This window comes from Triticum urartu, chromosome 3, assembly GCF_003073215.2.
Source record: "Triticum urartu cultivar G1812 chromosome 3, Tu2.1, whole genome shotgun sequence".
Taxonomy (NCBI): domain Eukaryota; kingdom Viridiplantae; phylum Streptophyta; class Magnoliopsida; order Poales; family Poaceae; genus Triticum; species Triticum urartu.
Window position 1 is genome coordinate 117122858 of NC_053024.1, and position 72089 is coordinate 117194946.

A 72089-nucleotide genomic window follows, 5' to 3' on the forward strand; every position below is an offset into this window, starting at 1 on the left:
TTGATGTCTCCCTCTGTGATGGAGGAGACCATCCACCTGCCTCCCGCTCCGGACATGATTGGAGAAGGTCGAGGTGGGAAGTGCGGACTTGGGCGCTAGAGCTCGAGTGTGCAAAAACGGATGGGTAAGGGAGGAAGAAGGCGTGGATAGAAAGGTGAATCCTTATCCCTTTATATGGGCAGACGAAACTAAGCGTCCCCACTTCCCTGGTAAAACTCGCTTACCCCCCAAGCGCCGCAATTGATGGCGCGGTTGGGTTACCCACGCCTGTATTGATGAGAATCCCGTAATAAGGGGACACGATATCTGCTTTGACAAGACGTGTCGAAAAACTGCCTCGCGTTATGTGCGGGGCTGTTAAAAGAAACGGTTTGAATAATCACCGGGCCGTGACGTAACGTCATGCTGCCAAAACAAGCCAGCAAATTAGATCTGCGAAAATATTATTCTCTCTACGGTGGAATGTGGAACTTATTTTGCAGGGTCAGAAACTATCCTCGTATTCAAATTCTTCTGTGATGTATTCGGAGAAGGAACCCGCCTTGCAATGTCGAAGACAATACTGCGCGCCAGACTCATCGTCATTGAAGCCTGGTTCAGGGGCTACTGAGGGAGTCCTGGATTAGGGGGTCTCCATTGGCCGGACTATCTCCATTGGCCGGACTGTTAGACTATGAAGATATAAGATTGAAGACTTCGTCCCGTGTCCGGATGGGACTCTACTTGGCGTGGAAGGCAAGCTAGGCAATACGGATATGGATATCTCCTCCTTTGTAACCGACCTTGTGTAACCCTAACCCTCTCCGGTGTCTATATAAACCGGAGGGTTTTAGTCCGTAGGACACAACAACTACAACATACAATCATACCATAGGCTAGCTTCTAGGGTTTAGCCTCTCTGATCTCGTGGTAGATCTACTCTTGTACTACCCATATCATTAATATTAATCAAGCAGGACGTAGGGCCCGAACCTTCGCTAGTTGACTATTGTTCTCACAAGTTGTTTGCTCACAAAATCCCAATGCATAAGAAGTGGGTTAGGCTTAAATGTGATAGTCATATTCTTCATGATGCTCTCTTTATGTTTCAATTCTTATCTTTTATGTGAGCATCATTGAAATCATCATGCCTAGCTAGGGGCGTTAAACGATAGCGCTTGTTGGGAGGCAACCCAATTTTATTTTTGTTCCTTGCTTTTTGCTCCTATTTAGTAATAAACAATTCATCTAGACTCTGTTTAGATGTGGTTTTATGCTTTTAATTAGTGTTTGTGCCAAGTAGAACCTTTGGGAAGACTTTGGGAAAGTCTTGTTGATCATGCTGTAAAAAACAGAAACTTTAGCGCTCACGAGAATTGCTACCATTTTTATTTGGAGAGTGATATTTAGTTAATTCTTTTTGAAGATGATTAATATATAAATTACTCAGGTCCAGCAATTTATTTTAGAATTTTATGATTTCCATAAGTATACGTTTGATCCAGATTACTACAGACTGTTCTGTTTTTGACAGATTCTGTTTTTCATGTGTTGTTTACTTATTTTGATGAATCTATGGCTAGTAAAATAGTTTATAAACCATAGATAAGTTGGAATACAATAGGTTTAACACCAATATAAATAAATAATGAGTTCATTACAGTACCTTGAAGTGGTGATTTGCTTTCTTATACTAACGGAGCTTACGAGTTTTCTGTTAAGTTTTGTGTTGTGAAGTTTTCAAGTTTTGGGTAAGGATTCGATGGACTATGGAATAAGGAGTGGCAAGAGTCTAAGCTTGGGGATGCCCGGTTGGCATCCCGCATTTCTTCTTCAACAAACTATCGGTTAGTATCGGTTGATCCTAAGTTTTTGCTTCTTCACATGATGTTTGCTATTCTTGAATGTCATTTTATTTTGCTTTGCTTGCTGTTTGAATAGAATACAAGATCTGAAATTATTAAATGTTAGAGAGTCTTCACATAGTTGCATAATTATTCGACTACTCATTGATCTTCACTTATATCTTTCGGGGTAGTTTGTTGTTTGCTCTAGTGCTTCACTTATATCTTTTAGAGCATGGTGGTAGTTTTATTTTGAAGAAATAGATGAACTCTCATGCTTCACTTAGATTATTTTGAGAGTCTTAAATAGCATGGTAATTTGCTTAAAATCCTAGTATGCTAGGTATACAAGAAGAATAATAAAATTTTCTTATGAGTATGTTGAATACTAAGAGAAGTTTGATACTTGATGATTGTTTTGAGATATGAGGATGGTAATATTAGAGTCATGCTAGTTGAGTAGTTGTGAATTTGAGAAATACTTGTGTTGAGTTTGTGATTCCCGTAGCATGCATGTATGGTGAACCGTTATGTGATGAAGTCAGAGCATGATTTATTTATTGATTGTCTTCCTTATGAGTGGCGGTCGGGGACGAGCGATGGTCTTTTCCTACCAATCTATCCCCCTAGGAGCATGCGCGTAATACTTTGCTTTGATAACTTCTAGATTTTTGCAATAAGTATATGAGTTCTTTATGACTAATGTTGAGTCCATGGATTATATGCACTCTCACCCTTCCACCTTTGCTAGCCTCTCTAGTACCGCACAACTTTCGTCGGTACCATAAACCCACCATATACCTTCCTCAAAACAGCCACCATACCTACCTATTATGGCATTTCCATAGCCATTCCGAGATATATTGCCATGCAACTTTCCACCGTCCATTTATTATGACACGCTTCATCATTGTCATATTGCTTTGCATGATCATGTAGTTGACATTGTATTTGTGGCAAAGCCACCGTTCATAATTCTTTCATACATGTCACTCATGCATCATTGCACATCCCGGTACACCGTCGGAGGCATTCATATAGAGTCATACTTTGTTCTAGTATCGAGTTGTAATCATTGAGTTGTAAATAAATAGAAGTGTGATGATCATCATTCAATAGAGCATTGTCCCAAAAGAAGGGAAAGGCCAAATAAGAAAAGGGGAAGGCCAAATAAAAAAAGAAAGGCCAAAAAAAGAGAAAGGCCAAATAAAAAAAGGGACAATGCTACTATCCTTTTTCCACACTTGTGCTTCAAAGTAGCACCATGATCTTCATAGTAGAGAGTCTCTCATGTTGTCACTTTCATATACTAGTGGGAATCTTTCATTATAGAACTTGGCTTGTATATTCCAATGATGGGCTTCCTCAAAATGCCCTAGGTCTTCGTGAGCAAGCGAGTTGGATGCACACCCACTAGTTTCTTTTGTTGAGCTTTCATATACTTATAGCTCTAGTGCATCCGTTGCATGGCAATCCCTACTCACTCACATTGATATCTATTGATGGGCATCTCCATAGCCCGTTGATACGCCTAGTCGATGTGAGACTATCTTCTCCCTTTTTGTCTTCTCCACAACCACCATTCTATTCCACCTATAGTGCTATATCCATGGCTCACGCTCATGTATTGCGTGAAGATTGAAAAAGTTTGAGAACATCAAAAGTATGAAACAATTGCTTGGCTTGTCATCGGAGTTGTGCATGATTTAAATATTTTGTGTGGTGAAGATGGAGCATAGCCAGACTATATGATTTTGTAGGGATAGCTTTCTTTAGCCATGTTATTTTGAGAAGACATAATTGCTTAGTTGGTATGCTTGAAGTATTATTATTTTTATGTCAATATGAACTTTTGTCTTGAATCTTTCGGATCTGAATATTCATACCACAGTTAAGAAGAATTACATTGAAATTATGCCAACTAGCATTCCATATCAAAAAATTATCTTTTTATCATTTACCTACTCGAGGACGAGCAGGAATTAAGCTTGGGGATGCTTGATACGTCTCCAACGTATCCATAATTTTTGATTGCTCCATGCTATATTATCTATTGTTTTGGGCAATATTGGGCTTTATTTTCCACTTTTATATTATTTTTGGGACTAACGTATTAACCGGAGGCCCAGCCCAAATTTGTTGTTTTATGCCTATTTCAGTGTTTCGAAGAAAAGGAATATCAAACGGAGTCGAAACGGAACAAAATCAACTGGAGAAGTTATTTTTGGAACGAAAGCCACCGGATAGACTTGGACTCCACGTCAGGAGATACGGGAAGTGCTCACGAGGGTGGGGGCGCCTCCCCCCTTAGGGCGCGCCCCCTGCCTCGTGGGGCCCCCGTAGCTCCTCCGACATACCCCCTGCACCCATATATACCTACGTATCGTAAAACTTCCAGAACGGAGAATAGATCGGGAGTTCCGCTGCCAGAAGCCTCTGTAGCCACCAAAAACCAATCTAGACCCTTTCCGGCACCCTGCCGGAGGGGGCAATCCTTCTTCGGTGGCCATCTTCATCATCCCGGTGCTCTCCATGACGAGGAGGGAGTAGTTCTCCCTCGGGGCTGAGGGTATGTACCAGTAGCTATGTGTTTGATCTCTCTCTCGCGCGCGCGTTCTTGATTTGGCACGATCTTGATGTATCGCGAGCTTTGCTATTATAGTTGGATCTTATGTTTTTCCTCCCCCTCTTCTCTCTTGTAATGAATTGAGTTTCCCCCTTGAAGTAATCTTATTGGATTGAGTCTTTAAAGACTTGAGAACACTTGATGTATGTCTTGCCATGCGTATCTGTGGTGACAATGGGATACCACGTGATTCACTTGATGTATGTTTTGGTGATCAACTTGTGGGTTCCGCCCATGAACCTATGCATAGGGGTTGGCACACGTTTTCGTCGTGATTCTCCGATAGAAACTTTGGGGCACTCTTTGAGGTCCTTTGTGTTGGTTGAATAGATGAATCTGAGATTGTGTGATGCATATCATATAATCATACCCACGGATACTTGAAGTGACATTGGAGTATCTAGGTGACATTAGGGTTTTGATTGATTTGTATCTTAAGGTGTTATTCTAGTATGAACTCTAGGGTTGTTCGTGACACTTATAGGAATAGCCCAACGGATTGATTGGAAAGAATAACTTTGAGGTGGTTTCGTACCCTACCATAATCTCTTCGTTCGTTCTCCGCTATTAGTGACTTTGGAGTGACTCTTTGTTTCATGTTGAGGGATAGTTATGTGATCCAATTATGTTAGTATTGTTGAGGGAACTTACACTAGTGAAAGTATGAACCCTAGGCCTTATTTCCTAGCATTGCAATACCGTTTACGCTCACTTTTACCATTAGTTACCTTGTTGTTTTTATATTTTCAGATTACAAATACCTTTATCTACTATCCATATACCACCTGTATCACCATCTCTTCGCCGAACTAGTGCACCTATACAATTTACCATTGTATTGGGTGTGTTGGGGACACAAGAGACTCTTTGTTATTTGGTTGCAGGGTTGCTTGAGAGAGACCATCTTCATCCTACGCCTCCTACGTATTGATAAACCTTAGGTCATCCACTTGAGGGAAATTTTCTACTGTCCTACAAACCTCTGCACTTAGAGGCCCAACAATGTCTACAAGAAGAAGGTTGTGTAGTAGACATCACTCACCACTTGGTAGGATTTTTTTAAGCTTAGGCGAGTACTGGACTGCAGCTAAGCCCCCGAGTGGGAAGGTTGCTCACCACTCGGTAGGATTTTACAAACTTAGGCGAGTACAGGACTGCAGCTAAGCCCCGAGTGAGAGGGTTGCTCACCACTTGGTTGGATTTTATAAACTTAGGCGAGTATTGGACTGCAGCTAAGCCCCCGAGTGGGAGGGTTGCTCACCAGTCGGTAGGATTTTACAAACTTAGGCGAGTACTGGACTGCAGCTAAGCCCCCGAGTGAGAGGGTTGCTCACCGCTTGGTAGGATTTTATAAACCTAGGCGAGTACTGGACTGCAGCTAAGCCCCCGAGTGGGAAGGTTGCTCACCACTCGGTAGGATTTTACAAACTTAGGCGAGTACTGGACTGCAGCTAAGCCCCCGAGTGGGAGGGTTGCTCACCACTCGGTAGGATTTTACAAACTTAGGCGAGTACTAAACTGCAGCTAAGCCCCCGAGTGGGAGGGTTGCTCACCACTCGGTAGGATTTTACAAACTTAGGCGAGTACTGGACTCAGCTAAGCCCCCGAGTGGGAGGGTTGCTCACCACTCGGTAGGATTTTACAAACTTAGGCGAGTACTGGACTGCAGCTAAGCCTCCGAGTGGGAGGGTTGCTCACCACTCGGTAGGATTTTACAAACTTAGGCGAGTACTGGACTGCAGCTAAGCCCCCGAGTGGGAGGGTTGCTCACCACTCGGTAGGATTTTACAAACTTAGGCGAGTACTGAACTGCAGCTAAGCCCCCGAGTGGGAGGGTTGCTCACCACTCGGTAGGATTTTACAAACTTAGGCGAGTACTGGACTACAACTAAGCCTCTGAGTGGGAGGGTTGCTCACCACTTGGTAGGATTTTTTAAACTTAGGTGAGTACTGGACTGCAGCTAAGCCCCCGAGTGGGAGGGTTGCTCACCACTCGGCAGGATTTTACAAACTTAGGCGAGTACAGGACTGCAGCTAAGCCCCCGAGTGAGAGGGTTGCTCACCGCTTGGTAGGATTTTATAAACCTAGGCGAGTACTGGACTGCAGCTAAGCCCCCGATTGGGAGGGTTGCTCACCACTCGGTAGGATTTTACAAACTTAGGCGAGTACTAGACTGCAGCTAAGCCCCCGAGTGGGAGGGTTGCTCACCACTTGGTAGGATTTTACAAACTTAGGCGAGTACTAGACTGCAGCTAAGCCCCCGAGTGGGAGGGTTGCTCACCACTCGGTAGGATTTTACAAACTTAGGCGAGTACTGGACTGCAGCTAAGCCCCCGAGTGAGAGGGTTGCTCACCACTCGGTAGGATTTTTTAAACTTAGGCGAAACGGATTCGCAACTAAGCCCTCGAGTGAGAGGCTTGCTCACCACTCGGTAGGATTTTCTTTTGAACTTAGGCGAAACGGATTCGCAGCTAAGTCACCCACTGGGGGATTTCAGACGCAAATAAAAGCAACAACAATCATTCAAGAGGACTGTAAAGCTCTTGTCTTTGATAAACAAATTACAAAGGTATTTCTTATTACATTTTATTCGAACGAGTACTTAAGTATAAAAAGGGCGGAGCAGCTCCGCATTCCAAGCCCGTGGCTCGTCCTTCTTATGCTCGACATCGTAAAGGTGGTATGCTCCATTGTGGAGCACTCTGGTGACAATGAAGGGACCTTCCCAAGACGGGGCGAGCTTGTGTGGTTTCTGCTGATCCACTCGAAGAACCAAGTCACCCTCTTGAAAGGCTCTACCCTTCATGTGTCTAGCGTGGAATCGACGCAAGTCTTATTGATAAATGGTCGACCAGATCAAGGCCATCTCTCTTTCCTCCTCTAGGAGGTCGACTGCGTCTTGCCGAGCTTGTTCTGCTTCATCTTCAGAGAAGAGCTCAACTCGTGGTGCATTATGAAGCAAGTCACTCGGTAGAACAGCTTCAGCCCCATAGACCAAGAAAAATGGAGTTCGGCCAGTCGACCGATTGGGAGTTGTCCTCAACCCCCAAAGAACTGATGGAAGTTCATCAACCCAGGCGCCCGCTGTGTGCTTGAGATCTCGCATCAGTCGGGGTTTCAGTCCTTTGAGAATCAGGCCATTTTCTCTTTCTGCTTGCCCATTCAACTGGGGATGGGCAACTGAAGCATAGTCGACTCGTGTGCCTTGTGAGGCGCAGAAGGTTCTGAACTCATCAGAATCGAAGTTCGATCCGTTGTTAGTGATGATGTTGTGCGGGACCCCATATCTGAATATCAACTCTCTGATGAAGCTGACAGCAGTACTAGCTTCAAGATTCTTAATAGGCTTGGCTTCGATCCATTTGGTAAACTTGTCGACTGCTACAAGCACATGAGTGAAGCCACTCCTACCAGTCCTCAGTGGACCAACCATGTCCAATCCCCAAACAGCAAAGGGCCAGACGAGTGGAATGGTCTTCAGGGCTGATGCAGGTTTGTGCGACATATTGGAGTAGAACTGGCAGCCTTCACATATGTCGACTATATCTTTCGCCATTTCATTTGCTCGTGGCCAGTAAAATCCAGCTCGGTATGCTTTAGCCACAATGGTCCGAGAGGACGCATGGTGACCACAGGTCCCCGAATGGATGTCGTGGAGGATCACTCGGCCTTCTTCTGGTGTTATGCATTTCTGGCTGACCCCGGTTGCACTTTCTCTGAAAAGTTGTCCTCTTATTACAGTAAAGGCCTTGGATCGACGGATGATCTGTCGAGCCTCTTCTTCATCCTCTGGGAGCTCTTTCCTAAGGATATATGCAATGTATGGCACCGTCCAGTTAGGAGTGATGACTAACACCTCCATGATCAAGTCGACCACGGCTGGGACCTCGACTTCAGTCGGATCTGTGGCACTCTTAGGCTGCAGGGGCTCTTCAGCGAAGGGATCTTCTTGAACTGAAGGTGCATGAATATGCTCCAGGAACACATTACTGGGAATAGCTTCTCTCTTGGAGCCTATCTTTGCTAAATCATCTGCTGCTTGATTTTTCAGTCGGGGTATATGATGGAGCTCTAACCCCTCAAACTTCTTTTCAAACTTCCTCACCGCGTTGCAGTAACCAGTCATGGCTGGGCTTGTGACGTCCCACTCCTTCATCACTTGATTAACTACCAAATCCGAGTCGCCATAGACCATGAGGCGACGGACGCCGAGTGAGATGGCCATACGCAACCCATACAAGAGTGCTTCATATTCTGCTTTGTTATTGGAGGAATCAAAGTGAATCTGGAGGACATATCGGAGCTTGTCTCCTCGGGGGGATACCAGTACCACCCCAGCACCGGAACCATTCAGCATCTTGGAACCATCAAAGAACCTGGTCCAGTGCTTCGAGTGAACTTGAATCGGCAGTTGTTGTTCAATCCATTCGGTGAGGAAATCCGCTATTGCTTGGGACTTGATAGCTTTCTTTGCCTCAAACTTGATATCTAAGGGAAGGAGTTCAATCGCCCACTTTGCCACTCGACCAGTTGCATCTCTGTTGTTCAGAATCTCTGATAATGGAGCGTCGCTGACGACTGTAATGGAGTGATCAGAGAAGTAATGTGCAACCTTCTTTGTGGTCATATAAATCCCATAAACAAGCTTCTGATAATGTGGATATCTTTGCTTTGATGGAGTCAAAACTTCAGAGACATAGTATACTGGGCGCTGAACTTTGTAAGCTTTTTCTTCTTCTTCCCGTTCGACTGTAAGTACTGTACTGACGACTTGTCCAGTGGCTGCAATGTAAAGCAGTAAAGGCTCTTTGCTGATTGGAGCAGCAAGCACCGGTTGGGTGGAAAGCGGGGCTTTGAGCTTTGCAAATGCTGCATCAGCTCTCGAGTCCACTCGAACTTATCAGACTTCTTCATCAGTTGGTAAAGAGGCAGTGCCTTTTCACCAAGGCGAGAAATGAATCGACTTAGGGCAGCCAAACAACCAGTAAGCTTCTGGACATCATGCACACGCACAGGGCGTTTCATCCGGAGTATGTCACCCACTTTCTCTGGGTTAGCGTCGATCCCTCGTTCGGAAACGAGAAAACCGAGTAATTTTCCACCTGGAACTCCAAACATGCACTTTGATGGATTGAGCTTGATATCATACCTTCTGAGGTTGGCAAAGGTTTCAGCAAGGTCAGCCAGTAGGTCGGAACCTTTTCGTGACTTGACCACAATGTCATCCATGTATGCTTCCACATTCCGACTGATCTGAGTGAGCAAGCACTTCTGAATCATCCGCATGAATGTAGCTCCAGCGTTCTTCAAACCGAATGGCATAGTGACATAACAGAAGCACCCAAATGGGGTGATGAAAGTTGTTTTTATCTCATCGAGTCCATACAGACGGATATGATGATACCCGGAATAAGCGTCCAAAAAGGACAAACGCTCACACCCTGTAGTCGAGTCGACTATTTGGTCGATGCGAGGGAGAGGAAAGTGATCTTTCGGGCAGGCCCGATTGATATGTTTGAAGTCGATGCACATGCGAAGTGAGTCGTCCTTCTTTGGGACCATGACAACATTAGCTAACCACTCGGAGTGGTAAATCTCTCGGATAAACTCAGCTGCCAGAAGCTGAGCCACTTCTTCACCGATTTGCTTCCTCTTCTGTACAGCGGACCGTCGAAGATGTTCTTTGACTGGTTTCACCTTTGGGTCGACTCGCAAACGATGCTCAGCCAGTCCCTGGGAACACCTGCCATGTCAGAAGGTTTCCATGCAAAGATGTCCCATTTCTCACGGAGGAACTGGATGAGCGCTTCTTCCTATTTGGAGTCGAGTGTTGTTGAAATGTGAGTCGGAGCAGCATTGGGGTCCGTTGGATGATTATGAATCGGCTTCGTTTCACCAGACGACTGGAATGTTGAATCTGTGGCAGGCTTCTTAGCTCGTAACAAATCACTCAGATCTGCATTTTTTTTATACTCCTGCAACTCCACTTCTGCCATCTGTGCATCGGCGATCTTTGAGCCCTTCTGAAAGCACTATTCTGCCTTCTTTCGACTGCCAGTGATAGTTATCACCCCTTTAGGACTAGGCATCTTCAATTTGAGGTACACGCAACATGGTCGAGCCATAAAACGTGCATAAGCTGGCCTTCCTAGGATAGCATGATAAGCACTCTGGAAATCCACAACTTCAAATGTCAACTTTTCTTTGCGGTAATTCTTGGAATCACCGAAAACTACATCAAGGGCGATCTGACCGAGTGACGCAGCCTTCTTGCCAGGAATAACTCCATGGAAACTCATATTACTTTCGCTGAGTCTGGACATCGGAATGCCCATTCCTTTCAACGTCTCTGCATATAGTATATTTAGACCACTGCCACCATCCATCAAAACCTTAGTCAATCGAGTGCCTTCGACTACTAGGTCAACCACCAGCGCTTGCCTCCCAGGGGTGGCTATGTGCGTTGGGTGATCGGACTGGTCGAATGTAATGGCAGTCTGAGACCACTTCAAATAACTAGGTGTCACCGGAGCGACCATGTTCACTTCTCTGTTGATGACTTTCAGTCGACTCTTACTCTCAACATCAGCGAAAATCATCAGAGTGGAATTGACGTGGGGGTAACCATCATCGTCCTCCTCCTCACCCTCAACTTTGTCCGCTTCCTTCTCCTTTTCCTTGGGTTGTTTCTCTCGGAATTGCTGGATTAGGAGTCGACACTGTCGAGTGGTATGCTTCGGGTAAATGAAATTACCCTCTTCATCTTTTTTGGTGTGAAAGTGGCACGGTAAATCTAGCACATCATTTCCATCTTGATCTTTTACTTTCTTTGGGTTCCACGACCCTTTGGGTTTCCCTTTGAACTTTCCTTGAGTCACGGCTAAGGCTTCACCAGGAGCGGCTGGCTCGGCCTTGCACTTCTGCTTCCGACTGGAGTTCCCTCCTCCGGTTTCGTGGGCGACTGTTTTGTGCTTGCCACTCCGGAGTCGGTCTTCTGAGGTGTGAGATGGCTTCGGATCCTATTTATAAGGAAAGGGGCGATAGGCAGGCGCGAAAGACGAGGAGGCCAAAATGATGATTATCCAGCTAATTGGACGCCTTGATTTTTGGAAGGCATTTAAGATAAAGATCCGTTAAGGTGATGTCGTGGCGGGTTTCCAAAATTCCTGGAGATGACGTCATGGCGGGTTACAAGGCTTTCACAGCAGTGGTAGATGGATTTTTTCTAAGTGTTGAAGATTGACATGAACAAAGTTCAAATCAACTTGGGGCCTAATGTTGGGGATATGACTACCAGATATAACCCGCCCAGGAGGGGCCGGGTCAACCACAATGGCGGTTTACCTAAATGAAGCCCAAGAGTATACAAGATGATGGTCCACAATTAGGCCTATACTAGGCCCAAGCCCAAAGGCGGCTTAAGGCCTGTAAGTATAAATCGCCATTTATGAATAGACTTGTAATGTAAGGCATGTAAGATACGTCACCGAGCCGGACACATTGTATGAGCCGGCCGGGACTCTATAGGCCGCAGGGCGTCAACCCGTGTATATAAGGGGATGACCCGACGGTGGCTTATGGCAAGAAACAACAGATCGAGAGCCAGGTTAAGCATATTCGCTCCTTAGTCATCGAAACATAGTAATATCACCTCAATTGGACTAGGCCTTTACCTTCACCGCAAGGGGCCGAACCAGTATAAACTGCTCATGTCGTTTTTCCCGTTTAACCCCTTTAAGCTTCCTACTTGTGATGGCTCCATGATTAAGTCCTTTCACTAGGACATCTACTGTGACAATTCCACGACAGGAAGGCTATATTCGAACATCGGAAAGGTTCCGAGTGATTCAGGTATTTTTCGGAGTACCGGAGAGTTACGGGAATTCGTATTGGGCCTTAATGGGCCATAAGGGAACGGAGAGAAAGGCCTCAAGGGTGGCCGCACCCCTTCCCCATGGACTAGTCCGAATTGGACTAGGAAATGGGGCGCCCCCTTCCTTCCTTCTCCTTCTCCCTTCCCTTTTTCCTATTCCATGTGGGAGGTGGAATCCTACTAGGACTAGGGAGTCCTAGTAGGACTCCACACTTTGGGCGCGCCCTATGAGGGCCGGCCTCCTCCTCCCTCCATCCTTTATATACGTGGTCAAGGGGCACCCCATAGACACACAAGTTGGTCATTGATCTCTTAGCCGTGTGCGGTGCCCCCCTCCACCATAATCCACCTCGGTCATATCGTCATATAGTGCTTAGGCGAAGCCCTGCGCCGGTAGCTTCATCATCACTGTCATCACGCCGTCATGCCGACGAAGCTCTCCCTCGACACTCTGCTGGATCGTGAGTTCGTGGGACGTCACCGAGCCGAACGTGTGCAGATCGCGGAGGCGTCGTACCTTCGGTGCTAGGATCGGTCGACCGTGAAGACATATGACTACATCAACCGTGTTGTCATAACGCTTCTGCTTACGGTCTACGAGGGTACATAGACAGCACTCTCCCCTCTCGTTGCTATGCATCACCATGATCTTGCGTGTGTGTAGGAATTTTTTTGAAATTACTACGTTCCCCAACACCTACGAACTATGAGGAAGCGATGATGAGCCAAGATTCCGCAAAATGGGTTGAGGCCATGAAATCTGAGATGGGATCCATGTATGAGAACAAAGTGTGGACTTTGGTTGACTTGCCCAATGATCAGCAAGCCATTGAGAATAAATGGATCTTCAAGAGGAATATAGACGCTGATAGTAGTATTACTATATACAAAGCTCGAATTGTCGCAAAAGATTTTTGACAAGTTCAAGATGTTGACTACAATGAGATTTTCTCACTTGTAGCGATGCTTAAGTCTGTCTGAATCATGTTAGCAATTGCCACATTTTATGAAATCTGGCAAATGGATGTCAAAACTGCATTCCTTAATGGATTTCTTAAAGAAGAGTTGTATATGATGCAACAAGAAGGTTTTATCAATCCTAAAGGTGCTAACAAAGTGTGCAAGCTCCAGCGATCCATCTATGGACTGGTGCAAGCATCTCGGAGTTGGAATATATGCTTCGATAAAGTGATCAAAGCATATGGTTTTATACAGACTTGCGGTGAAGCCTGTATTTACAAGAAAGTGAGTGGGAGCACTACAGCCTTTCTGATAAGTATATATGAATGACATATTGTTTATCGGAAATTATGTAGAATTTTCTGGAAAGCATAAAGGAGTGTTTGAAAGGAGTTTTTTCAAAGAAAGACCTCGGTGAAGCTACTTACTAATTGAGCATCAAGATCTATAGAGATAGATCAAGACGCTTGATATATTTTTCAATGAGTACATACCTTGACAAGATTCTGAAGTAGTTCAAAATGGAACAATCAAAGAAGGAGTTCTTGCCTGTGTTGCAAGGTGTGAAGTTGAGTAAAGACTCAAAACCCGACCACGGCAGAAAATAGAAAGATAATGAAAAGTCATTCCCTATGCCTCAGCCATAGGTTCTATAAAGTATGCTATGCTGTGTACCTCACCAAGAGTTTGACAAGAGGGTACAATAGTGATCCAGGAGTGGATCACTTGACAACAGTCAAAATTATCCTTAGAGGACTAAGGAAATATTTCTCGGTAAAGGAGGTGATAAAAGAGTTCGTCGTAAAGAGTTACGTCGATGCAAGCTTTTTACACCGATCTAGATGACTCTAAGTCTTGATCTAGATACATATTGAAAGTGGGAGCAATTAGCTAGAGTAGCTCCGTGCAGAGCATTGTAGACATAGAAATTTGCAAAATACATATGGATCTGAATGTTGCAAGACCCGTAGACTAAACTTCTCTCACAAGCAAAACATGATCACTCTTTGTGTGTTAATCACATAGCGATGTGAACTAGATTATTGACTCTAGTAAACCCTTTGGGTATTAGTCACATGAAGATGTGAACTAATCACATAAAGATGTGAACTATTGGTGTGAAATCACATGACGATGTGAACTAGATTATTGACTCTAGTGCAAGTGGGAGACTGAAGGAAATATGCCCTAGAGGCAATAATAAAGTTGTTATTTATATTTCCTTATATCATGATAAATGTTTATTATTCATGCTAGAATTGTATTAACCAGAAACTTAGTACATGTGTGAATACATGGACAAACAGAGTGTCCCTAGTATGCCTCTACTTGACTAGCTCGTTAATCAAAGATGGTTAAGCTTCCTAGCCATGGACATGTGTTGTCATTTGATGAACGGGATCACATCATTAGAGAATGATGTGATGGACTAGACCCATTCGTTAGCTTAACACTATGATCGTTTAGTTTATTGCTATTGCTTTCTTCATGACTTATACATGTTCCTATGACTATGAGATTATGCAACTCCCGAATACCGGAGGAACACTTAGTGTGCTATCAAACGTCACAACGTAACTGAGTGATTATAAAGATGCTCTACAGGTGTCTCCGATGGTGTTTGTTGAGTTGGCATAGATCGAGATTAGGATTTATCACTCCGATTGTCGAAGAGGTATCTCTGGGCCCTCTCGGTAATGCACATCACTATAAGCCTTGAAAGCAATGTGACTAATGAGTTAGTTGCGGGATGATTCATTATAGAACGAGTAAAGAGACTTGCCGGTGATGAGATTGAACTAGGTGTGATGATACCGACGATCGAATCTCGGGCAAGTAACATATCGATGACAAAGGGAACAACGTGTGTTGTTATGTGGTTTGACCGATAAAGATCTTCGTAGAATATGTAGGAGCCAATATGAGCAACTAGGTTCTGCTATTGGTTATTGACCGGAGATGTGTCTCGGTCATGTCTACATAGTTCTCGAACCCGTAGGGTCCGCATGCTTAACGATCGGTGACGATCGGTATTATGAGTTTATGTGTTTTGATGTACCGAAGGTAGTTCGGAGTCCCGGATATGATCACGGACATGACGAGGAGTCTCGAAATGGTTGATACATAAAGATCGATATATTGGAAGGCTATGTTTGGACATCGGAATGGTTCTGGATGAGTTCAGGCATTTACCGGAGTACCGGGGGGTTACGAGAACCCCCCGGGGAGTGTATGGGCCTTAATGGGCCTTAGTTGGAGAGAGGAGGAGGCGGCCAAGGTGGGGGCGCCCCCCCCAATCCCAATCCGAATTGGGGTGGGGGCCGGCCCCCTTTCCTTCTCCCTCTCTCCCCCTTCCTTCTCTCCTACTCCAACAAGGGAAAGGGGGAATCATACTCCCACCGGGAGTAGGACTCCCCCTTGAGGCGTGCCATAGAGGGCCGACCCTCCCCCTCCTCCACTCCTTTATATACGAGGGAGGGGGCACCCCATAGACACACAAGTTGATTGTTTAGCCGTGTGCGGTGCCCCCCTCCACAGAATTCCACCTCGGTCATATCGTTGTAGTGCTTAGGCGAAGCCCTGCGTCGGTAACTTCATCATCACCGTCATCACGCCGTCGTGCTGATGAAACTCTCCCTCGACCTCAGCTAGATCTAGAGTTCGTGGGACGTCACCGAGATGAACGTGTGCAGATCGCGGAGGTGTCGTACCTTCGGTGCTAGGATCGGTCGGATCATGAAGACGTACGACTACATCAGCCGTGTTGTCATAACGCTTCCGCTTACGGTCTACGAGGGTACGTAGACAACTCTATCCCCTCTCGTTGCTATGCATCACCTAGATGGATCTTGCGTGTTCGTAGGAATTTTTTTGAAATTACTGCGTTCCCCAACACTGTTGCGGCTGGATACCTCGGCGTGGGGCTAGATGCATTAGTCCGACTAGTGTCAGCCTAGTTCTGACAACTTTCACACCTACTTGTGAAGCTTGGCCATCTCTGATTTGTCTTCCGGTGTGTACCTTGGGCTCCAAGAATAGCATTTGGTCGGCGGAACCAGGGTGAACGTTGGGACAATACCGGCCCAAGGTGGATCGCTTGACTACATGTTTGAGATGTAAAACCACCATTCCTACAATTTTTTTTGTTTTGTCTCTGTAAATTTCCCTTCCAGGTACGGAATCCAGACTACTTCAGATGGCATCTACTCCACACTCGCATGTTTCATTCACATTAGTTTGAACTTTAGTTTGGACTTATTTTCTCCAAAGGCCAAAATGGAAAATTAGCTCATATTGGTTTCGTTTCTCCACACTCCATGGTTAAGAAACACTTACAAAGAGTGATGAAATGAGCGATGTGCGAGATGGAGTAGGGGTAAGATGTTGCAACTAGAGGCCATAAAAATGGAGGAGGCCACGAAAAAAAGGATGGGTTGGATAACTCAATCTGCAAGGTGAAAGGGGATGAAGCCAACCCATTCATATTGCTCGGGCTTAGGTGTGGTTTATACGGCGAGGTTGTCGTCTAGTAGCTCAACCATCGACGAGCGTGGAATCACAATACCCAACTATGGCAGATTGCTCGTATTGACCAGGTGCTGCAACGCAGGCTCAGAAGCAATGGAAGTCATCCACTTGCCCTTGGTCGGCGATGGAGTCTTCAGTTTGCCACCCATTGTGCTCTTCCATGCGGCGGTGCCTTGACACTCTTCGTCGAAGAGGGCTAAGCTTCTTTAGGAGCCATGGAGGTTGAGGTGCGCGCGGAAGATCTATGGAGCATGCGGTGGAGTAATAGTAGAGCATCATCAATGGAAAGCGAGGGGGCGACAGGAAGGAGATAGATACATGATAAGGAATGGGAGAAAGTGTCGTTCCCCTTGGCATCTCTTCCTTTTATATTCTAGACAAGAGATGGGATGACATCACCGATTCTATGCCACGCGGCAAGAAATCTCTTCGGTTTCCCACTAACATCGTTAAAGCCACACGAGAATTGAGGGACGATGTTAAGATATGCAAGTATCGAGGAGCACGGCTGCCTAGCTTGATTATATGTGGCATTAGTGGGGCCTCAACCCACCAACGCACATCACTTTGACCAGCGGTCAGCAGGTCCATGTGGTCCGGCTTGACCAGCCAGAGAAACATCTTGTCTGGTCCGGTGGGGCTAAGCCTGGATCATTAAAATTCACAAGTGCTACGTGGGAACATCGGCCCATGGGTGCCTCACCTTGTGACAGTCAACTCAAGTGGGCCGGCGCGAGGACCCCTAGGGCAGTTTCCGCCCTCGGCCATCATGTCAGCCCATGGGCTCTATAGAAGACAACTTCTGGAAGTCTTGCCATTCAAGACAAGGAAGTCGGATCCGCAGAGAACTCCCCTCACTGATGTAGCCGACTAGGACCATGTAATCCTAGCGGTCTGGTATCTTATATAAGTCAGGGCCAAGCTAGTCGACAGACAGATAACTATTAATTGAGATCAATCTCTCGATTGTACATTGTACTTTGTGCACCCCATTGCAATACAACAAGAGCAGTAGTAGGCTATTACGTCCATCGTGAAGTCCTGAACCTGGGTAAATCTGGTCTCATGTTTCCCCTCCGATCTATCGAGGGATCTGCCAAATTCTACTCCGACATGCAGCACGTCGGCCACATACGACGCCGCATAGTCGATGGAGCTTGGACGTCAGGGCAGAGGCCACGGGTGCCCCTAGGTAGTGGTTGTGCCATTGAGTTGCTTTGGCGGTGGCGGCTACCACGGATGGCCGTGTGTGGCGATGGGCATTCGACGTCCGTATGTGGTAGTGGTGACTGGGGGTTGGTCGGCAGTGGCTCGGTGAAGCGATAGCGACGACGGCGATGGCTACCATGGATGGCCGTGTGTGGTGATGGGCATCCGAAGTCCGGATATGGTTGTGGCTGAAGGAAAATGCCCTAGAGGCAATAATAAAGTTGTTATTTTATATTTCCTTATTCATGATAAATGTTTATTATTCATGCTAGAACTGTATTAACCGGAAACTTGATACAGGTGTGGATACATAGACAAAACACCGTGTCCCTAGTAAGGCTCTACTAGACTAGCTCGTTAAACAAAGATGGTTAAGTTTCCTAACCATAGGCATGTGTTGCCATTTGATGAACAGGATCACATCATTAGGAAAATAATGTGATGGACAAGACCCATCCGTTAGCTTAGCATATTGATCGTTCAGTTTTATTGCTATTACTTTCTTCATGTCAAATACATATTCCTTCGACTATGAGATTATGCAACTCCCGGATACCGGAGGAATACCTTGTGTGCTATCAAACGTCACAACGTAACTGGTTGATTATAAAGATGCTCTACAGGTATCTCTGAAGGTGTTTGTTGGGTTGTCATAGATCGAGATTAGGATTTATCACTCTCAGTGTCGGAGAGGTATCTCTGGGCCCTCTCGGTAATGTACATCATAAGAAGCCTTGCAAGTAAAGTAACTAATGAGTTAGTTACAGGATGGTGTATTACGAAACGAGTAAAGAGACTTGCTGGTAATGAGATTGAACTAGGTCTGTGGATACCGACGATTGAATCTCGGGCAAGTAACATACCGATGGACAAAGGGAATAACGTATGTTGTCATAACGGTTCGACCGATAAAGATCTTCGTAGAATATGTAGGAGCCAATATGAGCATCCAAATTTCGCTATTGGTTATTAACCGGAGAGGTGTCTCGGTCATGTCTACATAGTTCTTGAACCCATAGGGTCCGCACGCTTAACATTCGATGACGATTTAGTATTATATGAGTTATGTGATTTGGTGACCGAATGTTGTTCGGAGTCCCGGATGAGATCACGGACATGACGAGGAGTATCTAAATGGTTGAGAGGTAAAGATTGATATATAGTACGATGGTATTCAGACACGGAAATGTTCCGGAGGGTATCAGGTACTTATCGGGTCACCGGAAGGTGTTTCGGGTACCCCCGGCAAACCTATGGGCCATATGAGCCTTGTGAAGGAACATACCAGCCCACAAGGGGCTGTTACGCCCTATAAGGCTATAGGAGGAGGAGAAGGAAAGGGGGGAAGGGCAAGAAAAGTGTGGATTAGGATTCCCACTTCCTTCCCTTACCCCCCCCCCTCTTTCCTTCCCCTTCATGCATACATGGAAAGGGGGTCGCAGGGCAAGGCAAGGCCCCTAGGGGGCGGCAGCCAACCCTAGGGCGCCCCTGGCTACCTCCCCTCCCCTCCCACCTATATATATATATGTGGGGAGGGGCGCCTCACAAGCACACAACATCAATTGTTAGCTGTGTGCGGCGCCCCCTTCCACGGTTTACACCCTCGGTCATATTCTCGTGGTGCTTAGGCGAAGCCCTGCGCGGATCACTTCACCATCACCGTCACCACGCCATCGTGTTGACGAAACTCATCTACTTCCTCGACACCTTGCTGGATCAAGAAGGCAAGGGATGTCATCGCGCTAAACGTGTGCAGAACTTGGAGGTGCCGTACGTTCGGTGCTTGATCGGTCGGATCTAGAAGAAGTTCGACTACATCAACCGCGTTGTCAAACGGTTCCGCTTCCGTTCTATGAGGGCACGTGGACACACTCTCCCTCTCTCGTTCCTATGCATCTCCTAGATAGATCTTGCACGAGCATAGGAAAATTTTGAAATTGCATGCTAAGTTTCCCAACAGTGGCGGCTCGGGGCTGGTCAGCATGGCATCGGTGAAGCGATAACGACGGCGACAACGTGTATAGTGCATCGAGAGGTTCGGGGTGGTACGGCTACGACCTATGGCGGCCACGAAATTGTCGACTTGTCTCGGTGTCGGTTTTCATCGCACGTGCATGGTAGATGGAACCCGATGATGTTTGGCTCTCTGTATTGTTCTGTTCTCGTACGCATAAATTTGACCGCGTGATGATATCAAGGCCAAGGATGTGCATAGGAGTGGCTACTCCTCAACATGAATGTCGTAGAACGGTTAGGATTTAATTTCCCGTTACTATGGTGTGTGGATGCCTTTCCATGTAGCTTCTTCTTCGGCAAAGGGTGGCAACAACACATGTTGTCTTTAGCTTGGTGGTTCTCTTCGAGCACCGCCTCTCGAGCTTTTGGGGTGAAAACTTTAGGTCTGACCTTGGATGGTTGTACCCAACAACGACGGTATTTTCACACGTCATGACCTCGTTAAAGGCATTGCTTTGGAGTCAGCTCAGATGTGCTCTTCGGGATGAAAACCCAAGATCCGACATGCAATGGTTGGATCCCGCTACGGAGGCACTTAAGCATCGTTACCTTTTTAGAGGCGTAGTTTTCAGAGAAGCTTTCTCGCAGCTCGTGTTTTGTCAAGAACGGTGGATGACCGGTGCTGGTCTATTGCAAGTCGTTTGATGTGTCAGCTTTCTTTGTCTTTTCTTAATACGGTATTTTTCATCATTTTATGTTGTGTGCATCCTTAATGTCTTGACTAGCTTTTGAATTGCCTTATTACTCAATGTCAAAAAACGTCTTATATTTTAGGACGGGTGGAGTAGAAGTGGTTTCAGATATTCCAAGTGCCATTCCGTACAAATTTGCCAAAGAAAAATCTCCCAGTGTACCACACCACCCAAACTTCCGAATGAGACAGCGCAAGTGGCCGATCACGATCACGATCACCCCGATCTGAAAAGAACATAAAACAGTGAGCTCCCTCCCATGGATTATCAACCACCCGTTGCTGCAGGAACGCAAGATCTACCATTCCACCCTGACACCTTAAAACAACCCAAAGATATGTAGTCTGTCAGCAAGGACTACTTCTCAATCGCCCGTCTCGCTTTCGATCGACAGGAAGGATAGATCAAACTCATTTCCTCGACGCGTGCCAGCCGCGCGAATCGAACACCGCGTCCCCTGGCGCCTGGCCGGCGGACCGCCCGCGGGATGTACACGGCGAGGGGAAACGTGGCGACGCGTTAACGTCAAACAAAGCCCGTACGTGCTCGCACGGAGATGTAATCCTGACCGGACCGGGCGCTGATCCTCTACACGTAGACAACAGCTCAGCTTTCGACAGATTCATGGTGTTGAAATTTAGCCAACCGGCAGAGAAAAATAATCGTGTACCCCTGACGGTGGTGAAGCAATTAGTCAGCTAGTTGAAAATGTCGCCAACAGCTCAGCTTCGTTGCACCCGGAAAAAAAAACTCAGCTTCGTTGCGACACTACCACGTAGGGTACTCTAGCTGCGCTGAACTTGTCAAAGAGTCGGCAGAAGTTTAAGATGTCGTTTCCTTTGGGCTTCGGCTATATATGCATTGCTTGATACTCTCCTAGCTCATAGTACGTCTCCACCGCGAGAAAAGAAAGTTCATAGTACGTTGGGATCCAAGAAGAAACAAAGTAGAGTTCAAAACATAACCACCACAAAATAAGATGACTTGCCGGCAGGACAAAGTGGGAGATCCAACCCAAGTTGTAAGAACACCAGATATCTGAACTAAAATATAAGAACACAAGATGCAATGCGGACTGCTGACTCCTGTAGGTTTGAGGACCTATGAAATCCCAAGCGTTGGTTGCCTTCGGCTGAAGAAAGAGGCTCTCCATCTGTCTGCAACCGCGACACTTGTCAAGCTGGCGTGGCTAAAGCACTTCCATCAAGATTGCAGTCGCAAAAACGCGCCAAACGATATAGGTTCATCCACTGTGTGACCTATTTTATTATCCAGTTAACCTGAACCATCATTATTCTAGATGGACAGGCTTACGCCGCTGGTTTAAGTTAAGATATCGTTGCATTTGGCATCCGCAACAAACTTGCCGCATGACACAAAGGAGAACCGGCCAAGAGGCTACATAGAACACCAATATATGGCCTCGGATTCGACACAACCCTTTACACTCCTTTCCGTTTTCGGCATGACTTCAGATCAGCAGAGGACTAACTGCGTTGGATACGATGCTGACTGGCGACTCCTTAGACTTTAGGGCCTACCACAATCTAACTGTTCTTTGCGTCATGTTGAAGATATAGGAGTACTCTTCAAAGTTCAAACTGTCTGCCGGATACACTCGACTTGTCAAAAGAAAAAAGTGGAAGCAGAAAGCAACAAACCACAGCTTGGGGAAAGACCAGCACCTTGGAACTTCTTTTCTTCGCTTCTTTACTTGCTCGTTGCTTTACTTATGGCCCAGTGATAAAGAATCTACTCCCTCTGTACCGAAATAGTTGTCGCTGGAGTAGCTGAACTTCAGCTACTCCAGCGACAACTATTTTGGTACAGAGGGAGTAGTTGTTTATGATCAAGATTAAAGAATCCAGTTGTTTATGATCAAGATGGACGAGCTGAAATTTGGAACATAACAAGAATCCCTAAAGTAGGGGTATATGGTAATAGTTGTATCTAACAAATTGCACCTAAGCATTCAACAGTTAGAAAAGCCAGTAACCATGAATTGGCCGAAGCGGCTATGACCATTGCAGTTGCAAGTGGCCAAATTATATGTTGCCACTGTATTGGACGAACACAGGGTACCAACACGGAGCTCAGTCCTGAAACTTATGGGCCTTGTGGCTACCAGCCCGTTGGTTCATTTTTTATGAGGAAGTATGCCCCCATGATAGATGGAATGCTAACTAAACTAATGCACGTCCCAAAAGACCCAAAACAGCTGAATCCATGTGCATAAGTATTTAAGACAGCATTCACACCGGGGCTACACAAACACTGAAAGAAGTAACACCATTGCCACTGCTATGAAGAAAAACTGAAGCTATGTGCAATACAATAGCATTTCCAGCGGCTCAGATCAAAACTCTGTTGTAGTTTAATTAACTTCTCAATAAACTCCAGAATGCAACTCAGCTACTACTCATCAAGTCTTCAAACGACAAAAGTTATCATCTGCGTTTATGTTTTTGACGCTACAACCCTGTATAGTTTAGGTCATTTGATGCTACAGCACAGACAGCAAGATCCAAGGTCCATTCGTTTTTCAGTGCCTCTATGTTCTGATTTGGTGGGAACGTCTGAGTTCATTGGTACATCAGAAGGGCCGCTTCCTGGCCTGGTTGTGCCAAGCTATATGGCAATGAACGTCCTACTTGTAAGACAGCAAGGCAATGCCACATATGCGCAATTCAGGATAGATAACAGTGACAGAAAATACACTCATGTCGTTAATGCAACAGGATAGCACCATAAGTCTAAATTATATACAACATATAAGAAGATTCCTACAAAACATAAAATAAAATCAAAGTGGAGTCTTATTATATCAAATATATGTCAGCTGCCAAGGGCAGAAACAAGATAATATTCAAATAAAACTTACTTTCTTTGCCCACCAAATGTGCTCCAACTGCTTTTCTTCATAGTTAATAGTATTTGATAAGAACAAGTCATATTGATCTGTATACTGGCCCAAATGGACTGATGGACAAGGGGAGACCCCAGCTGACCTCAGTACACTAGCCAAGAGAGAAAAAGGCAAAATGCCTTAGTACTCTTAGCATAAATGCAACATTGCACCGTCTGCAATCAATATAACATGACTTAACAACAATGTTGCAATGGATAAATGAACGGAAAACACAATTGATTAAGAAATTACCGCAGTTCAGTTAATGTGGAGCTGGATTGGGTGTTCGGAACTGGTAAAAATGCGGTGCAGCTTCAGTAAGCCATGATGGTTCGATGGCAATGACATTACGCATATAGTGCTTGTCAGTTGAAACAAGAGACTGGTAGACGACCCACTTTGGATTAACCCTAAAACGTCAGGGCAATGTCATGAAGTGCACAAGGAGCATTGTTCCCAAAGAAGTGCATAAGGAGCTATACCACAGAGACACCCAAATAAACGTCAAATATAGTAAAAAATTGCTAAACTTACCTAAAGAGTACGGAAGATGGATGAATGTAAACTTCTTGTGACGTCCTAATTGTTTTATACATTCCATTCTGGCCATATTCCTGTGTAGCAGAGAAAGTCAGTAGGGACAGCGGCAACTTACATGCTAATTGCATATGCAGCTGATAGCTGCACTTATTGAGGATAAACTAAAGAAAATTGTGCAAGGACACGTCATATCAACCACAAAAGAAAAGACAAATTTAGATATGTATGATAACATGAAACAAAGCTCTGGTTACATGCTACATCCTAGAGATATATGATAACATGAAATCTGCTCAATAATGTAATATGTGAGTAAATACCTCCAGATGACATGAATTAGCAAACGAACCAGCAATAATTGCCTTTCTAACTGCCTGCAGAATATTGAGATAACACTGCAGTTAGCATAAGTGCATGAAAGGCTCAACACCTGTGGACATTATAACAGCAGCTTGTAAAGAATTGATTAAGGCAGGAAGTTCTAAGCATTTTCACCAGTATGTAGAACGAGTTGGAAAATAGTTCTATAAGAGCAAGATACTGAAAACCGCTAGTACAAACAATTGGTACAAAACAGTCGTTAGACTATCTGAGTGGTAAATGTTGATACCTAACAGTCTTGTACATTGTATAAATAGTCTCCTCAAATGAGGAGAAACAATGCCGGATTGGAATGTCATTGAGTTCTATGTGAATCAAGCTGGATATTGTCAGTCCATTTCATAATAGCATCTAATTTCCAAAAATGCATACAAATAATAACACAGCCTGAAAAGTAAATGCATTCTCATTCAGTTATGGATATTACTGAAATGACCAACTTAATTAACAGCCAGCGGCCAAAGTGATGTTTCTTTTTTTAAAAGGATATACGGATCATGGGGATAAGAGTTAGTACTATTTAAGATTTTATTTTACAGAATGGCATTAGAGAGAACACTTGAAGTAGCACACTTGAAGTAGCCCTGGTACACACACAGAGCTTGGGTATAAGTATCATAGATAAAATAACTGAAACTGTCGTTGCGTCTTCGATGGGGCAAATCCAAACTCCCATGCACTTGCGGATGACATCTTGCTCGTGCTGAAGTATTGCACAACTTCTCCATCAGTTAGGACTTTTGGTTCTAATAGTTGGTGCATAATAATATGTAGCAGAGCCAGAAGATCTTGGCTTGGGTTTAAGTCTCGCCTTTCACAATTTCAATAGAAGAATTGCTTGGGTTATACTGGATGGTGCATGTTAAGCTGGCCAGTGCCAAGTCCTTGAGGAGGCTACCGCTGCATTATAGGCCTCCAGATGTGATGGGCATGCCGTAGTGCTTCGCGGTTGCTCCTTTTTGCCTTCTTGTTTATGTAGCTTAGCGCGTGTAGGTTTTGTTTTAATAGCCCAGGCTTTTGTTTCGGTAATTTTGTTTGCTTTTTGTTTTCCATTTGGCCTGTAAGTTTTTGAGCCTTCTAGGTGTGCTTCTACAATTACAAAATGTTCAATGTGCGAGAAAAAAAGCTGGAAAGATCCTACCTGCATATCTCTGTCGCAGGATTTCAGCTGTATGCCAAACCTCTTCATTACCCTGACAAGCTGTGCCCTGATTTCAATGACCTTCTTCTGCAGCAAACAGCACAAAATGTTGTTCAAAATGGATGTGTGCAACAAAGAAAAATAACATAGCTTTGGATATGTGCATATTCTTAATTAAAAAGAATGATGTCTTTATACAACAAAAACAGACCAGTGCTTGGTGATTCAAAAAGTTCTTGTAACACCACTGACTAGATTTTCCAGACTGGTGAAATCCTTTGTAGATATTCAGGAATGTTACATGATCACCCTGCAGTACAACATAAAATACAAGACTCAAGACCATTGGCAAAAATGAAAGGGCAACCAAGAGCAAATATAATTAGGGCATCTCCAATAGTTGAATGATATATGTTGGTAAATTTGCCACATAGGATATGTGATGATGTGGCATCGAAGGAGAGAGCAAACTTGTATGACTCAGGATTAGTGTTATGGAACAAAATTTAGAACTTGTATCGTGAAAAGGCATACGGCCAGCACCGCCCCTATTTAAGAGCCTCCTTCCCTGTGTTCTGCACATGCATATGCAAACTGCCAGAACTCAGAAGTACGCATATTAAAAGCATCTCTAATAGCTTGTGTGCAAAATTGTTGGTAAAATTGTCCATGTGATCAACCATTAAGTTATCAGACAACTATTTGAATAGAGTGCATCTAAGTCGTTCAATAGAAACTAAGATAATAAATAAGTTTGCTCTCTTTGCACCTTGGAGCTTGTGCAAGGTTGGTTCAAACCCAAAATCATTTGTTCTAGAACTAGTCAGTCTATCACCAGTACTAGCTTACTGCTTGTAAGCCATAATGATCAATGATGAGAGCGTTTAAACAGAATAACCATTAAAGATTACGCTGAAATCTGAAAACGAGAGCAATTGTTTAGTCTTTGTCTATTTTAGGAACTTGATCATGAGTTAACTGAAATGAAAACAAGGATTAGACCTCTTCCAATGCAAAGGTGCTTAGATGAGGTGCTAAGTGCATTAAATACCTTAGCAACTCAACTCCCCAATGCATAGGTGCTTAACTTGTTGTTGCTAAGCACACTTTATTTAATGAGTTAGCACCTAAAGTCTTTCATGCATTGGTCAAATTGTTTCATTTAAGTGGTTTGCCTAGGTTCTCGCGCTTGGCATTGGTTCTTCCTGGGGTCACCAAAGTACTCTCTCCCCTCCTTAAATGTTGTGCCATGTCATTTTTTCGCTTATGTGGCATGCTTAGCCCCTGTCCACGGTGGAGCACTGGGAAGGGCCTTATAGGAGTACTTAGTAACATGATGTTCCTCTACTGTGGTATTATCACATTGCAGCTGGCCACGCTAAGCACCAAAATGAGTGTCAATATTAACGGTTGAGTAGAGAACTGGGCGTCGACCAGTTTGCTAGAGGCGCGTGCAAGGCTGCGCACCCAGCCCACCACCCACGTTTGAGCCATGTGCTCTGCAGGGGAGTGCCTCACGGTTGTCTCCCCTTAATTAAAAATAATAATACAATGCCTAGTCCCGGTTGGTCTAGTTTTCAAATATTAATAGCCAAGTATTAGTAAAAAAACAGCAAAGTAACATCAGGGTTCCCGTGTAACCAAAGATACGAGGCAGCAAGGTGATCCTGCAAACCTCAGCAGCAGCAAATCGAAGTTTGACCTCATCAAATTCCTTCTTCACTCCCCGCATAGAGACCCACACAGACTGTAAATTGGTGGTCATCATAACAATTCAAAGATTATAATAGAACACAAAAATGAAGGCATATCAGAGAAAAATCCTAACCTGAACAGATAGAAATGCTGCTATCGTCAGTATCTCATCAGAGCATCCAAAATCATTTGCTGACAAGATCATTTTTGAGATCATGGGGTCCTGCATAAAATCAAGCAGTATTGTTAACAACCTCTTGACTTAGAAGAGGGCATTATTCACCAAAATGTAAGTAAACCAGATGTACATAAAAGACAGTACAAGTATAAATGTATAATTGAGTAGGCTTGCACAAGTATGGAAGGATATGAAGACCCTTAAGTAAATGGTCAACATAGCAGCATAATTTCATGTGCTATCATAAAGTCATTGAGCACAGTCAGCAGAGTAAAACTGTATGCCTGATGGTTAAGTCGATAATTAAAGCATCATAAGAGCATAGAAACTCCTCAAACAAGCAATCAGTTTGTCAATGCAATCCATTCGTATTCACCTACTGTGGTCTGATTATGGAGTCAAAGTGTAATAATAAGCAAGAATTGCAATGGTCACTTGGTCTGCTCTTTGTACTTCCTGACACCACTGATTATGGAGTAGTAGCTTTTTTGGGCTCTATAGTTGAAAGCCAGCAAGCGCTCATGGGTTTACCTTATAACTAGGACTTCTATTCAACTCTGACCTCTACTCTTTTTGTTTGCTGTAGATGTAGATTATCATCCTTCTCCTATGGTGCAACACAATATACTACTTGGAGCATCACTTATGGCTTGGTTGAATTGGTCCAGTTTTCAGGACTCTATGTTAGATCTAGGTAATGAAGGAGAGTTAGCTTCAATTGTAACTCAACTCCGATGATGGATTAGATGCAGATTGCATTGGTTTCTAGATCTACCTGTTGGGGTCGCCAACTGAGTTCCATGGTAATTTTTTGAAAACAATTTGTGGATGTTCCTGCAGTAAAATTTTATTTACAACAATTTATATGCACATGTTCCCGCAGAAAAGCACGAGGAATCATCTAGTTTACATTGTTTTTATGGCGGCCCTAAGGCGTCAGGGCGCTCTCCGACTGCAAGGGGCTACTGCAGAGTGAAGAACCTCCGTCCACAGCTTTGATCTGCGCCGTCAGCTTCTTCCACTCCAGTCTCAGCTCCTCTCAATCTGGCGCATCCCTCTCCCAGCAGCGAGGCAAGGTATGGATCCCATCTTCTCTTCTTTCCCCCTTGTCTCACTTCTCTGCGCCCTCCTCTCTAGGCAGCGGCCGGCGACCAGATCCGCCAGCTTCCTCTCCGGTAGTTGCTCCCCATCTGGCCCCTCTCCCCTCCCTCCTCTATCTTCTTCTCCCCGCCCTCGCTTCCATCCCCTCCCGATGCTCTGTTTCTATATGTGCCTGGCTGATTGGCTGCCCTTTTTCTCCTTCACCTCTGCTTCTCCTCCGCATCTGCTTATGCTGCTTCTCCTCCGCATCTGGCTGAAGTCCAAGGGTGCCGTTCCAGAAGATGATTTGAGGCCTATGATTTGTTACATCTCCTAATTGGCTGGCTATATATCATTATATATTTATGTGTGTAAAGTGGTACCTACGCTCTTAAAAGGTCTCCCATCTAGTACTTTATGATGTTCGTAAATTGTTCTCTTGCTCGCATCTAGGATAAACACATCAGAAAAAAAATACGTAATACAAGTTAAAACATCATACAGAAATTAAGCCAAGGGGATAGGAGCCGAAAAGAACTGGACTACAGTTTCTCTAGAACTTCTTTCCACCGCTGTTTCTGTGGGGCAGCCTTGGCGCAGCGGTAAAGCTGTTGCATTGTGACCATGAGGTCACGGGTTCGAGTCCTGGAAACAGCCTCTTGCAGAAATGTAGGGAAAGGCTGCGTACTATAGACCCAAAGTGGTCCGGACCCTGCGCAAGCGGGAGCTACGTGCACCGGGCTGCCCCTTTTTTTTGTTTCTGTGGGGCAGCTCTGGTGAAGCTGCAGCCGAAAAGAACTGGCCCTGAAGCGCTTCGCCTGAGCGACTGTAGTCATGATGGGGCAACCTGCGTCTAGGGCAGTCTCCTACATCTTGGGCAAGAAGGTTAGCTCGGATCCTAGATCCATAAATTGACACAAACATGGGAACCACTCCATTGGCATCGCATCGAAAACCCGCTTGCCAGATGCTGGGTTGACTGGCAGTGTCGATAGGAGGCGCTGGCTGGTGAGGTTTGGACCTGGTGGCTTGAAAAGGACAGAGGTGACCGGTATCAGCATTGATTGCCTTAAGGATGCGGCGACAGAGCAAATGGTCAGATGGAATCATGGGTGTGGGGCTGCTTGGAGGATGATGGGGAAGCAAGGGACGACAGAAAGACTTCAGCTGCTTTGAAGTTTGTTTTATCGTTGAGATGAACATGGAGTTGTTTTTATACGATGAATCTATGGGCCTCAAATCAAGTACCGGGAGTGTGACACTCTGGCTTAATAGGAATGATTAGACTACTCATATCAACAAGGTGTGCCTTCTTTTCCAGAAGGTCAGCTCCAAAGAACCTCTAGGTTAAGCGTGCTTGGCCTGGGGTAATTTGAGGATGGGTGACCAACCGGGAAGTTGTTCCCGGGTGCGCACGAGTGAGGACAAAGTGCGCAGCAAGGAAAGATCACTGTTGATTACCACCAGGCGTAACGAGGGATTTGAAAAATAGCATGGGATGTTGCACCATGTGGGGCGGAAAAAACATGGGATTGTTGAAAGCCCAATGTCTCATTTGTGAGGAGGGACGAAGGTGTGGATGAACAATCACCAACTCCTCTTTAATAGTAAAGATACTTAAATTACTATTTGAACCTAGCAGACGGCAAGGCAAAAATATATCAGTGATATTCTTGTGTGTGTGCGTACATATATATCATGCATATCTTTTTTCATATTGGAATTATTGTTTCACTCAGGTCACACTGACATTAATTATGTTAGTCCTATTTAAATTTGAGCTATATGGCCTAAATAATTCATTCAACCGCGATTACTTTATCATGCTATGGTAGACTGAGATACTTGCTACATGACTTTCATAAACCACAAGTCCAAATTCCTTAGCCACTCAGTTACCGTCAAATGGGTTGTAACAAATTTCCTCGGTGGGAACTAGCATTACACTAGTCAGAATTTGAACTTTTCACGCAAGATTTTTATGCTTGTGCAATTCTTTGCCAGAAGTATGACATTAAATTCTGATATATAGATAAACTGCTAAAATACTGGGGCTGGCGAGCGAAATTTCCTAACTCACACGTCCCAAACTCAGGGACAAATTGATTTAACTCGGCTCTCATGACAGGACTGCCTCATTAGTCAGTACTATAGCAAGATGTGCCTCTGGTACTAGTTCAAGTAGCCAACTGTAAAATGTTCTTGAAGAAACAAGAATAGGCACACTATCAGAAAGAAAAAAGGAGTATAAGATACACATACCAGAGGCATCTCAGCAACTTGGAAACCAATGGGAACTGTTAGTTTGGCATCTTCATCAAGGATTCCTAGTGAAAATAGAATTTCGAGAGCTCGAATCATTGCCTCTGGTGATGGAGAAGCTGGCCAATCAAACCCCAAGATGTTGTCTATGCCTAGCGCTTTCAACTGTCATCACAGAATATAATATACGATGTGTTATGTAATACTCATAATGTGCAAAAATCTCAAGAAAACTTCACATCATATATGTCAGGGAATTAGATCAATCATATTCAGTTCAGAGGACATGTTTTGGTGCATACTTTTCAAAGAAATGTAGAGAGTATCACCTATGAATTACATTTTTGTGGGCAGCTGGGGCATTTTCCAGGTTTCATGACTCAGCAAATCAAGTGCATAAGTGAATCATGCTGCATTGTCAAACTAGTATGCATGATGCAGGAAACTGACACATTATTTAAAGTTAAGCGCCCGAGAATTGTCAAAGTTAACAATAAATGCATAATATATATCTATGCACGATTTTAATCACCATTGATTTAGAGATGTGAAGACAAGCTCTAACAGTCTAGCTGGTTAATGTGCTGATGAACATGGGAGATACTAATATACTATATTAATAAGTTTAGTAATATTGTTTTAGAGTCATCAATGTGCTAATTCTCTAGTAGTAACAATTAAGTCTTCACAATGACTGTTACCTTGCTTTGTAAACTGCCAATTGGCATATCTAAATTTCGATACAAAGTAAAAACAATTTATATTACTAGGCATAAAACAATATGTCATGCATATGTGTCTTCTGATATAAGATAGTTGATCTGCATATAAGGCCACAAACTGCGAAAAATGATTTTCGATTCCAGGCTCTAGTGAGCCTTTTTTTCAAATTTGGAAAAGATATCCAAGTGTAAAATAATTTGACATGTACATATAGATATGATCTATGTACCTATAATTTTTCATTTAATACGTATTTTTATGCATGTGTACACAAGAACAACATATACATGGATTTGAAAATAGCAAACAGTACACACATTGTTTGTTAGTTGTTACTATAAATCCACGAATTTGTCTTTTTTGTGTAGCTCACATGGTAAAGTATTTTCTAATGGAATTTTACACATATGTAGAATATATCTATATATACATATGGAAATGGTTTTCAGAATCTTTTGACACTTCTAAATATGAATTTCAAGTTTTTCAAGAAAAAAGGCTCGCTGGAGCTCAGGCTCCAAAACGCCTCACTCCACAAACTGGCATAAGTTCCCTTGTACGCCATAAGCACCAAAAGGTAGGGTGAATCAATGATTATAACATTCAGCAAAAATCATTCTGTTGGAAACACGGCATACTAAGAAATAATAATATGTTAATAACTGCAAGCTATGGTAAGTATATGATATCTACTTATTTATTTACAATGTAACTAAGACAATCACGAAATAGATGGGCCAAGATACCTGTATTATGCAGGAAACAAGGTTAGACCTTTGCATTTCTGGAATGCCATCTGACTGCATTTCATTTAGGTAATATTCCTCTGTGTAAAGCCTGCAGGAGATATTAGCTTATAAGATGCAAAAAGTGGTAAAATACTACGATGAATAATATTACAGTCTGCAGAATACTGGATCTACGGAATTTATAATACATGAATGTTTGACTTTCAAAATATTCAAAACTAAGTGTGTTAAAAAGAAACATGGCACTAAATAAAAAAGCATTCAGCAAAGAAACTATTTGAGTCGAGAACTAGGAATTGTGAAAATAGATCAGCATAATAAATCAAGGACTGATAAAAGAGGAGACATAAATTAACAATCCCAACACTTCAATAAGAAACTGCTCAACATACCTAAAGCATTTCCCAGGTCGCACCCTTCCAGCTCTGCCTGCTCGTTGCCTTGCAGAAGCTTTCGATATTGGTGCGACAACCAGACTCTCAAGGTCAGAAATCTGCACAACAAGATATAGAGTTAAGCAATTAAGCTACAACAAATAAGACTAAACATGGCAAAAGAACTACACCAAAAAATTTGATCTCAGATTTAACCACCCTCTAGCTTAATAGGGAGTGGCAGACTTGGGGTAAATGCCACAGTGCCAGATGCGTTAACACTGAAGTACTCCCTCCGTCCCAAAATTCTTGTCTTAGATTTGTCTAAATACGGATGTATCAAGTCACGTTTTATTATTAGATACATCGGTATCTAGACTAATCTAAGACAAGAATTTTGGGACGGAGGGAGTATGTCACAAATACAACAAACTATTCAACAGATCCATAAGTAAATATTGTTCCAAATATCGGCCAGTTAATCGGCATCTCGGTCAGTTAATTGCTACTCAGTGGGACACCGAATAGTCGGTTAACTGATTTATCGGCCGATTAACTGGAAAATTCGCCTATTTATCCCTACTCAGCACCCTACCGATATGGTGCCAGTTACCGATATCCTGAACATTGAGTAAACAAAGAGATGGATCCTGAATTAACTCGTCTAGATTTATTTTACAGATATAGGTTTGTACTGGATTGCCAAATCAAGGATTTCTGATGGATGTACAAGGAACTATTCAAATATCATTGCAGCTGTTGGCATTCAAGTTTCAGGGTTCACAAAGAAACACTATGAAGAAGAAATAAAAGCAAAGCTATATCCAGGTCAGCCAGATTGAAGTACTGCAATGGAACAATAGAATGTACCGGGTTATAGCACTTCTGCTTGGAAAATCCACTATCAACAACGTACACCACACCCTGCACAGTTTAGAGAAATCAGTGACTGTCAACATCGTATTTGCTAGAAAAGACATGCGGTACCTCCAGAGTCAATGATGTCTCGGCAATGTTTGTTGATATCACAACTTTTCTTTTCCCTTTCGAAGTAGGAGCAAAAATGAGATCCTAGAAAACCAAGGAATACTAAATAGCGTCAACATGGAGTGCCAACTATATTTTTCTTATAGCACTACTGAGGGGGACCACTTACTTGGTCTCCCCGCGGAAGGCCGGAGTACAAGGGCAAAATCACCAAATCTGAGAATCAAAGCAATCTGAATGCATTAGAAAACATAATTTACCACCGCAAAATGATATAAAAGTGGCAAGGACCAGACATCCATTTCAAGAACGACCTATTTCATTGTTAATATTTGGAAAATAGAGTTACCAAAATAGTGTTTTCCCAGATGTTGAATTTCATCATTTAGCAACTTAAGAGCAGCATCTATGTCATCCTGGCCAGTTAGAAACACCAAAATATCCCCTGGTGGTTCCTGCAGAAATTGGTTAATGAGTGGAGATAAAAGAAAGCTATCCAATATTGGATGATTCGAAGGGGTTTTTTTACCTTCAAAATGGAAATAAAACATAGAAATAGACACTACTATTATACTACAAAGATGAATGATGATGGCTCCAAATTCACCTCAAAGACTACAAGTCTACAACATTATCAAAAGAACAGAAAAAATATGTCTGTTTATCTGATGGACATTGATCATATCAGGTTTGCTTCCATTAACAAATTTGTCTGAAATTATAAACTAATGTGATGCAGACGAGATGCTTACTGCGTAAGGTAAGTATGCCTACAAATCTCTCTTATGTACAAGAGATAAGTTATGTTTAGTTAAATTGGTTCCCCATAACTGTGTTAATGAATTATGTGGGTATATCTCCTTTGAACAACAATCATTTTAGTTGTGATGCTTACATTGTATTATTCCAATTTTTGCGGGCAGAAATGCAACTTGATTGCAGCTGATACGTACTATTTGAGCTTCAACGCTTACAATATTGAGCATGCAACTTCCCATAAACTTCTGCTAAACTCACAGAATACTGAACAATTGGTATCCACTCATAAGTCAGCGGTAGTAAAGCTTAAATTAGCTGCAGTGGAGCATCTAAAATCTTAATACACTTGCTATTTGTTTCATTAAGAAGCATAGCATATGAGAAATAAATAATAACTGTCAAGTCACGTGATGCAACGAATCAATCGACCAGAAAAATCAAGTGTAATCCCGGATATAAGGAAACCAAAAGTTCCCAAATGATCAAATGCATTCTAATAAGCATAATAACCTACATGGAATCTATTGTTTGACACACAGCACAAAACAACTAACCTTTTCGTGAATAATAAGAACGGTATTCACAGCAGCCTGTAAGTAGTCTGAGACAGGTTCTTCCAGATAATGAGTTTCTACTGTATATCCTCTACCCTGTAGAAGTATAACCAATTTACTCTCATCAATAAGGAGGACAGCCCTTCATCTATATACTTCAGCCACAAGGAAAACGTACTTCAACAGAAAGTATAGCAGGTTCTGGATTCGGCAAACCATCAGCAGGCTTGAGCAATGAATTCTTCCACCTGTGCATGAACGAAGATAAAAGAAGATTCAAAGATCAGACCCTAACTAAGTTGCTAGCGCAAATTGGTGTGCATATAGAGTTTAACAATTGTGTCTTCACAATTTGGTATTATAGATGTTATATATTATTCTATTATTCTATAAACCCAGTCGAGCTTAACAAGTTTGAATTAGGACAAAACTTATGCCTTACATGTTGGGAAGGAGGGAGTACCACGTAGCGACTTCGTGAACAATGTAAACCATAATGTTACCAAGAATTGGAAATAATTTGCTACCATGGTTGGTGGCTGAAGAAGATGTCATAGATTTTACTATAGTTGAAAAGCAATTGTTCTTCTTTACTGGCTGAAGAAGATGTCTTATAGGTTACTATAGTTGAAAGCCAATTGTGCTTCTTTACATAGACCATCTTTCTGACTACATCACTTTCTTGAGGATTCCTGGTAGTCGCACTGCACTTCTTTTTCTTGTGGAAGTTACATGGCAATGAATTACAAAAATGAAAGGAGACAGGGACCGACCTATTGCTGAAAAAGGTTGACATTGATCTTGCTTCAATTGTTGCAGAGGAAATGATTAGGCGCAACTCCGGCCGGCGGCGTTGAATCTGGTCAATTGATGTAAGGAAACATGCAAAGAGGGAAACTAAACATTATTCACAGATGACTCCAAGAGAAACCAGACTTGCGGACTCAAAATTGCGAACCTTTTTCAAGAGTCCCAGCAATATGTCGGTTGAAATGGATCTTTCATGAGCTTCATCTATCATAATGACACTAATAAAACAGAAAATCATGGATTGGTATGTGAATAATGTAAACTAGTATGGAACCATCCGACTGAAAAAGGTGTTTTTACTCCACTACAATTATCACCAATTCACCACAAATGTCTAATCACTATATCGACATAAATTTTATTAAACATGATGTGCGACAATTTGGATTGCAAGCTTAAGGTCATACTAATGTTGAGGGTCATAACATGGCACCTATATTTGCTTAAAAGAGGATCTTCCATCATTTCTCTAATCAGTACTCCATCTGTGAGAAATTTGATCATGGTCATGCCCTGTCAAACGATGTAGGCATAAGCAGAATACATAGGGCATGAAACCCATTAGACCGAAAATGTGTTTCATGCTGTAGAATTCAGACAAAGAAAATCAGTGCAAGGAGAAAAACTTGTATCATACGGGGTTTGTTTCATCCTCAAATCTTATAGTATATCCTACTTCTTCTCCAAGTTTCACACCAACTTCTTCGGCTACTCTTGATGCAACCGTCTGTTCAAATTATTAAGATGGGTTGAAAAGGTAAGTGATCACAAAAGGATAGACATCTACAAATGTAGTCTAAGAACAGAAAAAAAAACTTGAAACATATGAAAATTAGTAATACCAATGCAGTAAAAAAATGTTCAGCTACCATCTTCTAAGCAGTACAGATATGGTTCTATCAGCTGACTGCTCCGTATAGGATGTCAGAAATCACTGCCGGACCACATGAATAAAGTTTTCAGCAAAATGCATTTCAATGTTGGATTGTCAACCATCTGTCCAATGTTAAGATACATAATTTTGCAGGATGCAGTCTCCTGTTACAGACACACTTTTGGGCACTATGGCCACTACCACATGGCAACCCTGTGTCCCTGTCACAAACGGCTAGGTCACAAAGGGGAAGCTGGATAAACCTCCATGGCTGAGGCAGTGAGGCCTGAGAAAGTCCTCCAAGCTTATCTTTTAGGAGTTATCTATCTCTAATAATTTCTTTTTCTTAGATTCATGTTGCTAGGGTTTGATTATTTAGCATGGACTTGGAGCTATATATAATGAGATGTAGAATGTGGTAGGAGAATATCCATAAGTAATACAGAAACTTGCTCTAGATAATTAGCTAAGAGCCTTACTCGCCATGCTAGTTGCTAGGGACGTACCCAAAAGAATAATCTGGTGCATGCTCTCATCTGAAGGTAAAAAGAGAAACCTAGTATTACATGGCATCTAGAGAAGGATACACAGTTTGATGAACATTTAAACATTTGATACCTGCACAGCCAATCGTCTTGGCTGGGTGCAACCTATAAGTCGACCACCCTCGGCCCAACCAGCCTCCTTAAGATACTGGTTCAAAATACAATGAAATTAGAAATGAAATATCATATGAAAGTAAGATAATGAGATAGGCAATAGGCATAAGAGTTACAGATGATGAGATGGGTAATAGGCATAAGAGTTACAGATGATGAGATAGGCAATAGGCAGAAGGGTTTGACGTGTGTGGCTTGCATTACTTTCAAATAATACAAAATTGGCATTTTCACCAACCAAACTAAACTTTCCGTTCAACCTTCAAGTATGTATGTTGAAATTCAAAAACTGGAGCAGATCCGGAGTCAATTGAAATATATGTGCAACTAAGCAAGCTACTTTGGTTTCAGCATGGAGTCAAATTTCAATGTCAAATAATATGCAGAATAAATTACAAAGATAGGTCTCAGTTCAGCCTACCTTTATAGAACCTTTCAAGCCAAATTGAATGTTTGCTACGATACAAATTATGATGAGGTAGGAGGCGTGTGTTACTACTTTCAGTGGAAATCTCTTTCTTCCTCTTGAAAGATTTAAGTCATGAAAAGTTGCCAGGTGCTACATCAGTACAGCACCCAAAGAGGCCAAGACTCTGGATAACTTTTTCAATATTTTCTTGTGTTAATTTTAGCGCTAGAAAAAATTTCTGCATGATTGTGCCCATCGTTGCGTTTGCATTGTATTGTAACTGAACCCATATAACTGAACACATATTACCATGACAGTTGCCAGATAGGCCATAAACATGCCAACCCAGCAGCCATATAAATTATTTGCCAGATGGTAGCTTGAGAAGAAACAGAACTTTAGCTGGAGAGTAATACTTCAAATGAGGAGCCAATTATTGTACAAGTTATGGGCGTAAAAAATAATGCCAAGTTATTGGAGGCCAAAATATGAACAGGAGATAAGTGTAAACTTCATGTAAGAGATAGACTGCTGATAGGTTAGGTATGCAGGCACGTTGGTGATAGGTATGCAGGCACGTTGGTGATCTAGAAATGCAGAAAAAATATTTGGTGAAGTTGTAAACAGAGTTTCACCTCTCGTTATTTTTATTCTGTCCCCTCGCCCCTCTTCTCTGATAATGGCCGTAGGTGTCATCCCTAAGCCATCGTTCATGCTTACTCCTACTGCGAGAATTAGTCTTTATGTTGATTATAATGCTAGGATGTGGGCACACGATATGGTCAAACGATAGTACATACCAACTAGAGGCCTCAATCAAATGCAGAAAGGAGGAACCATCACTACTACAAATTTAAGCCAAAGCCCGCGATCTCGCCCAGTCAATAATCCAGAGCATAGAACATAGTAAACGTGCGGTGCTTGTTGGAATCCAAACAGAACAACCACCAAATACGACACCAATGATGCACACTGTCGGTTGAGCACTTCGCGCGTATACGCACACCAGTTGTTCGGCCGAATGCCCCCGACAGAGCGCAGCACAGAAACAAATCCTCAAATGATCTAGGAACCCGCACTGGCTGTACGAGAAAATCGCCTGGAGGAACGTACCTGAGGGATCTGCGTGGACTTGCCGCTACCCGTCTCGCCGACGATGATGGTCGTGGCATGCCGCTCCACCAGGTATAGGATGGCCTTGCGGTACTTGTACACCGGCAGCCGCTGCCTCAGCCTCTCCAAGGACGCGTACCCAAACCTACCACCAAGAAAAACAGAGGCAGCAGCACCCCGACACAAGTTTAGGAACCTCAGGTAGGGGAGCGCAGAGGAGAAGGGAAGGAGGCAGAGGGTTTAGGGTTTGAGTGAGCGCACCCGGAGGAGGAGGAGGAAGCGTTGGTGTTGGTGGGGAGGAAGAGGACGCCGCCCTCCTCGTCGTCGACGAGCGATGCGCTCGGCTTCTCCGCCCCCGGTCTCCAGAACCTCGACATGGCCGCCGGTTCGGGTGGCTCGGCAATGGCGGGGGTGGTGGTGGGGGGGTTGGAGAGGAAGCGGGACTGGTGGTTGTTCTAGTGGGCTTTAGAGGCCGTCGCTGATGGGCTACAGGTCCATTGCTGGACAATTTGATTCCCTCATTCGCAACAGTCTTTTTTCAGAGAGTCCCTGTCGGACGCCCGTGTGCGTCAAGAAGCTCTTCTGGCTGGCTTCGCATAGGGTCCATCCAACTGGGCCGGCCCATTTGCAGTTCAAATAAAAGAAACGTACTGCTGGAACACTATAGCGGGATGGTACTGTACCATTTGGGCAATTTGATGGGCACGGAGAAAAGCTCTCCATGAGGCGATTTCCCAAAGTCCTGGTGCTACACATCAATCCATATGCAGTTACTTGAGGGAGCTTGATCTCATGAAGCCGAACATCCCAAGCAGACCTGCGGCCGCTGGACGAGCTACTGTACGCCCACAAGCTCCACCCACTGGGTATGCCAAGATCCACATTGATGCAAGTATTGCAAGGAACCAGATGGTAGGGTCGGCAGCAGCAATTTGTAGAGATTCTGAGGGTAACTACTTGGGAAGCTCGACTCTGGTGGTACATGGAATATTAGATGTGGCCACGATGGAATCCATATCATGCCGAGAGGCCCTAGCATTGGCAGATGATTTGGGGCTACATGACTTCATTGTCGCATCTGATTCAAAACAAATGGTGAGTGATATTCAGAGAGGAAGCAATGGTACTTTTGGCACCATCATCACTGAAATTAGAAACATAGCTTCTTTGTTTAATTGCTATTTTACTTTTGAAGGCCGATCAACTAATAGCGAAGCCGATAGGTTAGCCAAGTTTTCAAACACTTTAGATCAGGGGCGGCATGTTTGGATGATCCATCCCCATGATCCTTTTGTAATCCCACTCCACGTGGATTTTGCTTAATAAAACTTGGTGATACCCCTAAAAAAATTGGTCCACTGTAGCACCATATTTTTTTGCTCGGATTTTATTTTCAAATATTTTGAGCATATGAATATATATGCTGAAAATAATTTCTAAGACACATTGAACATTTTTTAATGTATGATGAAATTTTCAAATATCCATTGAACATTTTGTAATATACGTTGAACAATTTTTTAATATGCATTGAACATTTGTGTAATGTACATTGAACAATTTTTTAATACACATTGAATATTTTTTGTAATATACACTGAAAACAATTAAATATGCAGTGAAAATTTGTATTATTCGTTGAACAAATTCTTAATATGAGATGAACATTTTGTAATGCACGTTGAACCTTTTTGTAATATACCGTGAACATTTTCTTAGTATACGATGAACATTTGTAATAGACAATAAAATTTTGTATACCACAAGAAAAAATAAAAAAAGAAAAAGAAAAAGGGAAAGAAAAGAAAAAATATAGAAACAGGAAATGGAAAAAAGAAAATAAAGAAAATAAACATAAAAGAGAAAGTAACAATGAAGCCGACTGTGGGCCGGCACAAACTGGGGCGTCAGATGGGACGCCTTCAGCGAAGCCTCACCTCTATGACGCCCGTGGGCATCATATAGGATTCGCCCTTTTTTCGTCTCCCTACAAAATTTTCCATTTTTTATTCTCAAATTTTCAAAAGTTCTCATAAGTACAAGTACAGGAGAGACAACACAAATATAAACCAAGATGTACCACACTCGAGTCACTCGATCACCGCATATCCCCCATTATATTTGCAGGAAAATGTGGTTTATTCAAGACTCTAATAAAACTTTCTCCTTTTTAAAAAAGAGAAAAGACCCCGACCTCTGCATTATCATGATGCACATAACCATTTTTATTAAAAGAAAATAAATAGGTCTGAAACGTCAATAGTATCAACTAAAACGGCAAAAAAAACAAAAACACCACAAATGATGGGTACAAACGAAAGATTACATGACTTAATCAGATAATCTATTAGTGACATGCTAGCTCTCGCACTTTCTAAGTCGGCGTTAGTGTTTGGCACATATTCATGCGCCGTTCTTCCCTCAGAAGGACAGTAAGCCTCTCTTGGTCGGTAAAGTTCGGTATGTGCATCATAAAGTCGTGTCTCGAGTGGCTACAAATGTCAAATGACTACAACAGTGTACAATTAATTATGCAATGATAGCCACTTCCTCGTCTAACTATCTACTCCGTAGCTATCTTTACATGCAATGCACGCAAGATGCACCACAGGCATGTGTCATGTGGCTGCATCCGCTACTCTTTTGGGATAACTAGTTTCAACTACAGGAGTTAACCGGTGATGGCGTACGTACAATGTTCATGCCGCATCAGTCGATTTGATCGACGGGACGTATTTAAAGGCGACGCGTCGATTGGTGAGGTCCGAGGTTCTATGCACATCATCGCATCATTTGGTGTCCGTCGTTGCACGGTAAAAGCTGAGCCGAATCAGACAATCGGTGCATGCATGGGTCCGTGTCGAGCCCCCTCATCCTCGACTATATAGACAGGATCAGAGTGCTAGCCAGCTAAAGCACATGTAGTACACAGAGAAATATATAGCAAAACTAGTACTATGAAGGAAAGAAAATATGTTGGGTACACGTTTTAGATGCCATGTCAAGAAACCAATGTAATGTTGAGTTAATACATGGTGTATGCCTTCTTTATATCGGCAGATTACAATATGTTAAAATTTGCAACATCAACTAAAAAAAGATTTACAACATCAAATATATAGTATGGAAATAGTGCATTTATAAAGAATGTAATGAAATAGTTCAATGTTTTAAATGCTGATGATTTGTATAGACTTGGTCGATTGCGATAAAGTTGAAACTTCAATTGATTTGGAATTGATATAGTAGATGACAATTTCGTGCACTATATCGCATTAGGACGTTTGTCATGCCACACTAATGCAAGATTGAAAATGAGACAGCTAGCCTTAAATGTATGCCACATGAGTCCTTGGGGCTAGAGTGTTGCGGCAGCCCTGAATAGTGCATACGTCAGCGTAGATTCGACGCTAGGGCAGCGGCCCAAGGACATCTCGGCAATGGCCATGTCGCAATGGCTATGAGGGCAACAAGGCGACCGGATGTGGCGTCAAGGACGGTGGAGGTGATTTGCGGCAGAGGCTTTTTGTTCCCTAATTCGCGACATAGATAAATATTTATGGTTCCCGTTTTTGCGGCGTCGCATCTTCCTAATCTCTTCACGGAGGCAATTCACGGACTAACATTCCATGTAGAGGTTAATAGTGCTCGACATGGCCCGATATGGCGTGTGCGACAACAAATCGAGCGACTCAATTTCTATTTGATGTGTGGACTCCGCCCTTGTCCAAGGTACCCCATGTGGCATGAATAAATTGGATGCATGGGTGGTCTGAACTCTAGGCCTACGCATTGCTCGACAACATGTGCTAGGCGGACATGGTTCTGCTTGTGTGGTTAGGTTCATCGGATTATGCGCGTGCGTGGATTTGCAATGATGGGTCAATAGGTGATACCAATATAGGGCGACATCAGCAGGTGGTGCTTTTTGATTGCAAGGATTTGAGTTTCAGGGGTGAAAACTTTAGGTCCAACTTTTATTGGTTGAACCTAACAACGGTGTCATTCACACAACATTTTCTTGCGGAAGATATTGCATGGAGCTTACTCAGACTCCTCTCCGAGATGGAAACAGATCATCTGGCCTCATTGGTTGGGTCCAACGACGACATCACTCATGGGGCGTTCCCTTCCTGGAGAAATCGTTGTTGGAGTCTCTATCATGTTACCTGGGGTCGCCATCTCGATGATTGTTGGGTGTTGTTTGTTGCAGTCGCTCTCCTGGTGTTTTTTTCCCTTTGTAATTTTTTGATTGTGTGCATCCTCGATATCTTAAGTGGCTCTTGAGCCGTGTTGGTGCAAAAACTAAATGTAATTGACACCTCTTCGATATTTATGTATTTTCTTTATTAAGAAAATTGAGTGCTCCAGGCCTGATATACTAGTGGGCCTAACACGAACGCTAAAATTAGCCATGCCAGAAGTGAGAAAGGGAGAGAGTTATCAATGTAATAACCTTGTCGGTTTTGAAATGATCAAAATCCATATTTATACGTTTCATTTTTTTTAAACATACATGTATACTTGGAAACATAATGTACAAGTGTGTACATTTTTAGTACGAAATACATTAAAATGAGTGCTACATAGAAAAACAAATCTGCAGCTTTCTAGCACATGCACTATTCATCCTTAAAGTCTATGATTTTGTTTCTACCGCGCAACTCGCATTTCAAAGCACATGCACTATTCATACAAGTGTGTACATTATGAAATTTTACAAATACACACATCACATGGAAATCCAGGCTCTAGGGAGCACATGCTCCTGCGTGCCACAAATGGATTTTACAAATGTAAAAAAAAAATGTATTCATTGTCACACCCAAATTGTACATGTAAATTTTCAGAGGAAAAACTTAAAACATTTTGACCAGTGAAAAAAAACAAGTCAAACGCCCAACGTTACGTCCAAATATTACACTTAATCTTGTTTTTTCAGCAACTAAGCACTGCTATCCCATATGGCATGAAAATCGCCAAGCACACTTTCTACACTAATATGAACATCTACAAAAAGCTTCAGAATTTTTAAATTTATTTACTATTTAAATTTATTTTACTATTCATTAGGGCGCATATGCTCCCCATAGCCAAAAATCCGTGTCCCACATTACATCCTTATATACCTGTACAATTTACTTTCAGATTTTTTGGGCACTAAGAAGTCCAAAATTGAAATTTTCAAAATTCCGGCCTCTATGAAGACTGAGCTTCAAAACGCCCTACTCTGTTTGTTATAACTTTGAAAAAGCTGAGTCTGTTCCTTTCGTCCTCCCCTAATCAACTCCGCATCCAACTGTTGTATTCTCCATCTTACAGACCCCCTTCTCATTTCATCGTGTGTGCACTAGCCTGGAGTGCCCATAGCTGGAAAGAGCAGCGAAAAGTTTAGCGGAACTAATAATAAGCAGGCGAGGGCATCTCCAACACCAACCCTCAAACCGCCTGTAACGGTTCAGACCGCACGGTCCGATTATGTTTTGTCATCCAACGTGGTCTTGTATTGGTCCATAGACCAGTCTAGATGTACTTATTCCACAAACTGCTCCCATGCTTGCGTCCCACAGCCGTGGCCCACCACAAACCCCTCTCTCGCGCCTGCATACTTTCCTGCCAATGCCAGCAGCCCGCATTCATGCCGGCCCAGAGCGGACGTAACCGCTCACTGGAGCCGATATTGAAGCGGCTCGCCCGTCGAGAGCGTCGTCCGCTGCGCACGCCCTCTCTCCACATTGAAATGGTATCCGTTTGCCCGCCTACCTCCATTAAACTGACATGTGTGCTAAGGAATCTACTCTGACGCCCTTAGCGCCACACGTCCGTTCCTGTGTCGATCGGCATTAAACACCTCTCCGACTGGTTCCTTGCATCCGCCACGCTATATAAGCGTGGCCAGGCGCCGGGCAAGAACCACACCCCGCCTCCGCTCTCTCCATCTTCTCCTTGTACAACACCTGCATGGTCTTCGACGAGCAGAAGGAGGAGTTCTCCGGCACTGCAATGGCCTGGGTTGCTTGGCGAGCCAACCCAATACAGGTTGGCTTGTCGGCAAACCCTCCGGATCCGGCGCCACCTCCATCGCCACCCCTCCTCGCCCGTCCACACTAGCCCACGTTGTCTCCCGAAGAATCCATCGCGAGCAATGGCAGCAACGCAACAGGCAAGTAGGGAAATAAGTCATGTCTGCGGAGGCTGGCACTCCTGCGGGCGCCGCTGGCAGCAAGGAAAAGTAGATCATGGGAGGTCGCCGCCGCTTGGGTCCAGGAAGGCCACCGCCACTACATCACCGGGCGACATAACCGGTGACTTGCCCAGTGAGCAGGGGTGTAGACCACAGCGACCGTCTTCCCCCGTCCAAAAAACCAATCCTGATTCGTGCTTTACATAGGTGGAGGGAGGCTATTCTTCCCCTTTCATTAAAACATATCCCTCTGGGGCTTCCGACAGTCTGACAAGCGGGATGCTGGACATAGGAAAGACATGTCGTGGGAATAGAGATCCGCCACGGCTTGTCATAGACTAGTTTTACCGTAATCCGGTATAGTTTAGTTACAATATGTCAGAAATGTAAATATTTTCGTTCGATTTAGATAAAAATATCCGATTTAAAATGCATGCGGATAATTTTGGATGACCGGCTCACACATTTATGTCCATACGGTGTTCGGTTGCCTGAGGGACCGGAAAAAGAAACCACGCAAGGATTTTGAGACAGAAAACTAGAAGCTAGCTAGATCGTACAGGCCGGGCCAACCGTACACATAAACGTCCTTGCCACTTGCCACTTGCCACATGCCACTTGCTGCTGCAAGCATGCAAGCACTGCCGGGTCGTGTTCTTCCTAAATTTTCTGACAGTACACTAGCATGAAGGGTTATTTTTATCTGCATGCGACACCGGCCACATGTCCAGAGTTCAGGCCTGCAGGTACGGCAGATCTGCATGCAACGTATACGTGCATACGGTACGTACGCGTACCGGCGTACGTACATGACGGCCTGTCAGACTAGCTAGATTACGTGCGTGCGTGCGTACGTGGTGCCGTGGTGACAAACGCATGGCATCTTTCATCCTTGGCGCCAACCGTGGCACGTGCATGCGGGGAGCTGATTGGCATCTCGCGAGATTGCGAAAGGGGCGGCGATCATGGTTGGTAGGTGGCGGCACGTGGGAGTGCATGACAGCCGCCTAATTAAGGGCATGTACAATGCATAGTCTTAAGATGATGTCTCGCATGCCATGTAGGATCGGATATAACGTAAAGTAGGTTCGGATAGGGAAGCGGGATCCTCTTCAGGAGGCGGGTGCTTGAAGAGAAAAAGTATGATCCGGTGACAAAAGTTAAAAAGGTTGGAGTAAAAAGTAGAGATGCATGTGTACTAGAGTCTTTATTTTCTATTTCTTAATGAGGTCCACTAGTGGTAGCTTGCATTGGGGAGAAAAAATAAATGTAGATACCTCAAATTACTTTTTGTCATGAGGCATATGTAACCATATGCCACCATTGTACATGCCCTAAATACTAACCGAGTAAAATGCATCATAAGTCCTAAAACTATCGGAAGTGTGTCAGTTTAGTCCTATAACTTTGAAACTGCACTTTTGGGTCCTAAAACTATCAGAGGTGTGTCAATTTAGTCCTATAACTTCGAAACTGCACTTTTGGGTCCTAAAACTATCAAAGGTGTGTCAGTTTAGTCCTATAACTTTGAAATAGTAGTTGTGGGTCCTAAAAGCTTGCATGGTTAGCATTGACCCACCAACGAGTCACTTGGAAATGCTTGGATTGTAGCCACGTTGACCTGACCCAATGGGCCCACCAGGTAAATATGCAAAAAAAACTAGAGCGTTGTCTCGCCTCATTCTCACGCGCTCGTCTTCTCCCACGCATAGAATGCTCAGAGGCGACGGTACAGAGGCCATCAGTGGAATGATGGTTTGAGCTCCAGCAAGGAGAGTAGACCGGTCATCTCAGCCTCCCCCAACAGCAGCAGAACGACATGTCGCACAACGTCCAATTGCTACCCACCTATGGCTACTGCTAGGGTTGTGTCACTCTCGACGACCTCTGCGCCAGCTTTGCAGTTTCCGCGCACTCCTCTGTGTCGCCCGACAACTCACCACCTATGACCATGCTCGTGCCCAAACAACAGCCTGCACGGCCAACTCTACGGCAAGGGTGTCGGGGCAACGACGATATCATCAAACACAGAGAGAGAGAGGTGGGATGGCGTACTCCATCCCAATTGGCTCGGGATCTCCCCGGCGGCCTCGCCGAGGGAGAGGGATGTCGTCCTTCATGCCGACTAGCTCGGGGTCTCCTCGACGGTCACGCCAAACCTCTCAGGGAGGCTACCGTGCAGCTCATGGCCATGCAGGTGGTGGGCATGCAGATTGCAGGACACACTGCAACGTGGAAGCGTATGTACCACTTTGGGGGATATAAACACATACAAAGGGCTCATTTGAAAAAATGCACCATGGATGGTGGCCATGCAAGATTAGGACCTCAGATGAACAAACATACATAGTTTTGAGACCCAAAACTGGAATTTTGAAGTTATGGGACTAAAAATGACACACCTCCAATAGTTTTAGAACCCAAAAGTGCAGTTTCGAAGTTATAGGACTAAACTGACATACTTCCGATAGTTTTAGGACTCAAAAGTGTAGTTTAAAAGTTATAGGACTAAACTGACACACCTATGATAGTTTTAGGACTTGTGATGCATTTTACTCATACTAACCCCATGCAAAGCCTTAATTTTGTTGCTGCACCTAGCTTAAAATTCATCGAGGATCTTCCCCTTTTGAGCTCTGCTAATAAGCCGATTAGTCCATGATGGAGCCAGGAATTTGCCTAATTCTCAGATTTACAAAGATAGTATTTTTCTTTTTGCGTGGATACGAAGATAGTAATTGAAGTCACACTTCGGTCGGGTGTGTCCGGGTATACAAGTCCACCTAGAATTTTGTGTCTAATTTTGAGCCATAATTTAACTAAAAATTGCGAGTCATAGGCCACAAAAATTACATCAGTTGCAACTTCTTTTCAATACGAGTTCACTGATATATTTTTCATGCCATAAAACTCTTTCTTGGTCAATTGTTTCACCAAATTTAGGCTCGGAATTAGAGGGGGCCAATAAATCCTGACTAATAAAGTTCTCTATAGAATTCCTCCTAGTATGATTCGAGCTATGGTACTTTTACCAGGGTGAATGCTAGATGATCGAGGTCGATTGGTTAATTCAGTTTGGGATGAACTTCTTGTCTGCCAGTAAATGTACACTAGAGTGTTAGCTTCATTTCTCAAGTTTTGAACCATTGTTCATCAATGCATCCTTGCGTGGACAAGCAGTGGTCGATAAAGGCCATATTTGAACGTCCTTAAGCGTTGTCAAATACGCAACTCCAACGCCTGGCTCCCGATTCCGCTCCAGGGACGAAATCTAAGGGCTAATGATTATGCCATTAGGTGTGATTGATACGTCTCCGTCGTATCTACTTTTCCAAACACTTTTGCCCTTGTTTTGGACTCTAACTTGTATGATTTGAATGAAACTAACCCGGACTGATGCTGTTTTCAGCAGAATTATCATGATGTTTTTTTATGTGCAGAAAACAAGTATTCTCGGAATGACCTGAAACTCCACGGGAGGTCTTAGAAAAAATAATAAAAAATCCTCGCCAAATATGAAGACCAGGGGCCCACACCCTTCTCACGAGGGTGGGGGGCGCCCCCCCCTAGGGCGCGCCCCCTACCTCGTGGGCCCCCCTGGAGACCCTCTAACGCCAACTCCAACTCTATATATTTGCTTTCGGAGAGAAAAATAAATAAGAGAGAAGAAATCATCACGTTTTACGATACGGAGCCGCTGCCAAGCCCTAAAACCTCTCGGGAGGGCTGATCTGGAGTTCGTTTGGGGCTCCGGAGAGGGGGATTCGTCGCCATCGTCATCATCAACCATCCTCCATCACCAATTTCATGATGCTCACCACCGTGCGTGAGTAATTTCATCATAGGCTTGCTGGACGATGATGGGTTGGATGAGATTTATCATGTAATCGAGTTAGTTTTGTTAGGGTTTGATCCCTAGTATCCACTATGTTCTGAGATTGATGTTGCTATGACTTTGCTATGCTTAATGCTTGTCACTAGGGCCCGAGTGCCATGATTTCAGATCTGAACCTATTATGTTTTCATGAATATATGTGAGTTCTAGATCCTATCTTGCAAGTCTATAGTCACCTACTATGTGTTATGATCCGGCAACCCCGAAGTGACAATAATCAGGACCACTCCCGGTGATGACCATAGTTTGAGGAGTTCATGTATTCACTATGTGCTAATGCTTTGTTCCGGTTCTCTATTAAAAGGAGGCCTTAATATCCCTTAGTTTCCAATAGGACCCCGCTGCCACGGGAGGGTAGGACAAAAGATGTCATGCAAGTTCTTTTCCATAAGCACGTATGACTATATACGGAATACATGCCTACATTACATTGACGAATTGGAGCTAGTTCTGTGTCACCTATGTTATGACTGTTACATGATGAACCGCATCCGGCATAATTATCCATCACTGATCCGGTGCCTACGAGTTTTCCATATACTGGTTTACGCTTATTTACTTTTTCGTTGCTACTGTTACAATCACTACAAAATACCAAAAACATTACTTTTGCTTTCTTTACTTTTGTTGCTGCTACCACCACTATCATATTACTTTGCTACTAAACACTTTGCTGCAGATACTAAGTTTCCAGGTGTGGTTGAATTGACAACTCAGCTGCTAATGCTTGAGAATATTCTTTGGCTCCCCTTGTGTCGAATCAATAAATTTGGGCTGAATACTTTACCCTCGAAAGCTGTTGCGATCCCCTATACTTGTGGGTTATCAGTGATCCGACGGCCAATCTTCGTCTTCTTCACTTCTTGTCGTTGGTACTGCTCATCTATGGTTCCTCAGTGAATTCCCCTCTTGAGTACTTTCCGAGAGAGCCTCTAGCATGCTTGGGGGATCGAAGGGAGTGGGAAGTGGGGAGAAGGTCATCGTCGGGAGTATGGAGAACATGACGAGAAGGGGAGGCATGGTGTTGTGTCTATGCTGCGATGGCGGCCAAATTTCGAGCAGATGGAGCAACATCTCCACATGGGCCTTCTATCCTAACGCTGGAGGGGCAATGACATCGACAGTGTGACTTCAGGAGGTGCAGGGTGGTTCTCTTCGCCGTCGGCATTCTTGTTCTCGGCAAATGGTGTGGAGAGCAAGAGGGGAGGGAGAGATCATTGTGCTCTATGTATGGTTTACTTTGCATGTAGGGAGAGAGAGAGATGAAAACATTTTTCTATTTATATTAGTGACATTGTGGTAATATTATACAGTTCTAAGAATTAAGCTCTATGGACTCCGATTTTTTGGTGCTCTGCGATTTCGTACTATGTTCGTTCTCGAATTTGGGCTCCACGGAACTGGAATGTTCGGCCCCTCTTGATGCGTGGATTTGGACGAGCTCAGAGTTGGAGCATCCGAGCGGCCCTCAGATCACACGTGGCTTTCATGAAGGTCTTTTATTTTGCGAAAATAACTCAAAAGATATTATAAAAGTCATCAGAAGTACAAAGCATCCCAAACATAATAAAAATTACATCATAATTTCTGGACCACCAAACGACTACTGCCGTTGACAGAACAAACCACCGACGCACCGCTGCCGCCACTCCCATACTAAAGCCAGCTTGACCTTGTCAATAAAAACTAAGAGGCCTTTGTGCGCGTGCCCCTAAGGTCCAACATCCCAGAGCTACAGTTGCCACTATTGAACCCTTGAATCGGTATGCAGAGCCAGTGACTAGATCTTGTTGTCGCGTACGGATGTGGAGAAGCCCTAACCTCGCCACCTTGAGGAGCTGGCACAAACCTACGTCAAAGCTCTGTCTAATCTGTCTTGATGGACGAGCTTGAGAAGGACCGAAGCCCAAGTTGACCCGAAGAAAAGCATCCCCCTTCGTCTGAGTGTTGCCAATATGAAGACTAACACACTAACCTATCTAAGAGCATCTCCAGCCGTTTGCCCCCCCCCCCCAGGAGGCATTTTTTCGCCTCCTGGGGGGCTGTGGGCGAGATTTTTGCCCGGGTGTCAAAAAGTTTCCACTCATTGTCTCCCCCACCCCCTCATCTGTCTCTCCTATTCTCGGCCATGGAGGTGGAGGCGGCATGGCGTGCCCAAGTCCGCTGCCCCGCTGTCGCGTTCGACGCCGCCCCGGCCACGCAGACGCGGGCGCGAGCTCCGCCCCGGCCACGGGCACGGGCGAGCTCTGTTGGAAATATGCCCTAGAGGCAATAATAAAATGGTTATTATTATATTTCTTTGTTCATGATAATTGTCTATTGTTCATGCTATAATTGTGTTATCCGGAAATCACAATACATGTGTGAATACATAGACCACAACACGTCCCTAGTGAGCCTCTAGTTGACTAGCTCGTTGATCAAAAGATAGTCATGGTTTCCTGACTATGGACATTGGATGTCATTGATAATGGGATCACATCATTAGGAGAATGATGTGATGGACAAGACCCAATCCTAAGCATAGCTCAAAGATCGTGTAGTTCGTTTGCTGTAGATTTTCCGAATGTCAAGTATCATTTCCTTAGACCATGAGATTGTGCAACTCCCGGACACCGTAGGAGTGCTTTGGGTGTGCCAAACGTCACAACGTAACTGGGTGACTATAAAGGTACACTACAGGTATCTCCAAAAGTGTCTGTTGGGTTGGCACGAATCGAGACTGGGATTTGTCACTCTGTATGACGGAGAGGTATCTCTGGGCCCACTCGGTAATGCATTATCATAATGAGCTCAATGTGACCAAGCGGTTGATCACGGGATCTGAAGGAAATATGCCCTAGAGGCAATAATAAAGTTATTATTTATTTCCTTATATCATGATAAATGTTTATTATTCATGCTAGAATTGTATTAACAGGAAACATAATACATGTGTGAATACATAGACAAACAAAGTGTCACTAGTATGCCTCTACTTGACTAGCTCGTTAATCAAAGATGGTTATGTTTCCTAACCATGAACAAAGTGATGTTATTTGATTAATGAGGTCACATCATTAGTTGAATGATCTGATTGACATGACCCATTCCATTAGCTTAGCACCCGATCGTTTAGTATGTTGCTATTGTTTTCTTCATGACATATACATGTTCCTATGACTATGAGATTATGCAACTCCCGTTTGCCGGAGGAACACTTTGGGTGCTACCAAACGTCACAACGTAACTGAGTGATTATAAAGGAGCATTACAGGTGTCTCCAAAGGTAGATGTTGGGTTGGCGTATTTCGAGATTAGGATTTGTCACTCCGATTGTCGGAGAGGTATCTCTGGGCCCTCTCGGTAATACACATCACATAAGCCTTGCAAGCATTACAACTAATATGTTAGTTGTGAGATGATGTATTACGGAACGAGTAAAGAGACTTGCCGGTAACGAGATTGAACTAGGTATTGGATACCGACGATCGAATCTCGGGTAAGTAACATACCGATGACAAAGGGAACAACGTATGTTGTTATGCGGTCTGACCGATAAAGATCTTCGTAGAATATGTAGGAGCCAATATGGGCATCCAGGTCCCGCTATTGGTTATTGACCGGAGACGTGGAGACGTGTCTCGGTCATGTCTACATTGTTCTCGAACCCGTAGGGTCCGCACGCTTAAGGTTACGATGACAGTTATATTATGAGTTTATGCATTTTGATGTACCGAAGGTTGTTCGGAGTCCCGGATGTGATCACGGACATGACGAGGAGTCTCGAAATGGTCGAGACGTAAAGATTGATATATTGGAAGCCTATGTTTGGATATCGGAAGTGTTCCGGGTGAAATCGGGATTTTACCGGATTACCGGGAGGTTACCGGAACCCCCCGGGAGCCATATGGGCCTTATTGGGCTTTAGTGGAAAGGTGAAAGGGGCTGCCCATGGTGGGCTGCGCCTCCCCCCTCCCCTAGTCCTACTAGGACTAGGAGAGGTGGCCGGCCACCTCCTCTCTCTTTCCCCCTTGGGAATCCTATTTGGAATAGGATTGGGGGGGGAGTCCTACTCCCGGTAGGAGTAGGACTCCTCCTGCGCCTCCTACTGGCCGCACCCCTCCCCCTTGGCTCCTTTATATACGGAGGCAGGGGGCACCTCTAAACACACAAGTTGATCCACGTGATCTATTCCTTAGCCGTGTGCGGTGCCCCCTGCCACCATATTCCTCGATAATACTGTAGCGGAGTTTAGGCGAAGCCCTGCTGCTGTAGTCATCAAGCCGTCGTGCTGACGGAACTCTTCCCCGACACTTTGCTGGATCAGAGTCCGGGGATCGTCATCGAGCTGAACGTGTGCTCGAACTCGGAGGTGCCGTAGTTTCGGTGCTTGATCGGTTGGATCGTGAAGACGTACGACTACTTCCTCTACGTCGTGTCAGTGCTTCCGCAGTCGGTCTGCGTTGGGTACGTAGACAACACTCTCCCCTCTCGTTGCTATGCATCACATGATCTTGCGTGTGCGTAGGAAATTTTTGAAATTACTACGAAACCCAACAGTGGCATCCGAGCCTAGGTTATTTATGTTGATGTTATATGCACGAGTAGAACACAAGTGAGTTGTGGGCGATATAAGTCATACTGCCTACCAGCATGTCATACTTTGGTTTAGCGGCATTGTTGGACGAGAAGACCCGGACCAACATTACGCGTGCGCTTACGCGAGACCGGTTCCCCCGACGTGCTTTGCACACAGGTGGCTTGCGGGCGACTGTCTCTCCAACTTTAGTTGAACCAAGTGTGGCTACGCCCGGTCCTTGCGAAGGTTAAAACGGAGTCTATTTGACAAACTATCATTGTGGTTTTGATGCGTAGGTGAGATTGGTTCTTGCTTAAGCCCGTAGCAGCCACGTAAAACTTGCAACAACAAAGTAGAGGACGTCTAACTTGTTTTTGCAGGGCATGTTGTGATGTGATATGGTCAAGGCATGATGCTGAATTTTATTGTATGAGATGATCATGTTTTGTAACCGAGTTATCGGCAACTGGCAGGAGCCATATGGTTGTCGCTTTATTGTATGCAATGCAATCGCGATGTAATGCTTTACTTTATTACTAAGCGGTAGTGATAGTCGTGGAAGCATAAGATTGGCGAGACGACAATGATGCTACGATGAAGATCAAGGTGTCGTGCCGGTGATGATGGTGATCATAACGGTGCTTCGGAGATGGAGATCACAAGCACAAGATGATGATGGCCATATCATATCACTTATATTGATTGCATGTGATGTTTATCTTTTTATGCATCTTATCTTGCTTTGATTGACGGTAGCATTATAAGATGATCTCTCACTAAATTATCAAGAAGTGTTTTCCCTGAGTATGCACCATTGCCAAAGTTCGTCGTGCCCAGACACCACGTGATGATCGGGTGTGATAAGCTCTACGTCCATCTACAACGGGTGCAAGCCAGTTTTGCACACGCAGAATACTCGGGTTATACTTGACGAGCCTAGCATATGCAGATATGGCCTCGGAACACGGAGACCGAAAGGTCGAGCATGAATCATATAGTAGATATGATCAACATAGTGATGTTCACCAATGAAACTACTCCATCTCACGTGATGATCGGACATGGTTTAGTTGATTTGGATCACGTGATCACTTAGAGGATTAGAGGGATGTCTATCTAAGTGGGAGTTCTTAAGTAATATGATTAAATTGAACTTAAATTTATCATGAACTTAGTCCTGGTAGTATTTTGCAAATTATGTTGTAGATCAATAGCTCGCGTTGTTGCTTCCCTGTGTTTATTTTGATATGTTCCTAGAGAAAATTATGTTGAAAGATGTTAGTAGCAATGATGCGGATTGGATCCGTGATCTGAGGTTTATCCTCATTGTTGCACAGAAGAATTATGTCCTTGATGCACCGCTAGGTGACGGACCTATTGCAGGAGCAGATGCAGACGTTATGAACGTTTGGCTAGCTCAATATGATGACTACTTGATAGTTTAGTGCACCATGCTTAATGGCTTAGAATCGGGACTTCAAAGACGTTTTGAACGTCATGGAGCATATGAGATGTTCCAGGAGTTGAAGTTAATATTTCAAGCAAATACCCGAGTTGAGAGATATGAAGTATCCAACAAGTTCTATAGCTAAAAGATGGAGGAGAATCGCTCAACTAGTGAGCATGTGCTCAGATTGTCTGGGTACTACAATCGCTTGAATCAAGTGGGAGTTAATCTTCCAGATAAGATAGTGATTGACAGAATTCTCTAGTCACCATCACCAAGTTAATAGAACTTCATGATGAACTATAATATGCAAGGGATAACGGAAACAACTCCCAAGCTCTTCGTGATGCTGAAATCAACGAAGGTAGAAATCAAGAAAAACATCAAGTGTTGATGGTTGACAAGATCACTAGTTTCAAGAAAAGGGCAGAGGGAAGAAGGGGAACTTCAAGAAGAACAACAAGCAAGTTGCTGCTCAAGTGAAGAAGCCCAAGTCTGGTCCTAAGCCTGAGACTAAGTGTTTCTACTACGAAGGGACTGGTCACTGGAAGCGGAACTACCCCAAGTGATTGGCAGATAAGAAGGATGGCAAAGTGAACATAAGTATATTTGATATACATGTTATTGATGTGTACTTTACTAGTGTTTATAGCAACCCCTCAGTATTTGATACTAGTTCAGTTGCTAAGATTAGTAACTCGAAACGGGAGTTGCAGAATAAACAAAGACTAGTTAAGGGTGAAGTGACGATTGATATGATCATCATCGCACACTCCTTATACTTTCGGGATTAGTGTTGAACCTGAATAAGTGTTATTTGGTGTTTGCGTTAAGCATGAATATGATTTGATCATGTTTATTGTAATACAGTTATTCATTTAAGTAAGAGAACAAATTGTTGTTCTGTTTACATGAATAAAACCTTATATGGTTACACACACAATGAAAATAGTTCGTTGGATCTCGATCGTAGTGATACACATAATCATAATATTGAAACCAAAAGATGCAAAGTTAATAATGATAGTGCAACTTATTTGTAGCACTGCCGTTTAGGTCATATTGGTGTAAAGCGCATGAAGAAACTCCATGCTGATGGGCTTTTGGAATCACTTGATTATGAATCACTTGGTGCTTGCGAACCATGCCTCATGGGCAAGATGACTAAGACTCCGTTCTCCGGAGCGAGCAACTGACTTATTGGAAATAATACATACTGATGTATGCGGTCCGATGAGTGTTAAGGCTCACGGCAAGTATCGTTATTTTCTGAACTTCACCGATGATTTGAGCAGATATGGGTATATCTACTTGATGAAACATAAGTCTGAAACATTTGAAAAGTTCAAAGAATTTCAGAGTGAAGTGGAAAATCACCGTGACAAGAAAATAAAGTTTCTATGATCTGATCGCGGAGACAAATATTTGAGTTACGAGTTTGGTCTTCAGTTAAAACAATGTCGAATAGTTTCACAAACTCATGCCATATGGAACACCACAGCATAATGGTGTGTCCGAACGTCATAACCGTACTTTATTGGATATAGTGCAATCTATGATGGCTCTTACCGATCTACCACTATCATTTTGAGGTTATGCATTAGAGACAGCTGCATTCACGTTAAAAGGGCACCATCTAAATCTGTTGAGACGACACCGTATGAACTATGGTTTGACAAGAAACCAAAGTTGTCGTTTCTTAAAGTTTGGGGTTGCGATGCTTATATGAAAAAGTTTCATCCTGATAAGCTCAAACTCAAATCGGAGAAGTGCATCTTCATAGGATACCCAAAAGAAAAGGTTGGGTACACCTTCTATCATAGATCCGAAGGCAAGATATTCGTTGCTAAGAATGGATCCTTTCTAGAGAAGGAGTTTCTCTCGAAAGAAGTGAGTGGGAGGAAAGTAGAACTTGACGAGGTAACTGTACCTGCTCCCTTACTGGAAAGTAGTTCATCACAGAAAACTGTTTCAGTGACACCTACACCAGTTAGTGAGGAAGCCAATGATAATGATCATGAAACTTCAGATCAAGATACTACTGAACCTCGTAGATCAACCAGAGCAAGATCTGCACCAGAGTGGTACGGTAATCCTGTTCTGGAAGTCATGCTACTAGATCATGATGAACCTACGAACTATGAAGAAGCGATGGTGAGCCCAGATTCCGCAAAGTGGCTTGAAGCCATGAAATCTGAGATGGGATCCATGTATGAGAACAAAGTATGGACTTTGGTTGACTTGCCCGATGATCGGCAAGCAACTGAGAATAAATGGATCTTTAAGAAGAAGACTGACACTGATGGTAATGTTACTGTCTACAAAGCTCGACTTGTCGCAAAAGGTTTTCGGCAAGTTCAAGGGATTGACTACGATGAGACCTTCTCACCCGTAGCGATGCTTAAGTCCGTCCGAATCATGTTAGCGATTGCCGCATTTTATGATTATGAAATTTGGCAGATGGATGTCAAAACTGCATTCCTGAATGGATTTCTGGAAGAAGAGTTTTATATGATGCAACCGGAAGGTTTTGTCGATCCAAAGGGAGCTAACAAAGTGTGCAAGCTCCAGCGATCCATTTATGGACTGGTGCAAGCCTCTCGGAGTTGGAATAAACGTTTTGATAGTGTGATCAAAGCATTTGGTTTTATACAGACTTTCGGAGAAGCCTGTATTTACAAGAAAGTGAGTGGGAGCTCTGTAGCATTTCTGATATTATATGTGGATGACATATTGCTGATTGGAAATGATATAGAATTTCTAGATAGCATAAAGGGATACTTGAATAAAAGTTTTTCAATGAAAGACCTCGGTAAAGCTGCTTACATATTGAGCATCAAGATCTATAGAGATAGATCAAGACGCTTGATAAGTTTTTCAATGAGTACATACCTTGACAAGATTTTCAAGTAAGTTCAAAATGGAACAGTCAAAGAAAGAGTTCTTGCCTGTGTTGCAAGGTGTGAAATTGAGTAAGACTCAAAGCCCGACCACGGCAGAAGATAGAAATAGAATGAAAGTCATTCCCTATGCCTCAGCCATAGGTTCTATAAAGTATGCCATGTTGTGTACCAGATCTATTGTATACCCTACACTGTGTTAAACAAGGGAGTACAATAGTGATCTAAGAGTAGATCAGTGGACAGCGGTCAAAATTATCCTTAGTAGAATAAGGAAATATTTCTCAATTATGGAGGTGACAAAAAGGTTCGTCGTAAAAAGTTACGTCGATGCAAGTTTGACACAGATCTGGATGACTCTAAGTCTCGATCTAGATACATATTGAAAGTGGGAGCAATAAGCTAGAGTAGCTCCGTGCAGAGCATTGTTGACATAGAAATCGCAAAATACTTACGGATCTGAATGTGACAGACCCGTTGACTAAAATTATCTCACAAGCAAAACATGATCACACCTTAGTACCCTTTGGGTGTTGATCACATATCGATGTGAACTATGGGTGTTAATCACATGGTGATGTGAACTATTGCTGTTAAATCACATGGCGATGTGAGCTAGATTATTGACTCTAGTGCAAGTGGGAGACTGAAGGAAATATGCCCTAGAGGCAATAATAAAGTTATTATTTATTTCCTTATATCATGATAAATGTTTATTATTCATGCTAGAATTGTATTAACAGGAAACATAATACATGTGTGAATACATAGACAAACAAAGTGTCACTAGTATGCCTCTACTTAACTAGCTCGTTAATCAAAGATGGTTATGTTTCCTAACCATGAACAAAGTGATGTTATTTGATTAATGAGGTCACATCATTAGTTGAATGATCTGATTGACATGACCCATTCCATTAGCTTAGCACCCGATCGTTTAGTATGTTGCTATTGTTTTCTTCATGACATATACATGTTCCTATGACTATGAGATTATGCAACTCCCGTTTGCCGGAGGAACACTTTGGGTGCTACCAAACGTCACAACGTAACTGAGTGATTATAAAGGAGCATTACAGGTGTTCTCCAAAGGTAGATGTTGGGTTGGCGTATTTCGAGATTAGGATTTGTCACTCCGATTGTCGGAGAGGTATCTCTGGGCCCTCTCGGTAATACACATCACATAAGCCTTGCAAGCATTACAACTAATATGTTAGTTGTGAGATGATGTATTACGGAACGAGTAAAGAGACTTGCCGGTAACGAGATTGAACTAGGTATTGGATACCGACGATCGAATCTCGGGTAAGTAACATACCGATGACAAAGGGAACAACGTATGTTGTTATGCGGTCTGACCGATAAAGATCTTCGTAAAATATGTAGGAGCCAATATGGGCATCCAGGTTCCGCTATTGGTTATTGACCAGAGACGTGTCTCGGTCATGTCTACATTGTTCTCGAACCCGTAGGGTCCGCACGCTTAAGGTTACGATGTCGGTAATACACATCACATAAGCCTTGCAAGCATTGCAACTAATATGTTAGTTGTGAGATGATGTATTACGGAACGAGTAAAGAGACTTGCCGGTAACGAGATTGAACTAGGTATTGGATACCGACGATCGAATCTCGGGCAAGTAACATACCGATGACAAAGGGAACAACGTATGTTGTTATGCGGTCTGACCGATAAAGATCTTCGTAGAATATGTAGGAGCCAATATGGGCATCCACAGGTCCGCTATTGGTTATTGACCGGAGACGTGTCTCGGTCATGTCTACATTGTTCTCGAACCCGTAGGGTCCGCACGCTTAAGGTTACGATGACAGTTTATTATGAGTTTATGCATTTTGATGTACCGAAGGTTGTTCGGAGTCCCGGATGTGATCACGGACATGACGAGGAGTCTCGAAATGGTAGAGACGTAAAGATTGATATATTGGAAGCCTATGTTTGGACATCGGAAGTGTTCCGGGTGAAATCGGGATTTTACCGGAGTACCGGGAGGTTACCGGAACCACCCGGGAGCCATATGGGCCTTATTGGGCTTTAGTGGAAAGGTGAAAGGGGCTGCCCATGGTGGCTGCACGCCTCCCCCCTCCCCTAGTCCTACTAGGACTAGGAGAGGTGGCCGGCCACCTCTCTCTCTCTTTCCCTTGGGAATCCTATTTGGAATAGGATTGGGGGGGGAGTCCTACTCCCGGTAGGAGTAGGACTCCTCCTGCGCCTCCATAGGGCTGGCCGCACCCCTCCCCCTTGGCTCCTTTATATACGGAGGCAGGGGGCACCTCTAAACACACAAGTTGATCCACGTGATCTATTCCTTGGCCGTGTGCGGTGCCCCCTGCCACCATATTCCTCGATAATACTGTAGCGGAGTTTAGGCGAAGCCCTGCTGCTGTAGTTCATCAAGATCGTCACCACGCCGTCGTGCTGACGGAACTCTTCCCCGACACTTTGCTGGATCAGAGTCCGGGGATCGTCATCGAGCTGAACGTGTGCTCGAACTCGGAGGTGCCGTAGTTTCGGTGCTTGATCGGTTGGATCATGAAGACGTACGACTACTTCCTCTACGTCGTGTCAGCGCTTCCGCAGTCGGTCTGCGTTGGGTACGTAGACAACACTCTCCCCTCTCGTTGCTATGCATCACATGATCTTGCGTGTGCGTAGGAAATTTTTGAAATTACTACGAAACCCAACAGGATCATGCATTACGGTACGAGTAAAGTGACTTGCCGGTAACGAGATTGAACGAGGTATTGGGATACCGACGATCGAGTCTCGGGCAAGTAACGTACCGATTGACAAAGGGAATTGTATACGGATTGATTGAATCCTCGACATCGTGGTTCATCCGATGAGATCATTGAGGAGCATGTGGGAGCCAACATGGGTATCCAGATCCCGCTGTTGGTTACTGACCGGAGAGTCGTCTCGGTCATGTCTGCGTGTCTCCTGAACCCGTAGGGTCTACACACTTAAGGTTCGGTGACGCTAGGGTTGTTGAGATATTAGTATACGGTAAGCTGAAAGTTGTTTGGAGTCCCGGATGAGATCCCGGACATCACGAGGAGTTCCGGAATGGTCCGGAGGTGAAGATTTATATATATAGGAAGTCAAGTTTCGGCCATCGGGAAAGTTTCGGGGGGTAATCGGTATTGTACCGGGACCACCGGAAGGGTCTCGGGGGTCCACCGGGTGGGGCCACCTATCCCGGAGGGCCCCATGGGCTGAAGTGGGAGGGGAACCAGCCCCTAGTGGGCTGGTGCGCCCCCCCCCATGGGCCTCCCCTGCGCCTAGGGTTAGAAACCCTAGGGGTGGGGGCGCCCCACTTGCCTTGGGGGGCAAGCCACCCCCTTGGCCGCCGCCCCCCTTGGAGATGGCATCTCCTGGGGCCGGCTCCCCCCTAGGGGTCCTATAAATAGTGGGGGGAGGGAGGGCAGCCGGACCCTAGCCCCTGGCCTCTCCCTCTCCCTCCCGTGACACTCCTCCGTCTCCCTGTGCTTGGCGAAGCCCTGCCGAGATCACCGTTGCTTCCACCACCACGCCGTCGTGCTGCTGGATCATCATCAACCTCTCCTTTCCCCTTGCTGGATCAAGTTGGAGGAGACGTCTTCCCAACCGTACGTGTGTTGAACGCGGAGGTGCCGTCCGTTCGGCGCTAGGTCATCGGTGATTTGGATCACGACGAGTACGACTCCATCAACCCCGTTCTCTTGAACGCTTCCGTGCGTGATCTACAAGGGTATGTAGATGCACTCCTCTATCCCTCGTTGCTAGATGACTCCATAGATTGATCTTGGTGATGCGTAGAATATTTTAAAATTATGCTACGTTCCCAACAATGGCATCATGAGCTAGGTCTACGCGTAGTTTCTATGCACGAGTAGAACACAAAGCAGTTGTGGGTGTCGATATTGTCAATTTGCTTGCCGTTACTAGTCTTATCTTGATTCGGCGGCATCGTGGGATGAAGCGGCCCGGACCGACCTTACATGTACGCTTACGTGAGACTGGTTCCACCGATTGACATGCACTAGTTGCATAAGGTGGCTGGCGGGTGTCTGTCTCTCCCACTTTAGTCGGATCGGATTCGATGAAAAGGGTCCTTATGAAGGGTAAATAGAAATTGGCATATCACGTTGTGGTTTTGGCGTAGGTAAGAAATGTTCTTGCTAGAAACCTATAGCAGCCACGTAAAAACTTGCAACAACAATTAGAGGACGTCTAACTTGTTTTTGCAGCATGTGTCGTGTGATGTGATATGGCCAAAAGGATGTGATGAATGATATATGTGATGTATGAGATTGATCATGTTCTTGTAATAGGAATCACGACTTGCATGTCGATGAGTATGACAACCAGCAGGAGCCATAGGAGTTGTCTTTATTTATTTATGACCCGCATGTCAACATAAACGTCATGTAATTACTTTACTTTATTGCTAAAGCGTTAGCCATAGTAGTAGAAGTAATAGATGATGAGACAACTTCAAGAAGACACAATGATGGAGATCATGATGATGGAGATCATGGTGTCATGCCGGTGACAACGATGATCATGGAGCCCCGAAGATGGAGATCAAAAGGAGCAAATGATATTGGCCATATCATGTCACTATTTGATTGCATGTGATGTTTATCATGTTTTACATCTTATTTTCTTAGAGCGGCGGTAGCTTAAATAAGATGATCCCTCGTAATAATTTCAAGAAAGTGTTCCCCCTAACTGTGCACCGTTGCGAAGGTTCGTTGTTTCGAAGCACCACGTGATGATCGGGTGTGATAGATTCTAACGTTCGAATACAACGGGTGTAAGCCAGATTTACACACGCAATACACTTAGGTTGACTTGACGAGCCTAGCATGTACAAACATGGCCTCGGAACACAGAAGACCGAAAGGTCGAGCATGAGTCGTATAGAAGATACGATCAACATGAAGATGTTCACCGATGTTGACTAGTCCGTCTCACGTGATGATCGGACACGGCCTAGTTAACTCGGATCATGTTTCACTTAGATGACTGGAGGGATGTCTATCTGAGTGGGAGTTCATTGAGTAATTTGATTAGATGAACTTAATTATCATGAACTTAGTCTAAAATCTTTACAATATGTCTTGTAGATCAAATGGCCCACGTTGTCCTCAACTTCAACGCGTTCCTAGAGAAAACCAAGCTGAAAGATGATGGCAGCAACTATACGGACTGGGTCCGGAACCTGAGGATCATCCTCATAGCTGCCAAGAAAGATTATGTCCTAGAAGCACCGCTAGGTGACGCACCCATCCCAGAGAACCAAGACGTTATGAACGCTTGGCAGTTACGTGTTGATGATTACTCCCTCGTTCAGTGCGGCATGCTTTACAACTTAGAACCGGGGCTCCAAAAGCGTTTTGAGAGACACGAAGCATATGAGATGTTCGAAGAGTTGAAAATGGTTTTCCAAGCTCATGCCTGGGTCGAGAGATATGAAGTCTCCGACAAGTTCTTCAGCTATAAGATGGAGGAAAATAGTTCTGTCAGTGAGCACATACTCAAAATGTCTGGGTTGCATAACCGCTTGACTCAGCTGGGAGTTAATCTCCCGGATGACGCGGTCATTGACAGAATCCTTCAGTCGCTTCCACTGAGCTACAAGAGCTTTGTGATGAACTTCAATATGCAGGGGATGGAAAAGACCATTCCTGAGGTATATTCAATGCTGAAATCAGCAGAGGTGGAAATCAAAAAGGAACATCAAGTGTTGATGGTGAATAAAACCACTAAGTTCAAGAAAGGCAAGGGTAAGAAGAACTTCAAGAAGGACGGCAAGGGAGTTGCTGCGCCCGGTAAGCTAGCTGTCGGGAAGAAGCCAAAGAATGGACCCAAGCCTGAGACTGAGTGTTTTTATTGCAAGGGAAGTGGTCACTGGAAGCGTAACTGCCCCAAATACTTAGCGGACAAGAAGGCCGACAACACTAAAGGTATATGTGATATACATGTAATTGATGTGTACCTTACCAGTACTCGTAGTAGCTCCTGGGTATTTGATACCGGTGCGGTTGCTCACATTTGTAACTCAAAGCAGGAGCTGCAGAATAAGCGGAGACTGGCGAAGGACGAGGTGACGATGCGCGTCGGGAATGGTTCCAAGGTCGATGTGATCGCCGTCGGCACGCTACCTCTACATTTACCTACGGGATTAGTTTTAAACCTCAATAATTGTTATTTAGTGCCAGCTTTGAGCATGAACATTGTATCAGGATCTCGTTTAATTCGAGATGGCTACTCATTTAAATCCGAGAATAATGGTTGTTTTATTTATATGAGAGATATGTTTTATGGTCATGCTCCGTTGGTGAATGGTTTATTCTTAATGAATCTCAAGCGTAGTGTTACACATCTTCATAGTGTGAATACCAAAAGATGTAAGGTTGATAATGATAGTCCCACATACTTGTGGCACTGCTGCCTTGGTCACATAGGTGTCAAACGCATGAAGAAGCTCCATGCAGATGGACTTTTGGAGTCTCTTGATTATGAATCATTTGACACGTGCGAGCCATGCCTCATGGGTAAAATGACCAAGACTCCGTTCTCAGGAACAATGCAGCGAGCAACCAACTTATTGGAAATCATACATACTGATGTGTGCGGTCCAATGAGTGTTGAGGCTCGTGATGGCTATCGTTATGTTCTCACCCTCACTGATGACTTGAGTAGATATGGGTATGTCTACTTAATGAAACACAAGTCTGAGACCTTTGAAAAGTTCAAGGAATTTCAGAGTGAGGTTGAGAATCAACGTGACAGGAAAATCAAGTTCTTGCGATCAGATCGTGGGGGAGAATACTTGAGTCACGAATTTGGCACACACTTAAGAAAATGTGGAATAGTTTCACAACTCACGCCGCCTGGAACACCTCAGCGTAATGGTGTGTCCGAACGTCGTAATCGCACTCTATTGGATATGGTGCGATCTATGATGTCTCTTACCGATCTACCGCTATCATTTTGGGGCTATGCTTTAGAGACTGCCACATTCACTTTAAATAGGGCTCCGTCGAAATCCGTTGAGACGACATCGTATGAATTATGGTTTGGGAAGAAACCTAAGCTGTCATTTCTAAAAGTTTGGGGATGCGATGCTTATGTCAAGAAACTTCAACCTGAAAAGCTCGAACCCAAATCGGAAAAATGCGTCTTCATAGGATACCCTAAAGAAACTATTGGGTATACCTTCTACCTCAGATCCGAAGGCAAGATCTTTGTTGCCAAGAATGGGTCCTTTCTAGAGAAAGAGTTTCTCTCGAAAGAAATAAGTGGGAGGAAAGTAGAACTTGATGAAGTATTACCTCTTGAACCGGTAAGTGGCACAGCTCAAGAAAATGTTCCTGAGGTGCCTACACCGACTAGAGAGGAAGTTAATGATGATGATCATGAAACTTCAGATCAAGTTGCTACTGAACTTCGTAGGTCCATGAGGACACGTTCCGCACCAGAGTGGTACGACAACCCTGTTGAGGGAGTCCTGGATTAGGCGGTGTCCGGATGGCCGGACTATACCTTTAGCCGGACTCCTGGACTATGAAGATACAAGATTGAAGACTTCGTCCCGTGTCCGGAAGGGACTTTCCTTGGCGTGGAAGGCAAGCTTGGCGATAAGGATATGTAGATCTCCTACCATTGTAACCAACTTTGTAACCCTAACCCTCTCCGGTGTCTATATAAACCGGAGGGTTTTAGTCCGTAGGACAACATACAGAACAACAATCATACCATAGGCTAGCTTCTAGGGTTTAGCCTCTCCGATCTCGTGGTAGATCTACTCTTGTACTACCCATATCATCAATATTAATCAAGCATGACGTAGGGTTTTACCTCCATCAAGAGGGCCTGAACCTTGGTAAAACTTTGTGTCCCTCTCCTCCTGTTACCATCCGGCCTAGACGCACAGTTCGGGACCCCCTACCCGAGATCCGCCGGTTTTGACACTGACATTGGTGCTTTCATTGAGAGTTCCTCTGTGTCGTCACCATCAGGAAGGATGCCTCGCCCCGTCTTTAAAGACGGCACCGTCGCTAAGGGAGCTTTGGCTGTCGGCCAAACCCTCCGGCTAGGTGGTTTTCTTACGACCACCTGTTCGGCTTCTGCGCCGACGATGACCTCTCGAGCCATCGAATACAATCTTCAGGTCAGCTCGGAACTCGCCGAGCAGTTAGATCCAATGGAGTTCTCCTCCATAAACGAGCTCTTGGATCGCATCGCCGCCCTGGGAGTCGCTACGGATTACGACCAGATTGGGCCTAAACCCGATCTGAGAGAGATTAACTCTCCCCAAGTCACCCATCACGTTGCCGTGGTAGAGGGACAGTGCGGCGACCCTTCATCTATCTTAAGGACTAGCTACGTCCGAATTCCCGACCCCTCCAAGCCGGATACCCGCGGAGGGGAGGATATCACTCAAGACCTGAACTTAGAGTCAGGCGACGGGCTGGATTCATTGGAAAACATCCAGGAATCCAAATTTTCGAGTTCGGAAATTCCTTGGCCTCTGAGCCTCAGATTGGGTGAGGCTTCGGATTTAATTCCACCCACCCACCCGAACATAAGCGATCTATCCCAAATCAGGCAAGAGCCCGAAGAAACAGTACATCATTACTGGGCCAGATTCCTCCTGGTTAGGAACAGGATAAGGGACTGCCGCGAGGAAGGCGCAATCTCAATCTTCTGCAATAATTGCACGGACAAGGGAATCCTCAACGCCATAAGTCGCCGTGATATTACACGCTTCGCTGACTTGGCGTCCATTGTACAAAAAGTACTATGCGATGGAAAGCGCCTGGAAAACCGAAATAAAATTTTGGGACGATCCGGCCCTGAATACAAACCCAGTCCGAAATAAAAAGGGTGCATCATCGCCAGACACCCGGGTTAAACACCAAAAAGCAAAAACCCTCTATAGGGCATGGAACCGTACTGGAAGGATGGCTTAATGGACCCTGTAAAATTCACAGTACAGAGGACGCCACACCAACTCACAACCTTAGAGGATGTTGGATACTCCGGCAGGTGGCCAAAATTGGCGAAGATCTCCTAATTCCGGAGGCCACAGAAAGCCACCCCAGAGACACCAATACGGTATTAACAGTCTTCGAGACTTTCGCATCAAATAATATGCGAAAAAGGACACTCCGCAGCCTTGCCGAAGTCTACCAAGTAGCAACAATAAACCCATGGAGTGACACGGCTATTACCTTTAATGCCAGTGATGAACCTAAATTCCGAACAGCCCGAGCACCAGCCGCATTGGTCCTCAGTCCAATAGTGGAAGACTTTCGTCTTACCAAGGTACTCATGGATGGCGGTAGCGGATTGAACCTCATTTATGAGGAAACCCTTCAAAAAATGGAAATAGACTGGAACCGCATTGAGCGAAGCAGCACAACCTTTAGAGGAATAATCCCTAGTCGGGAAGCGCGCTGTATAGGAAAAATCATACTAGATGTGGTGTTCGGCACGCCGGATAATTACAGGTCCGAAGAGGCCTTTATCATGCTCTGCTAGGACGGGAAGCGTTTACAATCTTCCAAGCAATACCCCATTACGGGTACATGAAGTTCAAGATGCCCGGGCCTAACGGGATCATCACTCTCGCTAGTGATCCGGACATAGCACTCCGCGTCGAAAACAAGACAGCCGCACTGGCCCTCGAGGCACTATCTGAAGCCCTAGCGGCTGAGGAGCTGACTGCGCTGCGCTCCACGGTGAATAGGGACGATGTGGTACTCGACAAAAGATCCAAGTCCACCTCCTTTAAACCGGCGGACGAAATAGTCAAATTCCAGGTCCATCCAACGGACCCCAATAAAATAGCTTCCATTGGGGCACAGTTAAACCCTGATGTAGACGCCGCACTGCGAGAGTTCCTACGAGAGAACTGGTACATTTTCACCAGGCACCCTTCAGACATGCCAGGAATCCCACGCAGGCTGGCCGAGCACAGCTTAAATATCCTAAAAGGATTCAAACCTGTCAAACAAGCTCTTCGGCGTTTTTCCGAACCTAAGAGACAGGCCATGGGAGAGGAGCTAGCAAAGCTGTTGGAGGCCGGATTCATCAAAGATATAAAACATCCGGACTGGCTAGCAAACCTGGTGATGGTACCAAAGAAGGACAAATCCTGACGCCTGTGCGTTGATTTTAAAGACCTTAACAAGGCTTGCCCAAAGGATCCCTTCCCCCTCCCCCGCATCGATCAAATTATCGACGCTACCGCAGGACACGATTCGTTGCGTTTCCTCGACGCATATTCCGGCTACCATCAAATCAAGATGGCAGAATCAGACCAAGCCGCAACGGCATTTATCACACCATACGGCCCATTCTGCTTCAACACAATGCCCTTCGGGCTCAAAAACGCCGGCGCAACATATCAGCGCATGATTCAGACATGTCTGGCAAACCAGATCGGCAAAACAGTGGAGGCATATGTAGATGATGTGGTCATCAAAACAAAACATGTCGAATCTCTAGTAGACGACTTGAGGCTCACATTTGATAGCCTCCGGACATACGACATCAAGCTCAACCCGGAAAAATGCGTTTTCGGCGTTCCAGCCGGAAAGCTCTTGGGCTTCATTGTATCCGGTAGAGGAATTGAAGCAAATCCAGCCAAGATCCGAGCTCTGTCACAATTGGATATCCCAAAGGACCTCAAACAAATACAAAAGTTAACCGGATGCGTGGCGGCTCTAAGCCGCTTTATCTCCCGCTTGGGAGAAAAGGCCCTACCCCTTTACCGCCTCCTTCGGCGCACCGAACACTTCGAATGGACGGAGGCAGCCATGGCCGGACTCGACAAAATAAAGGCCATATTGGCAACAAACCCAGTCCTGGCCGCGCCAAACATTGGCGAACCAATGCTATTGTACATTGCAGCAACACATCAGGTTGTAAGCACAGTGCTCGTCGTCGAACGAGAAACGGACGGACACAAATTCCCCCTTTAAAGGCCGATCTATTATGTGTCCACTGTCCTCACTCCATGCAAGTCACGGTACCCGCATTATCAAAAGATTGCGTACGCGGTATTCATGGCATCCCGGAAGCTACGACACTACTTTCAAGAGTGTTCAATAACAGTAGCCTCGGAAGTACCACTTAACGATATTATAAACAACCGTGATGCAACGGGCCGGATTGCAAAATGGGCCATTGAGCTCCTCCCGTTCGACATAACGTATAAGCCACGACGAGCCATCAAGTTGCAAGTTTTGGCCGACTTCGTCGCAAAATGGACGGAGGCCGAACTCCCTAAAGAGTACGGCACATATTCAAATTGGATCATGCATTTCGACGGCTCCAAGATGTTGGCCAGACTAGGGGCTGGCGTTGTTTTGACGTCCCCCATAGGAGACACAGTTCAATACATACTCCAGATTATGTACACAGACTCCAACAATGCAGCCGAATATGAGGCCCTTTTACATGGTCTTCGGATGGCAGTATCCATGGGCATTCAACGCCTAGAGGTGCACAGGGACTCGAACCTCGCAATATCCCAAATAAATGGAGACTTCGACGCCAAGGATCCAAAAATGGCAGCTTACCGCAACGCCGTCCTAAAAATGTCAGCTCGGTTTGAAGGGCTTGAATTTCACCATATAGCCCGGGAAAATAATCAGGCGGCAGATGTCCTGGCACGCATCGGCGCTAAACGCGATGTAGTCCCCCCCAACATCTTCTTGGAAAGGCTGTTCAAGCCATCCGTAGTATGGGAAGGGGATCCGAACAATAACAGCCCGGACCCAACCTCACTGCCCGACACCGAATATTCTGACACAATCGGAGGCTCTGCCAATGAAATAACACCTTCAGCCCACGTAATAATGGCCGTCATCGCCCCATGGACAGAACCATTCCTCGCCTACCTTACTAGGCAGGAACTCCCCGAGGACCAAAATGAGGCACACTGCATAGTGCGGCGATCCAAAGCCTACAAAGTCCACGAGGGAGAGCTTTATAAGAAAAGCACTACCAGAGTCCTTCAAAGGTGCATCTCCGAAGAGGAGGGGCGGAACCTCCTGGCTGAAATTCACGCCGAACTCGGCGGTCATCACGCTGCAGCTCGGTCCCTTGTAAGCAAGGCCTTCCGTACAGGCTTTTATTGGCCGACGGCCCGGGCAGACGCCCAGGACTTAGTCCAACGATGCGTCGGTTGCCAGCTCTTTGCAAACCAAAGCCATATGCCACCCACCGCCCTCCAAACCATCCCCATCACTTGGCCCTTCGCGGTCTGGGGGCTTGACATGGTTGGACCACTTAAAGGCGGAACCCACAAGCAAAAATACTTACTGGTCATGGTGGATAAGTTCACCAAATGGATAGAAGCCAAGCCTGTTAAGACGGCTGAATCCGGACCAGTGATAGACTTTATATCCGGGGTTGTACACCGTTACGGCGTCCCCCACAGCATCATCACTGATAACGACACGAACTTTACAGCCGACGAGGTAAAACTCTGGTGCAAAAACATGGGCATCAAGCTCGATTATGCTTCCGTCTATCACCCACAAACTAACGGCCAGGTCGAACGTGCAAATGGTCTTATCATGAGCGGCATCAAACCCAGATTAGTGCGGTCCCTTAAGGAATCTAACACACACTGGGTAGAGGAGGTCGACTCCGTACTCTGGGGGCTGCGGACCACGCCGAAAATCGCACCACCGGATACACACCATTCTTTATGGTGTACGACGCAGAGGCAGTTTTGCCTTGCGACATAATTCATGACTCACCTCGAGTGCGCGTGTACGAAGAAAGAGAAGCCGAGCTCGATCGGCAGGACAGTTTGGACGCATTGGAGGAGGAGCGTGACGTGGCAAAAGCCCGTTCTGCATTCTATCAACAGCAGGCTCGAAGATACCAAAGCAAAGAAGTACGGGCCAAAAATTACAATGTTGGCGAATTAGTTCTACGCCTGCTGGACAAGAAAAAGGACAAACTCAAGACCAAGTGGGAAGGTCCCTTCATAATTGACCAAGTCCTGACTGGTGGAGCGTACCACCTGCGAGATGCATCGGATAACCGACTCGAGCCGAACCCATGGAACGCAGCCCGTCTCCGAAGATTCTATGCCTAGCACTGGACTCTGTGTTCGTCTCCTTCCTCTGTCCATTTTTTATATACTGTCTGTCTTACATTTCTCTCCTTCTCCCCTTCCTTTCTCCTATAGCCTTTAAAGGCTCATCAAATGACGTGCTATTCGCACTCATTAAACCTGGGGGCTTCTTTTTACAGAAGCTTATTTATACGGGCTTCATGCCCAACACATGTGTTATACTTCCGCATGTACCTTTTATTTCACCATTATATGCATCGATATGACTTAAGTTTTGGCCAAGCTGGGTTGCCTGGCTCCTGTGCTTACCCCTACGTTCTCGATTATTCGGCTAGGCGGTAAAGGGAGCACCTCTGCGATTGTTACTGCCGGATCAGCCGGATGTGTACCTCAGACTGGGTGAAGCCTAAAGCTAGCGTTCTTAAGGGAATATTCGGTCGGTGACCTAAAAGATGATCTTTTCACTTATTTATTTATGCGCCCCCAGATGCTTTTTCCATCGTCTTTTTTGCAGAATGGACATGCACTTTAGGGCATGCCTCCCACGGAAAGGAACCCCTAACGGAACTATTCTCCCTGGAAGATGTTTCTTACTAACCATGTAATATAACATAACTAGTCGGGCACTTGTCTGTTCACGCACTAATGACCCCTACGCCTGGTCTCCATGCATTCCCCGGTTCTTATATAACCGCATGGGAATTCGGACACACTCCGGACCGTCAGGTCCCGAGGCTGAAGCGAAAAGGTCGGCCATGACAAACGATCTACAATCCGGCTAGAAGGCATTATAAATGTCAATTAAATTACATAGTCATTCTGACTGATTGTATTCCTCTTCAATACCATCTAAAAGGCTGTCTAATTTACAGTCCTGTTGGGAATACTTTGCGGCCAATTCTACTTGGCCGTATACTAAGCTTACAGGGATCTCCTTCCCATTGGGCCCCGCAGGACCGACCTCGTCCATGTGGTTGGGGTCAGCCTTTGTGTACCGCGTCTTCACCATGGCCCAGGCCTCCCTAGCGCCTTGACGGCAGGCCGATATCTTCCACAATCGGAAGCGCC

General features: G+C 44.5%; 1 protein-coding gene across 3 annotated transcripts; it reads right to left on the minus strand.

Annotated features, from left to right (window-relative positions):
- Positions 1-23004: 23004 nt before the first annotated feature.
- LOC125543212 (probable pre-mRNA-splicing factor ATP-dependent RNA helicase DEAH9) lies at positions 23005-39374 on the minus strand. Of its 3 annotated transcripts, XR_007298342.1 has the most exons (26): positions 39187-39374; positions 38926-39070; positions 37363-37437; positions 37251-37280; positions 36508-36597; positions 36304-36383; positions 36019-36088; positions 35834-35919; positions 35239-35308; positions 35061-35156; positions 34097-34202; positions 33917-33963; positions 33748-33831; positions 33631-33684; positions 32779-32879; positions 32384-32474; positions 30915-31079; positions 27528-27617; positions 27375-27446; positions 25911-26009; positions 25700-25786; positions 24498-24551; positions 24172-24251; positions 23890-24047; positions 23611-23810; positions 23005-23512 (listed from the first exon to the last, which is right to left on the minus strand). XR_007298342.1 is itself a non-coding variant. In XM_048706481.1 (25 exons), the coding sequence occupies exons 1-24, from the start codon at positions 39300-39302 to the stop codon at positions 23900-23902; spliced, it is 2136 nt and encodes a 711-aa protein (XP_048562438.1). In that variant the 5' UTR covers positions 39303-39374; the 3' UTR covers positions 23005-23810; positions 23890-23899. The 3 variants fall into 3 exon arrangements, 1 of the variants encoding a protein (XP_048562438.1); XR_007298343.1 differs by lacking the exon at positions 37251-37280; XM_048706481.1 differs by having other exon boundaries at positions 23005-23810.
- Between the last annotated feature and the right edge of the window lie 32715 nt (positions 39375-72089).

What these genes read in the sequence shown, in the direction of transcription:
- LOC125543212 (XM_048706481.1), bottom strand. Translation starts at nt 39,302, where the DNA reads ATGTCGAGGTTCTGGAGACCGGGGGCGGAGAAGCCGAGCGCATCGCTC. An exon ending in TGCTGGGACTCTTGAAAAAG is followed by an intron (nt 35,920 to 36,018) that starts GTTCGCAATTTT and finishes TCAATTGACCAG; the next exon opens with ATTCAACGCCGCCGGCCGGA. An exon ending in TCAACCTTTTTCAGCAATAG is followed by an intron (nt 35,309 to 35,833) that starts GTCGGTCCCTGT and finishes GTTCATGCACAG; the next exon opens with GTGGAAGAATTCATTGCTCA.